Source organism: Equus przewalskii, chromosome 13 (assembly GCF_037783145.1).
Source record: "Equus przewalskii isolate Varuska chromosome 13, EquPr2, whole genome shotgun sequence".
In the NCBI taxonomy this organism is placed as follows: Eukaryota; Metazoa; Chordata; class Mammalia; order Perissodactyla; family Equidae; genus Equus; species Equus przewalskii.
In genome coordinates, this window is record NC_091843.1 from 59,131,602 (window position 1) to 59,203,471 (window position 71,870).

The 71,870-nt window shown below is 41.1% G+C and overlaps 2 protein-coding genes and 1 long non-coding RNA gene across 6 annotated transcripts; all 3 read left to right on the top strand.

Annotated features, from left to right (window-relative positions):
* Window positions 1-7,102: 7,102 nt before the first annotated feature.
* Window positions 7,103-35,861, top strand: NREP (neuronal regeneration related protein). 4 transcript variants are annotated; one of them, XM_070571302.1, is made up of 6 exons: window positions 7,497-7,598; window positions 7,985-8,026; window positions 9,325-9,388; window positions 17,030-17,253; window positions 29,667-29,744; window positions 34,104-35,861. In XM_070571302.1, the coding sequence occupies exons 4-6, from the start codon at window positions 17,218-17,220 to the stop codon at window positions 34,227-34,229; spliced, it is 240 nt and encodes a 79-aa protein (XP_070427403.1). In that variant the 5' UTR covers window positions 7,497-7,598; window positions 7,985-8,026; window positions 9,325-9,388; window positions 17,030-17,217; the 3' UTR covers window positions 34,230-35,861. The 4 variants fall into 4 exon arrangements, with proteins under 4 accessions (XP_070427405.1, XP_070427403.1, XP_070427404.1 ...); XM_070571304.1 differs by lacking the exons at window positions 7,497-7,598; window positions 17,030-17,253 and adding an exon at window positions 7,103-7,228; XM_070571303.1 differs by lacking the exon at window positions 17,030-17,253 and having other exon boundaries at window positions 7,506-7,598.
* On the top strand, window positions 9,738-10,408 carry LOC139075339 (uncharacterized). Its single transcript, XR_011525642.1, has 2 exons — window positions 9,738-9,845; window positions 10,342-10,408. It is a non-coding gene; the product is annotated as an uncharacterized lncRNA (long non-coding RNA).
* Window positions 35,862-37,924: 2,063 nt separating the features above from the next.
* Window positions 37,925-40,727, top strand: LOC139075213 (ERI1 exoribonuclease 2-like). Its single transcript, XM_070569999.1, has 2 exons — window positions 37,925-37,967; window positions 40,016-40,727. Exons 1-2 carry the CDS (start codon window positions 37,925-37,927, stop codon window positions 40,663-40,665), a joined length of 693 nt encoding a protein of 230 aa, XP_070426100.1. The 3' UTR covers window positions 40,666-40,727.
* Window positions 40,728-71,870: the final 31,143 nt, after the last annotated feature.

The following is a 71,870-nucleotide window of genomic DNA, read 5'->3' on the forward strand; positions in this document are numbered from 1 at the left end:
TGTAAAAGAAGATGAGTCTGTGAAAAAGTCAAAGAAGAAGCCAGAGAGTAAGGCCAAGAAATTAAGGGAAGTCAAGGAGTGAAGGACTAACCAGTATCCATTCGATCTGGAAATTTCTAGGCTTCAGGGCACAGCAGGGGAGACATAAAATCCTAGTGGTTGAGACTGGATTCTGTAGTCAGACTTCCTGGGTTCAAGTTCCAGCTCCACTATTCACACTTTGTTAAGTAATTGCATGGCTTACCCTCTCTCCAGCTCAGCTTTTCATCTGTGAAGTGAGGATACTGATGTCACAGAATTGATACAAGGACTATACATAGCATGCTAACTCCTTGCACACGGGGAATGCTTCTTTCAAATACTATTTTCTGGGAAATTGAGGGCTTTCAGTGAAAAGTAATGCAATCTAGTCATGATTCAGACAGTTCAGTCAATGTTACTCACCAGAGCTGTGATCCTAAGTGACTCCTTCATTTTTTTCTACCTGTTTCCTCATCTGTTAAATAGGAATAATAAAATCTGCTTCTTGTGGTTTGTGAGATACTATATTTCAATATTTTTACAAGTTAAAAAAGAAAGTACAACAAACGTGTGAAATTATTATTGTTAAAGCAAACACTTCCATTATTCTTTATATGTTAATTTCCATGAATTCCAGGGGACCACGCTATTTGATGTCTGAAGTTTTGGGCAAGGGTTTACCTTAAATATCTCCACAAGGAGAGGAGGTTAATTATCCCAACTTTTGAAAAGAAGAACCTCATTTAAAGGCGAAGTGTCTTCTGTCTTCCAGTCAGCTGCTTTTCTCCTTGGTCAGCCTCCTCCTTCCATCTCCACTCTCCACTGAGAGGTCAGGTGAGAAAGGTGGTCAGGTGAGGAAGGTGCCTACAGGAGGGTGTGCTGAACCGTATCCCTGGAGATCTCAGGAGCTACTGCATCCTAGAGTCTGAGGATGACAAATCCCACTCTAATGGGACAGAACTTTGCTCAGCTGTCAAGGTGCCTGAGTTAATTTCAAAATTAGATTTAGTGTGTATAGAATTTTGTTTTAACCAGAGCACGGTTCAAGGGATATTTAAATCTAGGGACATTTTTTGTTAGTTCGCGTTTTGAATGGTAAGACAAGCACTGCCTTCATGTAACAGAATAGTAGATATTCTTTCAGCTCAGAGCACATTTCTGCATTTCCCCAGTGTTACGGAGAATATCCATTGATAACTTTAATCAATTTTTAAATTCAAAATTTCCCATGAAAAAAAATTCTTCTTTGTTAAGGATAATTAGCTAACACATGCACACACACGGGCACATACACACTTGGACCTTAAAGTAATTTTCTTTTACTTGTTTTGGAACAGCATTAACCACCAGTATTATTTTTAAACTTTTGCACCACCATTCAGATAAGTTTTAAGGCAAGCAGAAGGCTAATATTTAAATATATTTCATATGGTCTGTTCTGCATGGTAAGATAATCTGGCTAAATCTTCTTTTGAGACATTCCTTCCACTTATCTCTTTGTTTCTGCAGCAGCCAGCTTGTTCTCCACCTCCAGGAGGGCTAACTTGGCTTTTCTAGGGATTTTCAATTATTTCCAGCTGTTGGACAAAATACAAGACTGAGAGCACCATGATTTTCAGAAGTTCCTCACCTCTCACATTTATCCTTTATCTTTTAAGTGCTCTGTTCATCATTATGTTTTATAAAGTGACATAGGTTATAAATCATCCTATATTCCCTTTTACATTAAGATTGCACATTTTGCTAAATTTTCACCTATTTTTCCTCCTTTCAATTGCCGATGTCTTCAATGTCAATGGCTCAGTTCTTGATGTTTTGTGTTTTTTCCTGAGACTTACTGAATTCTCAAATATGAAGGCTCTTTTCTGAAGTTATTCTCAGTGTGGGTTTCTCAGTGGTGGAGAATCCTTCTCGTCTGCGCTGCCTGCAGCAGCTGTGTAAATACAGCTGGAAACTTGCAAGTGGACAGGGTCGATTGTAAATAGGTTTCCTTATGTGTTTTGGAATGCTGTTCTAAGAACCATGAACCATGAATTTCAGATGAGTCTTCATAACTGCAACTTTCATCCACATATTTAATATGACTTTCTGGGTTTGGACAAAGCCTTGTCCTTCATCAACATATTACTTCTTTAGCTTCAGGCTCTTTCTTGGATTTTCCATTTTACAGTACCTTAAAAGTCATAACAAACAGAAATATTACAAACCCTTTACTCTTCTGAATATTTGGTGCAAGGAAGGTGTATTAGTTTGCTAGGGCCAGCATACCAAAGTACCACAGACTGTGTGGCTTAAACAGAAATTTATTTTCTCACAATTTTGGAGATCAAGGTGTCAGCAGTATTGGTTTCTTCTGAGACTTCTCTCCTCGGCTTGTAGAAGGCCATCTTCTCCATGTGTCTTCTCATGGCCTTCCCTCTGTTAGTGTCTTTGTCTTAATCTCCTCTGCTTACAAAGATAACAGTTACATGGATTAGGATCCACCCTCATGACTTCATTTTACCTTAATTACTTCTTTAAAGACTCTATCTCCAAATACAGTCATATTTGGAGGTACTCGGGGTTAGGACATCAACACACAAATTTTCAAGGGGACACAATTTAGCCCATCACAGGAAGGAAGTATGAGGAAAAGGGAGATGGTGATAAGAAACTTACTCAAGGCTTGCTATTGGAACATTGAATATGTGGGTTCTACATGCAACAGGTATAAAACTGAACTCATTATCACCCCCTTCTCCTCCCAAATCCTCTCTTCTTCCTGTATTTTCTGTTTTAGGAAGGACCGTCATCATGGAAGCAGTCACAAAGTAGAAACCTGGGATCATCTTAGACTCTTTTCTCCAGCTTATCTCCAGTCCTCTCTCAAGCCCCTAATGGTCCTGCAATTCTACCTCTGTGATGTAACTTGACTCCTTCCCTCTTCTTTCCCATGTCTCTACTTTAATTTGAGCCATTCATAATTACTCACCTGGGTTACTGTAATACTCTCCTAAATGATCTCACTTCCTCAGTTCTACCCCTTCTCCCTGCTCAAATCCATCCTCCAATTGCTCTAAGAATAAGCTTTCTAGGAAAAAAAATTGGGTCATGTCACTTTCAGATTAAATTTCTTCAATAGTTCTATATTGCTTTAAGCATAGAATTCAATTTCTTAGCTCAAGCTTGCAATATAATTCTTACCCTTCAGGCTGATTGGTTGAAGTTGGGTCACATGCTCATCTCTAGCCCATTATCAGATCCAAACAACTCAGTATACTGATTGGCTTAAATAATTAAGACCTACTCCTTGGGGTCACCTTCCCTGGAACTTGTAGGCTGTATGAGGGAAGGATGGAGACCAGGACCAAATCAGAATTTCATTAAGAAAGAGAAGGAGGAAAGAGACAATAGGTGTTAGGCAGGTAACCAATAATGTCTATTACAGACTATGCCTTTATGGAATTTACGGTCTAGTGGTGAGGATAGAAAAGTAAAGCCAAAGTTACCGTGCAGCGTAATACGGACAATTGTAGAATTCTGCACAGGGTGCACTGTGAGCACAGAGACTCCTTTCTGAATCAGACCAGGGGTTCAAAGGAAGTTTCTTAAAGGAGGTGATACATAACCTAAATTTATGAAGAACAAGCAAGAGTTCACACATTGAAGAAGGGGGAAAGGGGCATTCTGGCAGCAGAAACAGAAAGTGAAAAGGCCCAAGAGTCATGCAACAGAGTGACTCATTGGGAAGCAGCGCATCATTCAGGCTGACCAGAGAGGGACTAGAGATGAGGCTAGAAGGAGAGGCAGGGGCAGATCATGATACAACATAGAAGTTTTACTCTATAAAGCTACCTATAATAGCTATTGCTACTGTGTTTGTAACGCAAACACAGTATGCACTTCCACTTAATGGAGCACTGTGTTAGGATGGGATAAACCCCAGCTGAGAGATAAAGAAACTGAGACTAAAAGGTTAAATAACTTCTCCAGGGTCACAGAGAGCTGGTTCTAACGACTTTATCATACACAACTTTTCACTTGGAACTCAAACTCATGGAACTTTCTTACCCCCAGCAAGGACACAGACTGAAAACAAACAAACTTGCAAGAATATACATTTGAGATACATATATGAAGATACATTTGAGAATGAACTATGTAAGGGAGATTGAAGGAAAATCTTGTATCTAGAGTACATCCTCTCCTTTTGACCAAATCCTAGGATTTCAGGGACAGAACACAAGGGTCAGTGTCTGACCCAGGGTTCTTCTTTTCTTATATCACCTGGCTGTCATCAGTCATTGATCGAATTTCTAGCTCATGATCTGCCCTTGCGTCTACCTGGAAAGTCTCTTTCTCCCTTCTTCAATTTGCTGCCTTTTGTTCATTCTTAACAAATTCAGTTTAAGCATTACCTTCCTTTAGGAAACTTTCTTTGAACCCCTGGTAGGATTTGGAAAGCAGCCTTTGTGCTCGCAGTGTACCCTGTGCAGGACTCGATAAGTGCCCTTATCACACTGCACTGTAACTTTGGCTTTGATTGTTTCTCCACCCCCTCACCTCCGACCATAAATTTCATGAAGGACACTACCTACTTCTTTTTCCTCTTTCCTCAGAAAATCTTGCTTTTGTTCCGGTCTCTGTCCCTCCCGTACACAGTCCACATGGCTCAAGGAGGCCACCTCTTTCCCATCTCAAGGAATGAATCAGATTGTTTAAACCAGTGGTTCTCAGTCAGGGGCGAGTTTGCCCCTCCAAGAAACATTTGACAACATCTGGACACATATTTGGTTGTCACAACCGGGGTTTGCTACTAGCACGCAGTTGGCAGAGGCCAGAGATGTTGCCACACATCCTACAATGAAGAGACAGCCCTCCTTCCACGACCAGGCCCCTGGGCCCCATCGAAAAATTATCCTGGCCCAAATGTCAATAGCAGTGAGGTTGAGACACCCTGGTTTAAGTCAGTGTTTGCATGACTTTGCTTCCTGACTGTGAATGGTCTAGGGAGGAATTTATGCCCTAAGTAATCAATCAGACTGAAGTGAAGGACTGATATTCCATGACTGGGAAAGAAATGGACAATAAAGCTAGAAAGTTAGATTGTGGTCACATCATGGCAAGTTTTGAGTGGAAGGCTACGTATGGTCTTTATCCTGTAATGGAGCAGGGGATACCATGGTTAGAAAGGTATTTCAGGAAAGTGGGTCTACCATATAACCTGCATGACAGATGGGAGGGGGCATCCTGCATGACAGATGACAGCCAGGTGCACTGTGACAACTATGACTACATTTCCTGAGTGAGGTGACATGGTGTGAGTTCCTTTACGTCCTTTAGCACAGTCTCCTACATCCAGGACTCAAGAATGTTTCTTGAATAGTTGGATTGTAACTGATCTCTGGAACAGAGTAAACAGACTGTGATTCTGACCCAGTGTTCTTATTTCTTAAAACATCTATGTCCCCTGTATGTCTGTGATTACAATGAAGAAAAAATAACATATAATAAATTCCAAACTTCTCTGTGTTTTGAAAGAACACCTTAGGTAAGTTTTGCAGAAACACTAAAGTCAGTGTGTATGTATGTGTGTCTGCATATGTTTTCCCGTAGAAGTAACTTTTTTTTTTTAAGATTTTATTTTTTTCCTTTTTCTCCCCAAAGCCCTCCAGTACATAGTTGTATGTTCTTTGTTGTGGGTTCTTCTAGTTGTGGCATGTGGGACACTGCCTCAGCGTGGTTTGATGAGCAGTGCCATGTCCGCGCCCAGGATTCGAACCAACGAAACACTGGGCGGCCTGCAGCGGAGCGCGCGAACTTAACCACTCGGCCACGGGGCCAGCCCCCCGTAGAAGTAACTTTTGAACACATCTTCCCAGGATAAATTTTTGTTGCTGTGGCAGTGCTCTCCGGGGTTTCTTTTCGAGCCTACCTCTAAAGTGAATGCCAAAGATCTCAGTGTTGTGGTGCCCTTGACCAGCTTGCTGGGGCATCACACAGGCAGAAGCAGCCCCCAGGCTTCTGCCCTCTCCCACCACCCTGCTTACTCTCCAGACCTTCCCTCCCTCACTTCCCTGTCAGGTCAACACTGGCCTTGAAGGCATTAAGAAAATTTGTTGAATTGTTTCTTCCCGTTTTTCCTAGCAATGGCTCCCAGGTAAGTTTTATGTAGGAAAATGACTGTGATATTTTAGATTAATTCAGGCAAGCTCCTAGCGGGCCCCTTAAACATCACACCCACTGGCAGTCTAAGTATTTGCTGCCACAGTGGCCTTTGTAGTGTGAAAGGAGATCTATAGTCCTGGCAACAAGTTTATAGAGAATTTATTCCTTAGAATTAAGAGTGTAAAATATTGCTTTTCAAGGTGTGCTATTTCAAGTACCCCAAAACACTTAAATCTAAAAAATAAGACATTCTATAAATACATGTTTTTGCAAATCCCCCACCCCTATCTTTTTCTTTTGACTGTTATACTGGAAAACATTGCTTTCAGTGTTTAGAAGTAAAATGTGGACGGCCAATTTAAGACATTGTGATCTTTTGTATCTTTTTTTCTTGGCAAAGCAATTTAATTAGGAAATAATCTTCCCTTCTAACATCTGACACTAACCATAAAATGATATCCTGTTTTGTTGGCAACAAAACCAGTTTGTAGCAAAATTCTGAGCTATTCCATTACTACGAAAAGATAGATTTTAAATAAGTAAGAGAGCTTTTAAAAAAATCAGAAATGCAAAGCACCTTTTTAAAAAAGCAATCTTCAATTTTAAAAAGTACAATTTTAGTGGGCCAGGGAGTGGGGAACACGCTAAATCTTCAGGGAAGGAGAAAGCAGCACCAGGGTAGCGCCTCTTGGGTTGATCGCACCAGGTTGCAGCTCTTGCTGTCTGGGCACACATGTCCAAGTGCGCGCGTGTGACTGTGTGCACGTGTGTGTGTGCACGCGTGTGTGCTGAGCGTGCGCGCGCGCAGCCACGAGGCCTCCGGGCCGGCCTTCGAGACGCTCGGCCGGGCCTCCTCGCGGGCGGGCGGGAGCGGGGCGCGTCCCCGGCGGGCCGACCCCGGGCCGTGCGCAAACGCGTGCAGTGCTGGCTCTTTGTGTGGCCGTGTGCGGCTCCGCGCCGCCGCCGGCACCATTTTCTGCTCCGCTCGGGACAGGCACATAAAAGGGAAGGCGGCTGCCGCCGTCGCCGTCCTCTTTCCCTCAGATGCCCTCTGCTGCAGGTTTATTATTACAGTACGGGCCGCGCCGCCTCTCCCCGCGGATCTGGCGGGCCGCCGGGCTGTGCAGCGCCCTGGCCGCCTTCGCGCCTGGCGCGCCCCCAAACCGCCTCCTCCGCCTCCTTATTTGTCTGCAAAGCAACCGCACGTCGAAGCGGAGAAGCCCGCCGGGGGCGGGAGAGGCAGGGCCGGGGGTGCGCGCCGCGCTCCGGGGGCGGGGCCGGGGCGGCGCGCCGCTCTGCGGGCCCCTTTGTCCCCCGGGGCCGCGCGGGCGCGGGGGCGGCCGGCGCGGGGCGCCGGGCTGCGGGGTGCCGGGGCGCGCGCGCGCGTTGGCCGCTTGCCGACGGGGCCCCGAGTCGCCGATTCCTGCCGAGTAAGCAGTCTGGCTCCGCCGCGGCAGCACAGTGGCAGCAAGGCTGGGGCGCTGGCGCTGCGCCAGCCCCATCAGAATTAGCTCATTGTTCACTAGCACACTAGCAGCAGAGAGAGAGAGAGGAAGAGAGAGAGAGGAGAGAGGGAGAGAGAGAGACTGACTCTTAGAGAAAGACAGACTCACACACTCTTGGAGAGAGCGCTAGACAGGGAGACCTTCCCCTCCTTTTTCCAAGGCTGCACTTCTTGGAAGTGAAGCCGGTTTGGGTTTTGTTTCCCTTCCCCCTCCTCCCTCCTCTTCCTCCACCCCTTTCCCCTCCCCCTCCCCCCACCCCCCCAGCTGTCTTTCTAGCATGATGCCCTTTTTCATCCACATTTGTGTTTCAGGTGTAGAGAGGAGAGAGTGAACAGGGAGCGGGGCTTTTGTCTGTAAGTATATGCCATTTCCATCCCCGGCCGGGAGCGCTGCTTTCTCTTTTGTGTCGATTTCTTGCCGTTGCTCTTAGCTGGACCCTTCAACCCTGCAGAGTTCATGCTGCTTTCCTCTAAATTTTACAGAGCTGAAGCATGTACCTTGGGGAAATTCTGGCATTTTGTCCCTGCTGCATTAAGCCTGGAATTTAACTTGAGCTTTTTTAAAAAATGCACAAGTTAAAGAGGGAGAATGCTTTTGGGAAGGGGTGGGGTTTTTTGCTTGTTGGTGTGGTTAATTTTTGTTCTTCTTGCTCATAAAGCATGGTTAGGAACTGTTTGTTTCTTTGCATTAAATGCACTTTGGTGCATGCAGCCCCCTCCCTTTTATTAAATGAATTTGTGTCCCTCCATTCTTACACTTTATTACTTTCACCGCCGCTGCTGCCGCCGCCGCCAAGGGTCTTTTAAAGACATTAGATCTTGCAACACTTTTTTTGTGCATTTGCTTTCAAAGCAGTTGAACTTTGGGGGAAGGAGGGCTTAAAAATAAATGACTGTTTTTTGCCTGCTGATAATGATAATCTGATTTGCATTTATATGTATCTATAATAACATTATAGGAAAACTCTAAGAGCTCATCATACCCTTTTGGAGAACTTTTACTTTCTCCATTCATCTTAATTTTTGTTATAACTTATGTTAACAAAAGAATTGTGTTCTGATGCCAGAAAGGTTGAGAGGCAAATCACTGCAGCATGTACATTAATGTTTATTTGGTTTAGGGAGAAGGGCATAATGGTGTAGATTCCTGACTTTTTTCCCCCAGTGTAGTTTTTTTTTTTTTTTAAACACGGAAGGTTATGTAATGCAGTGCCATTTCCAAAAATATCCACTCTGAGGCATTACACTACACGGTGGAAGGCTGATTCCTATTCTGCTGTCTTGATTGCAAATATACTGCCAGTAGTATGTCTGGGAACAAAGAGCAGCCAGAAAACAATCTATTTTTATCACTTGGTTCTACTTTTAAGTTGCTAAACCTTTTGAACTCCTGCAATTTAAAGATGAACCAAACACTAAGAATAGCCCAGGACTCTGCAAAGCCAGGTCCCAGGGATTCCTTTGTCCCCTGTTTAAGCCTATAGCCCTTTTGGAAAGCTTTTTCAGAAGCCCCAGTGGTTATAATAATTTGCATGTAACTTATCTTAACCACAGAAAATGGTTATTTGTCTGTAGCTGCTAAACAGGCAATTTTTTTATTTGCTGCCCAGTGGTGAGGCGATTTGTCTACTGTATTTAAACATATTTTGCAGGTTGGTCTCTCTGGACTGAAGAGAGGGAGGGTGCAAGGCCAAGACTGTTACGATTCTCAAAATGGTAAGAATTGGTCATCAGAGGAGATTCTCAGTAGCTTCTTATCAGTCTTTATTCCATATAAATATCAACCACCCACCTTCATCCTGCCTCACCCCTTCATTGTTCCTACCCCGTCTGACCTTTAAAAGGTTCTATCTCCAGCATGTGGGAGCTTTGCAGTACAGCAATTTATATGAATTGGATCTGGTGAATTAGATCTTTTGATTTTCAATCATTTTGAATAGAAAACTGAAATTCCTCTTTCAGAAGTGAAGATTTATTTAACTCGAACGACAGAAACCGTTCTGTTCTTTAAGAAGAGTGATGTGTTGTGACATGCATGGAAGAGGTGGCAACAGCAGGGCTCCAGCAAAGCCCTGGGTCTTATGTGAGAGAGAGCCAGAACTTCTCCACATAGTAGGAGCCTGTGTCCAGCTAGTCAAACAGCTGTAGTCTTTGCTCTTCTTAAGAGCAGTAGGTAGGAAGAGCATGGACTTTCATAGTAATACACTCTGTCTGTTGTATCTCAAGTATAATCAGTGTTATTTTTTGTTGATTTACAACTTCATGGACGAGAGACATTTGCTCAGTTTTAGAGGCAAGCATGTTATCCTCTAAAGGAAAGTGTAACTATTTCTGACAACCATTGTGATCCAGAGAAGGCAGTTTAGTGTTTGATGACTGACTAAAGAAAAGGATAAATTATGCATTAAAAACAGCTAAATAAGTATATTAATCTTCTATGAAAAATTTCCTCTTTGGAAATATGGTTGAACTGAAAAAATAATGGAAATGTCATGAAACTTTTCAGATAAGTACAGCATGTCCTACTGCACATGTTTATACTCTTTAAAAACACCTCTTTGCCACTTAGAATGTGTGATTTCCAAATTTAGTTTTAGTTTTTTCTTTTAAACGAGGGTGGAATTTAATGAATCAAAATTGAATCTGATATACTTGCTGTTTTCTTTGAGAACAACCCCAGTCTAAGCTTCCAAGGAGAAAAATGAATCAGAAGCAATTAAATGAATTCAGCTGGAATCCTATTAAGAAGTAAAGCTCTTTTTTTTCTTTGTGTTTGCCTCCGCTGTCACTTCAACAGGTGGGTGTCAGAGCACCAAATGAAATAGTTCTAGCTTGGACTTTGGTGATGATCAAATTAAGGAATTTGAGGTAGAAGGGCAAAAGGGAAGAACAGAAAATTAAACTGATCAACAGGTTTTGTGCAAATGGTTCCTAACTTCATATTAAATCCTCAGTAGCCATTGTCATAGAGTCCTAGGAGGGCAATAAAATGAACTGCTGCAGAGTATTTTTGTTTATTTTAATTATCTCTGACTGACCACATCACCCTGTCTTCTAGCTCTTTATCTCAGAGCCTTACCCTCGCTGTCACCATAGATGGACCATGAAGGTTCATGTATGTTGTAATATATCAGGTGACCAGTTTGGTTAAACATAAATTTGACCGCTGACCCTGCCAAAACTAGCCCTATAGATCAAGCTCCAAGAGTAAATATCTTGTTTCTCTAGTAGTGAGTGGAATGAACTTTGTGGAAGGCGAGCATGTGTGCCAAAGCCGAGAATGAAAGTTGGAACGTTTTGAATGCAGAAGGGCAAATTCGAATTATTATTACATGTTGTTAATTTCTTACAGTTGTCGTTTATGTATGGTGGCAGAATGAGAAATCACAGTTTGTTGCTCTTGGAAGGAGTTTTACTCATGGAAAAATTCTCACAAGTTTTTGGTGATCTTTTCATCAAGATGTCAGTCCCTTTTGGCACAAGCCCATTGCCTGAAATGAAACCACCGACAGTTATTGTCTGTGGGTGATTCCAAGTAACTTTCTAGCAATTGTCTTATTCTGAGAGATCTGAGCTCTTAAAAGTCTTTGTGCATATTAATGTAAAAAAAGTTTCAATCCTGATTTTTTAAAAACTGATATTAGAGGTGTCTTGTACCTCCTTTTCTCATTTTTGGCAAAATGAAGTTATTTTCTTGCCTTAATTAAAACTGGAATTACTTGGCTGATCTCTGTAACTAGCATGCTTGGAGTAAAGACTTAGCCCACATACAATAGAAACTACTGCTGGGGAAGCAGTAAATTTAATACCTGGCCACCTCTAGAAAATATATAAACATGCCTTTTCTGTTAAACATGTATTCCGTTTACATGATTTAAAACACTAAAAAGGATCTAATTTCAGTGTATTTAGCTTGTTTAGTACAGGGCTTATTTCAAATACAAATTTATAATCAGCTCATTCCAGTGTCGGAAATTAGCTAGTAGACTCCAGAATTCAAAACAGAGCAAGTCAATCTGGATGTTTTACATACCCTAAAATGATAATGCTCCACAACAATAATTTGAATCCCAGTGTGTCTTTTGCATTATTAAAAAAATACAACCTCTTTGTTGACTCTGTGAGGCAGTAATCTAATTGTGTTCTGTGTTTGGGGCCCTTTGAGCACAACTCCAGGAAGCGCCATTTACATAGATTACACAGCACCTGGGGTTGTGCAACTCAGGGGTACTGTGAAAAGGTGTAATTTTGAGTATAGTTTGCCGCATCTTCGTTGGCCAGAATGTTCTTTTCGATAACTCATTCCCCAACTTTTTAAGTTTCCTAGTAAACATGCCTTTTTCCAGTTGACCCCCCCTTTTTTTTCAATTAACGAGATACTGTGAGTCTGCAGATATCTTCAGCATTTATCTGATTTACATTTGGCTCTTTGCTAAGTTTTAATTTCTGAGATTATATTTTATATAGGTCCTTGGTATTTACTTAGGTGTTTTATTTTAAAGGTACTTGCTTCAGATATGTCAACAAGAGGGAAGTACTTCAGAATGAGCAGATGGTCTTATTGAATAGCTTGAAAAAATAAAGTATTTAAGCCAGTGTCAAGGTTAAGTCCTGATTTTCAACATGTCTACCCTCTGTGCAGTAAACTTGCCTCTGGGTCTGTGTGCTGTGGACTCACAGTGGCATAAGCATGGGCTCATTCTGTTTTAACAGAGACCTAGGAATTGGAACAATTTAAGTTCTCTCTAAGGCTGATGCTGAGCTTTTCAAAAAGATGAGTTGACTCCATTGTACCGTTCATAGAGCTCTGCTTTCTGTACAGTCTGTGAAGTGGCATTCATGGGCTTACAAGGAGACTCTTTCAATAATCTCTCCATTAACATAAGGTTTTCTTGTTTAAAGAAAAAGACAAAGATTGAGGAGGGATGAGGTCCCATTGGTAGCTGTGCCATTTGGTTTTGGAATGTAAATTTACAAGCTGCTCGGTGATTCTTGATTGTGGAGATGCTGAAGAGTACCTAGGACAGAAATTTTACGTGATACTGTCTTCCCCAGGCCTTCCAGCACACCGTGAGGAGGAGAAATGGGAATTGTTTGGCGAATTAGGACGGCAGTGATGGATTATCTGGGTTTAACCCTAGTCCAGCTTCCTCTTGAGCTATAGAGGTAATTCAGGCAGGAGAAGGTATTTGAGCAGAAAACTTAAATGTAAATCAGATCGTCATAAATATGCTGAAGGAATTCACTTTATTTTAAATCCTAAGATGAATACTTGTAAAATAGGAAAATATACTTCTAAAATGTGAATACTTTACTAAACTAAACGAGTAACCTGCAGATATGAGTTTAATTCAGTATGTATTCATCTACGCTGGACTGACTGGGCAGCCTTGGAGTGAAATACTGTGGTGTTGCACATATTTTTCTCAGTGCTGCTCCTGGCTGGAAAGTCTTTTAAGGCCTTATCCTCATAGCCAAAGTGACATGGAGGGTTGAGATAATTATCTGAATAATTCTGTTTAAAACAGAAAAACCCCTTGATTTTGTCTGATTCATCTTGGTTATTCAAAATGTTGCTGGAATGATATAGGAGTGGGAAAGATTTGCCTGAATTATCGGTATAATTCCTTTGTTATACAGGGAGAAACTATGGATAAGGAAAACTTAGCAGCAAATCCAATTTGAATATACCGGAGGAAAATATATTGAAGGTACTTGGACTGTATCATTTTGGTTGATCAAGATATACTAAAAGATTCAAATTTTAAACTATTCCTTCGCTTTGAACTGGAAAGCAAGTTAACCATAAATCTCAGCTCACATCTATAGAAATTATGGTTGCTGAAAATATCATTTATTAGGTCTCAATTTATCTGAAATGGATATTTCTAGACATATTTTGCACCTAGGGACAGCTTCAAGAATTTCTTATTTCAGTGGCTTGCAAAATAGCAATGATCCTGAAATCAATCTGCTAGTGCGTGACAGGTATTAGCAGCTCTAATGGTTTGGGATTTAAGCATTAACCTGGCTCTCAACTAAATTCTAAATATCAATTCAGTTATTAGTAGCAATGACATGGTATTAACCTGGGTGTAACAGTAGATTATACTGTCCTGCATTATTTGTTAGTTGGATCATATGCATTTCTTTCATTGACCAACTAAATTATAGGCTCCCAGAAGGTTTATAAACTTCATATACAGTACTTAATAAAGTATTAAATATATATTAGAAACTCAATAAATATTTGGTCTATGCATGTTACTATCTATTAAGTTGGACTTGTTTTTATTCGTCCTTCATGACTTAATGTTTAGTTTTGGTGAACGGGAGCTAAGTTGTATCCCTGCCTTCTTCTAAAGAGCTAGGAAGTTGAATGCGATTTTAGTTTTCACAGCAAATTATCTTCCATTATTCATTAAAGGGAGAAAAAAAATTTGTGGGTAAGCCATAAAACCACTTGCCAAAAAAGAGTGGCTTGAAGTTACTCCTTTTTCCCAGCTTTTAGAGCCACATTCTGAGCAACCTGGTGAGATGCTAGCTCTCGAGGTTTGATCCAGCCTTGGTACTCAAAATTCATGGCAGCTCTTCCTGCAGCCTTAAAAATCTCCTCCAGGATCCAGGAGGAGCTTTGCTCCCAATATTGGAACTTTAAAGCCCTCACTTATTTCCAGTATAATCTGATTCTGTGATGTTATGAAAATGATCCCAAGAACTCAAAGGTGCCACACCTGAAAGTATTGAAGAGTGTGAGAAGAGTTAGCAGTAGAATTATGCATCTATTCCCGTGTCAATTGAACAAGTGTTTCTTGAACATTTTATTTGTGCTTAGTTCTTTGCATTCTAGAGGGTGCACACTTGGCCTCAACCCTCAGTGGATTTATATTTTAGTTGTGGAAGGAAGACTAACATGTGTGACAACCTTGACAAACAATGTAATGCAATATAATCTAATGCTAAATTGTAAGATGCGAAAGAGTGATATTGTTGAGGACTGGGGCCTGGGAACTGTAGGGAAACTTTTTTTAAGGAGGTAGAAATTAAGCTAGACCCAAAGATGGCAAATAAATGGCATGCACGCCGCCACTAAGTCCTGCTAAACCTTGACACTCATTATTATTCAGCCTGAATATGATTTCAAAGTCCTCCATATAGTGTTCCATTGACAATTGATTGGAGTTGGCACAAAATTTGAAACTTAGAAGTGGGCTGTTAGCTCCTTGAGAGCAGGTACTGTGCCTCCTTAAGTTTTTTATCCCTAGAGCTTAGCACCAGTCCTTAATAAATATTGAGTGAATGAAGACTTAAGAATATTTGGGTAGATTTAGATGAGAGAGAAGTGTGCTTCAGATAAAGGGAATACGTTAGAGGGGTATGCTTGCAAGAGTGAGCATAGGCATGTTTACTACAGTAGGGAATGTCCTCCCTGTTTAGGGCCTCTGTGCTGTCAAGGACAGACCTCACAAACTAGGCCTCGAAGTCAAGGCCTTGATGTGCTAATAAGCCTTTGGAAGCCACTGAGCAGGCATCTTAGAGATGGCCTGAGGCTCTCGCTCAGGTTCCAACCTGTCTCAGGTTCTTTGCCTTTTGATTGTGCCCAACAGAAAAGAGCACACTCACTCACCTACACTTTCTGCCTAACTTTAAGCTTGCTTTATTGCTGTCTTTCACTCTCCTTGGGCTGGGGTGGAGTGGTGGAGAGAAGGAAGGGCTCTAGCTAGAAGGAATTGAGAAGGAAGAAAGGAGCACGCTTAACCTGTTTCTCCTGAGAAAGTGGCAGCACTTCCACTGGCAAATTCCAGCATGTTCATCAGTGTCCATTTGGCCAGAGAGGGTGTTGCTGCTGTGCCCACTTCCCTTCTGTGAGGCTAACTGGGTGTAGCCACGTGTTAATCAGTCGCAATCACATGTGCCCAGCTGGCTCTCTCTCTCCACTTCTTCCTGATTAGCCAGACGTCCTTATTCAAAATTGAAGCCAACACTTACATCATCATAATAAAATTGTTTACAATTTGAGGCCTCCGGGCAGTTACTAATTTAGTCGATAGTCTAGTGACCATCTAAAGGGGATCTCATCACATGCTACACAAAAGTTGGGGAAAGCCAAGACCGAGAAGGATTTTTCGGGAATTTCTTCTGGATACAGCATAGACTCTTACCTTAGATTACATCAGCTGCAAGATTTTCAACATGAAATGATTTCACTAGCTCTTTTAGCCCTTCAGATGAAGTTGGACTTATCCCTGAGTCTCTTAGTAAAAGTGACATAGGTAAAGCATCGCTCCTTGAATTCTTTATGCCTACTCCCACCTCATTCTTTCAAATAACTTTTTTTCAACTTCTGTGTTAGAGCTTCATCAATTTCAATTCTGTAGCTGGGCAGCCATCTCAGGAACTCTGTGAACTCATCTTCATTGCTAGCCATGATGGAATATATTTTCTTAGAGGGAGCAAGTCACTTGTTATTCTAAACATGCCCCCGGAGTACCTCCTTCTGCGCCTTTGCTTACTCAGTCCTAGAAAGAATGCTCCTCCTGACAAAGCCGTTCTCCCAGACTGAATTTAAATGACAACTCCTTATGAAACTCACTCCAGTACATCCAGCAGGAATGACCTCATGCTTCTCTGTATACTCATCACACTTAGAACATTCTACTTGTAGCTGGCTTATTTCTGCATGTTTTTCTACCCTCCAAGATTGTACATTGAACAAGAGTGTTGACCCAAAGTGAGTGAGCATCATCCCTCTCTTTTTGGTAGCAATTGAGGCTATGATGCCTCATTTTTTTCGTTTTCCTCTATCAGCAGAATGGTAAATTCAGATGTGGAAAAGTTTCATTCTTGAGAGAGAACTCCAGAACAGCTAGTGAAGTTGGTTGGCGTTCTCTTTCTACCAAGTGGAAGGAAACCCTAACTTTCACTGACATGCTCTAATGGGACCTTGGAACAGATCTCACATCTGTGAACCAGTCTGATCACTGCTCCCATACCTATCCAGGATCTGACACATCCTTAGTGATCAATAAATGTCTGTGGAATAAATGTATGAATCAGTGGTCATGGATACATGGAGATCTGTTATTTCTGGGCTGAACCAAGTGGCTCAACTTAAAGATTTCTAACTGCTAACAGCCCAACACTCTGCAGAATTGTGACAGATTTCAGATTATAAAATTTATGGCCCAGGAAATGAGATGACCACAGATAGATTATGAATTTACTACTGAAAAGCCCCTCTCACTGAACATTTAAGAAGGCACAATGTTAGGGAGATAAGAGGGGAGAGGTAAGTGAAATCTAAGCGCACTACAAAAACAAGTCCTAAATTCTGTGCTCCCTTTTACACTTCTTTAGACAGAAGAGGTCCTGAGAGAGTCCAGAAAGTTACCGTGGTGTGGTCTGCTGAAAGAGGAATCCTTCAGGGTAGACTCACACATCTCAACCAAAACGTGGGCTGTGGAGCACCATTGTGCTCTAGGTTGTTGACAGTGTTCTTCCAGCACTTCTACAGTTTGTCTCTCAGCAGTCTGATTGAGGCACTCATGACAGTACAGCATAATCTGCTCTGGTTTCACAAGGTAATGAAATCTTCATAAATAAAATTACTGCATATTATTACGTTAGAATGATTTCCAACCTAAGCTTTTTGCCTTAAAAGTGTTATGATTATCAGCTGGACATACTTTTAAACCCTTGATTTTAGACTGTGCTTGTTCAGTGTTCATCCTTACTTTCATGGACTAAAATACAAATATAACTCATGTTCGAAAAGGAGAAGGGAAAGACACAACAGAATATGGCCAATGAAGGGATAGTGTCTTTGCCCCTTTTAGGCTAACATTGGGAACCAGAGCCATTGATTGTAAAGAAAGGGAGAAAAGCTTAATAGTCATTGCCAGTAAAAATACGAGCCAAAGACTCATCCCAGTAAGCAATTAAAACAAGAAGGAGATTCATAATGTGCACAGAAGTTTTGGTGTGGTTGCCCAGTTCTGGCTCTCCTCCCTCCACTCCCGCCCTTCCTCAGATCACCATCACACACCACTGTTCTTTGATTACTGGGGCAGGTAGCAGCCTTCCTGTCTGAATTGTGTTGGATACAATTCCAGCAGGGAAAAGTACTGCAGGCCAGTGGCCACAAAGGGAGAAATCTACAAAAGTCGTTGTGTTTGAAATGGGTCTAGGCATTTTTGAGGACGCTTTTATTGGATAAAATCAGTGTCGGATATAGAACCTGTTCTTGGACAGGAAAGAGTAGAAATTAGGAGAAGATACTGCATCTTTGGCAGCCAACATTCAGAACTGTCAAGGAAAAACTGGAGTCAGTAGTTAGATGGATAAAACTAATTGACTAAGGTACTTAGAAACATGACCCAAGTAAGGATTGTTATTAAGTACTTTTCCAAGAAGTACTGTTTCCTGCCCTTCACTAAGTCCTCATAGTGAAAGTTGCCCACAAGGCTTATTGGGGCCATCATCTGAAAGTCTGTTTTTGTGCACATTTGTCAGGCAGTTGCTGAATCTCAGTATGTCTTGCCGGGTGGGTTTGGCAGCACGTGGTTGAACACTTAGCCTAGTGGCTGCTTCATTGTAGGAACTCAGTTAATACTGGCTGAAAGAATGAATACTATGCAGAGAATGGACCCACTATTTGAAACGTGCAATATCAGGGACTTCCACTTGTTGTATGGTTAAGAGACTGAGAATTTGAAAAGATGAATTAATTAACTAGCCCAGTCCTTTCCTGAATAGATGTCCCAGGACTTGATGGCTTAGTCTTAAAAAACTTTTCTGAAAAAACTGTTTTCTTTGCTACTTTGATGCCTCCAGCTCAAACTAATAAGATGTTCATTCTGTAGGATTGAAAGTTATCTACCAAATAGTCAATACTTAACAGAAAGTATTTAATAAATATTTCTTGATTAATTGATTGGATAATTGAAATTATATACCCAACCAATTCAGTTAACAGCATCAAAAATTCTGCCCACATCTTCTCTGAGCCCTTCTCCATAGTTTTGATCCTTGTATACCTGGATTTGCTTGTGTCTGAAGCCTGGCTGCTCTGGACCATAACTGAGTCTCCATTTCATGCTGCCCTGTGGAGACTTGGCTCTAATTATGCATCATGAAATGCCCCTGGCTCTTGAATATTTTGCTCACTTCTTGATAATACAATCTTAAATTGTTCTGATCTTGTTATCAAGGTCTGGGAGCCAAGTCTCCACATCTTTTCATTTCATCTTCATTAAGCCTATTTTTTTCCCTTTTTTTTTTTATGAGGACTGCTTTTTAAACTTTAATTTTATTATGTGAGGCTTAACTGTCTACACTGTCACAATCAATTCAATCAGAAATTCAATTAAATTTGTTTTTTGGCATCATAGAAACAATTCATCTGATAATTAATGTGAATTTTTACTAAATTGATCAGCTTGTTCCTCTGTGGTTTAGACAGTCAGAGGGACACCGTACCTTTGACCGTGACTGAGTACCGTACTCTACGTGTAATCTAAGATCAGATGCTACTTACCTTCTTATTTGCTATTTGGTACCTCCGTGATGGTAATACCTAATAATTGGCTTATTATCCCATCTCCATTTTTCTGTTTTTCTGTCTTTAGGACTGTCTCTGGACTGTCTACTACATTAATTAAAAGTTTCCCAATGGTGTCAGATTAAATTTGTTTTTCTTTCTAAATTACCATTCTTAGGAGTTTATACACTGCCTCTCTGGTCTAATAAGTGTTTATTTTTTTCCTCTTCAACTAGGATCACTTCGTTATTTTTATGTATTATATGGTTTGTGTATCTGCAGACCATTAAGGTTTTAATTCTCCTTTAACTAAGCAGTTTGTTTTTAAATTGACTGAAATTTTGAAAAGCGAAGTTACAGTGAACGTGATTTCAAATGCGTTTGGTGAAAGAAGGATATGTTGAAGTAGATTGTTCATGGCCAGGCCATCTGAGAAGTTGTTTCAGAGTTCATTTGGGGGTCATATTAAAACAATTTGGTTTCTCAGCAAATGTCCTTTGTAATTAGCTTCAGTGATTGCTAAATATTTGTGTTGTGATGAACATTTCCTTCCAGGGAAAATTGAGAAAAGACGAAACTCTGATGACCAGTGTTGCTTGGGTTTAATTAGATCCTAGGTCCTAATGGAACCAAGCCCAAGTCGCTGCTCTAAGAGTAGGCTTTCCCTAACAGCTGTAGCAGCATGTGGACACTGGAAAGCAAACCTCTCTGCCCTCAAACAGTGCTAATTTTTTTTTTTTTAGGTAAGTTATTTTTGAAGGGCAGTCATTTATCAGAAACACAGGCAGCAGAGCAACAAATATTTTTGAGAAAATTACTCTTGATAGTAGGTGTCGGAAATCCATCTACCTTTCATCACAGGGACACTCAATGGAGATGCTCAACACCTCTTTGGGCGATTGAAACACCCCAGCTCTCAGGGGGCCTCATGGCGGCGCTCCATGTGGCTCTGGGGAAAATAGCAAAGAAGATGGATATCGACAGACTGTGTTCTGTGAGAGGAGAGGCTGGGTTTGCGTCCTGTCTTCTCCATTTCTTGGTTCTGTGACCTTGGGCAGGCTCCCTGACTGTTCTCCCTCAGTATGCTTGTGTGTGAAATGGTGAGGAGGATAATGACAGCTAACCCAGATCCTCTTCCTTAGGTGCCTCACCCTGTTGCCAGCGCTTTACACATATTGATGCATTTCATCCTTGAAATAGCAGGATTTTGTGAGGATTAGAAGTGCACCTGGAGAATAGGCCTGAAATTAAAAAAGAAAAACATTATAGTGAGCTCTCGTACGCATTTCCACAGAAAACTTGGGTCCCCAGATTTGCATACTCTGCCTGTGTGGGTTCCCACAACTCACGTGCATTGCTTGGAGTTAGCTCTCTTCCTTTGGAGAAGTCTAGTTTTGATGATTGGTTTACAATGGAAGAAAAACTGAGGGGGAAAAATGAGAAAGATGAGGTCAAAGTCTTCTCTTGTTGGAGAATGCAGTCAGGACTTGGAACGAAGATCTGAATTTCCAGCCCTGTCTTTCATGGCAGTTAGAATAGGTGATCCCCATCGCAGGAAACTTAGTTGCCTAATTTGGCATTCCTTTTGCAGTTATCGTCACAACCCTTGAGATATTCATTTCTTCACTGACTTCCAGCCCTGAAATACCCTATTGATTTGGGCTGGTGGCTGCCCCTTTAGCTCTTCTCTGCTTCCATGGCACTGCCTGATGGAGCCCTCAACAGAGAGAAGCCTGCTGCATCAGACCATGCTTCACCCAGTGGGGCTGAAAATCCAGGTGGTGTACAGGGGCACATCCATCCTAATCTTATTCTAATCCTCTTGAACATTTAGTTTTTGCCAATTTTCATAGAGGACAGGTTATTGGAAGCCTGTTAGTGGCCTTTGTGACCTGAGCACTTACAGCATGCAGATACAATCTGCCTATATTTTTCCTTTTCTTAAAGCCAAACTTCTTATAAGATAATCAACTAGCCTCTGATTTAAAACAATTTTAGTTACATCCTCCCACAATAGAAACCACTCTCCTTCCCAATTTGGTGATCTGTTATGATGCTGTTTGCTGTTGAAGAGAGATCAGTCTTTAAGTGATCAAGACAGTGCAAGGCAAGCATTGAGCTGTGAAATAACTTTTGCTAAATGCTGAGGGGTTTGCAGCTGCCAGCAGAAGAGGGTGCATTGATGGAAAGAGTGAATAGTTTCTTTTGGAGTGAACACTTTGGGAGCAAGTGCACACTTTCTAGAAAGCTCAGTCTTGCACACGTCTGCAAGAGGAATGCTTTGAGATATCCACAAACTCCTCAAAAGCAACTGGCTATCTCATCATCCACCTAGACCAAGAAAAATCCAAAATCCTTATGTCTAGATAAATAAGTACTTATCTCACTCGCCTCTGATTGAGGGCTTCAACTAAAGAAATCTGATTCTTGAGGACTTATTCTTCCATGTTGTTGGTAAAAATTTTCCTAAGATTTTAAAGGATAGCACAGTAATTTTGGGGCAAGAGGAAAAAAATAGCATTCTTGGTGAGTAGAAATCAGACTTCGTATAGTTATTTGAAGGTGAAACCCAGCATACCTAAAATTATTTAAACTAGCTAATAAAAGCAAGTCTAGATGTTTTCTATTAACTTTGGAATGTGTTTGGAAAAAGTCCTGCTAACTCCAGATGTCCAGTATTGGAAAGCATATCAACAGCATTACTCTCGTTTGTGGCAGAGAATACCGTTCAAAAATTCACAAGTGCTGTTTGCTGTTCTGGGGCACAATATAGTTTTCTTTCCTTCCCTTCCCTTCTCTTTCTTTTCCTTCATCTTAAAAGTAGGAGAAACCTCGCAAGATGTAGTGTTTCTAATTTCTTGATTACAAATGAAAACCAATTTATATAAGGGAATGAGGTGGTCCAGACTTAGAACTCAGATGTGTTAAGTAAATATTTACTCTGGTTCCACTCCAGGGAGGTAAAAGACTCCATTAACATATTTGCTGAGATCATAGGGGCAAGGAAAAGTTTATGCTGTGCTTAAATGCCTGAGGGGCCTTTTTTCTTTTTTCTTTTGTTTTTTTTGCTGTGAGTTAACAAAGGCCAGTATTTTTTTTCTGCTGAAAAGAGCAAATATCTTATTTTGTGGCCTTTACTTTCTTATTGTTCATTCACAAACTGCTTAATCTCAAACCAGAGTTTTAAAAAGCTGCTTTATTTTCTCCCTTCCTTTGGAAAATCTCTTCTTAGATATCCCTTAGGAGCTTTGTTTCCAAGCTTTATTCTTGTCCTTTTTCTCCTGGTTTACTTTGGGCTGTTATCAGCTGTTTGTACTTTGTTTTGTCTTCATCACGGAAAAGAAAAATCGCCCATTACAAGTCGAGATTTGAAGTGTTGAACTTAATTCCTTGAGTCCAGTCCACAGTTTGGCTCTGATTACTGTACCAGGCTGACCTCCAGTCCAGGGGAGGGTGCCTTGGCAGAAATCTGAGAATTCCTCGATCAGTAACTCCCTTTTTTGGATTTATGGAGTCTTTAGGTGGATTGCTTTGTGCTAAGCATGTTCCCATTGGAAAGGAATGAAGCTAGGATGAGAGGAGGAGTTGGCGCAACACAGATGTTTACAGCTGACCTCCGTGTTCACCACGATTGAATTAGCCAGCTGCCGCTGCAGCCTGCCTTCACCCAACGCACCATCCAACCCTGAAAACTCACACAACGACTAGTTTAAACAGTGGTGAAAAAGCAGGGTCGGATGATGTTAACCTTTTGTGGCTTGCTTCTGACTTGATTTGTTGCTCCTCTTGAAAGTCTTTGCTGTTATTCTTAGAAATCAAATTTTAAAAGACTGGGCAGCCAAACAAGCAGAATATTATATTGTGGAACAGAGTGGCTGTGAAAGCTCTTTGTGCTGACGATTAATTTCACATGTAAACACTTTCATTTTGTTGCCAGCGAGGAGATTTCCTTTTCCTTTCTCTGCCTCGTTGAAATCTAGAAATAAAATTCCACAGCTGTCAGGTTCCCACATATTCATCAGCAGCCTCTCAAGATGGCTTCACGGCGAGCAGAGTAAATTTAGAGGATTCCACTGTTAAAGTCTACACAGCTTGTTTCAGACACCCCAGCTCACAAAGTAAAGAATTAGAAATCTTTTGGCTGCCTGACATGTAATGTTGGGCAGTAACATAATCTGCTGCACAATATTAATAAAATGTGGGCATTTTCTGTGCCCATAGTGGATGTATGTACCTGAAGCAAAGCTAATGCCAATAGGCTTAACCAATTTGTGAGCTATGAACTGTCGTTGTCTCCCCCGCCCCCATTTCTACAGGTGAAGGCCTGTCAGGCCATAGAAAAGCTGGGAGTGTCAGCAGGGGTTATAATACAAGAGTGCCCTAAAAGGCCATCCTTTCCTTTCCAGCAGGAGGATGTTTATGGCTGAGAGCAATAGTCATGTGTTTGTAATGCTTTCTTTGTAATTATCTGTTGTTACAGCCAGCTCCTGTGTGTGCGTACTTGCATATGTGTGCGCGTGTGTATTTAAATTAGGTCGCTGCCCGTTTCACTTAGTTCCCGAACCGGAGTGTTTGCCAACTTAGGCACCAACTAACACTTTTATTCTGCTTCCCAGAATGTGCAGAGGTTACGTACATTATCTAAATGGCCCAATGTTCCGTGTGCTTATTTTTCTGCCTTCTAGTACAATGCATCTCCTCCACTGTGTGTTGCATCTCCAAGCAGCATTCACAGGGTTAGGCGGATCTCTAAGGCTCGGTGTCTAGAGAGACAGCTCCGTGCATCATCTTTTGGCACTATCTGATCTTTGATGTAATGCTGTTCAGAGAAAATGATCCTTGTAACTCATTTATGGTTTCAGTTTACATTCTGCCCTCTCACATGACCAGCAACACCTGGGTGCAGAGTGGCTTTTGAGGGAGATTCTTAATAGCACCACTTCAAAGGGTATTTGTAGAAATGAAGTGCATGCATATGCACGTAAATTCTTCTTGTATTACAGTACTAGGTTTCACAACCTCCCAGCCAATTAGGCAGAATGGAACATGTACACACGCAGACACACACAATTACTGAAGAGAGATTATGAAATACACCCCTTTGTTGCTCAAAGAATTAATTATGCAGGTCGGACACCTGCTGCCCTAGTCAGCGTTCCTGACTGCAAGGGGTGGGCGCCTATCCTTGTTAAGTCATAAAAGGGCCATGTGTGTGATTCTTTAAGCACACAGAACCCCACCAAGGATAGAAAATAATATTATAATTATGGTCGTTAACAACCAAGCCATGCAACATCTTCATAGCAGGTTTCTGAGAAGATAGTTAACCAATTAATTAAGCAGCATATATGTATGTGGTGTACTTTGGCTTTGAATAAAGCCGTGACCTTGCCTTCAAGGGTCATTCTCATATGACAGTCTCCCTAAGGAAATAGTGACAAAGACAGTAAATGAACAGAGGAAAATACAGACTTAGAAACAGGTAATAAATACATATACTTCAAATTTTACACGTGTATTAGAAGGAAACATGTCAATTAGATTGATTTTGTATGTGGCCCATATTTATGAAAAATAGCAAGTTTTGAAATGAGAAGTTTAAAAGTGGTTAAAGAATTTAAGTGATAATCTAGTTTGCATTTTTTTTAAGGACCTTGTATGAGTGGTCTCTCATTTCCCCCCTCATTTTATTTTCCTAATTTGGATGCCAAGTAATAATCATAGACAAGTTAATTGCCTTATAGACTGAAAACAATGAAGGTATTTTTCATGATGCATTGTCCAGAGAGTAAAGCAAGCCTCGAAAGAAATATTTAAAAGGCAAAACCTATGATCATTTAATTCTCAACTTGTATGCTGTGATAGACAATTGAAACTTAAATGTGCAACCATCAAATAGATTTAAGAGAATCAGTAAGAAATAGTACCTTTCACTACAAAACTCTATTTAAATACATAGTGGGTTTAAATATATTAAATGTACTTCAAAGCAAAAAATTGGTTTTACCTGAGTTGCTCGTATATATCTAAATCCATATGGATCATGATTAGTGTATTTAAACCAATGTAATTTTTCATGTCAGTTCAATTGTTTTTAAACCTAGTCGTTAGTGAGATAAATGTAGCATTGTAGAAAAAGGTGCATTTAATATATTCAGTGACAAACATAAACACTCAACCTTTCTCAGAATTCAAGCAAAACATTTGTATTCTCCAATTTAAAACAATAAAATTTTCTTCTCTTCTATATTTTCACAGTTTTCTTAATTTTGAGGTTATAGCTTCTCTGATTTCTGACTTCTAGAAGAATAGTATTCTAGAGGGTTTTGAGGATTTTACTTGAGCAAGGAAAAACAATTGTTTATTTTATGTATGGAAGATAGTTTTAAAAGAATACGTATTTCTCTTGTGAAGATTAAGGCAAACTTTGGCTTACTCATTTAATAAAGCAACAATTTTAAGATATTCCCATACGTGTATTACCCAAAACGCTTGCATTTCTGAGATGCACATGACCACCACCACCAAGAGAGCGAGAACTCAGCAAAGTTTAAAAAGGAAAAAGCAAGTTTAAGTGGTCTTAATGAAAAACACAAACTTGAATTAGAAAACTAAATGAAAGGAGTACAATTAAAGCCATATGTCCACCTTTGGAGCATCAGTTGACAAGTACCAAGAACAAACAGCTTGAGGGGCTGGCAAGAACAAGTGGACTCCAGAAAGGTAGATCGACTTATCCCTGTTTTCTGATCTACCTACTGTTGCACTCAGAAGCCTCGATCATGGGGTCATTGTCAGCTCCTAATATTCTGAACTAGGTAAAAATGTGACGGCACAGGAACCTATGGAGTTGCATTTGCAGTGTTACTATTGTGGCCCCTGAAAGCTTCAGGGAGACCTCGTGGCCATAGGGGCGCTTCGCCACATGGGGCTTACCTTCTCTCTTCCTTGACTTGCATCTGGCAACTATCAAATGCCACCCCCATTTCCTGTCTTGACAGCATTACTGGATGTTTTGGTAAATGTTGGTTTTGTTTGTTTCTTAGTCTGTTGGTACATGTTCCAATGGCTGTTACATTTGACATAACCTATAGGTTTCTTTCTTTTTTTTTTTTAATTGCACTTAAAGCACACTGTATTAGTTTGCTAGGGCTGTCAAACCAAAGTACCATAGACTAGGTGGCTTAAAAACCAGAAATTTATTTTCTCACAATTTTAGAGTCTAGAAGTCTGGGGTCAAGGTGTCAGTGGGGTTGGTTCATTTCTTCTGAGACCTCTCTCCTTGGCTTGTAGATAGTCAACTTCTTCCTCTGTCTTCACTTGGTCTTCTCTCTGTGTCTGTCTGTGTCCTAATTTCCTCCTCTTATAAGGACACACATTGCATTAAGGCCCACCCTAATGACCTCATTTTAACTTAATTACCTTTTTAAAGACCATATCTCCAAATATGGTCACATTCTGAGGTACTAGGGGTTAGGACTTTAACATATGGATTGGAGGAGCACAATTCAGCCCATAGCACACACTTTTCAAGTGATCTATTAAAGGGTCTACCACCCCTGCTCTCCCCCATGCCCTAGGTTTGAGCTCCTAGAAGGCAGGAACTATATTTCTCTTCTTGCACTCCCAGAACCTAACCGTGTCCAGCACATTGCAGGTGTTTCACAAACTCTTGGTGAATGCATGCGTGGACAAAGGTATTCTAAGCTATTTGAGAGCAAGAGTAATGATTGTCATAGACCTTTTCTCTTAAGTCCTTCATTTTGGAGTCTCCGAACACAGGTATAAGAAAGAACCGAGCTGTAATGTAGTAGCATGTATTTCCAATAATCTACTACCCTTTTTCCAGAACCAAAAAAAAGAAGTGTAAATATCCCCTTTAGATACTTTGTCCAGGGATATATTAAGTTCTTAGAGACCAGCCAGGTAGGTTTTAAGAATGTCACTGAGACTCATGTATCCCTACCATGGAAGAATGTACCAGAAGGCCAGAGTGATATTTATTTTTCCTAAGGTATACAATGATTACTTTATGATACAAACACCAGAAAAATGCTAATTAGAAATGCCCTTGGTCAATTTGTGGCTAAATTAATGTTTCATAAGGACTAATTTGAGGTAGGGGAGGAAGTTTCCTTAGTTGTAGGTTTTGCTATCAGATACTCATATTCCTGAGTTCTTTGGCAAAAAATCAGTGACTCTTCCTTAAGAAAAGGAAAGTTTTTGGAAAAACAAATTGTGAGAATAATAAGTTTAATCACTTCTGAGAGGCAAGCTATTTTTTCCTACAAATCAGACTTGGGTGGCTTTAGTATTGATGCTTTGAACCCGGAATTAAATGCTAAAGCAGTGTCATTTTGTTAAAATGGATTATCATAGAAAAGTACAAGAACGCAGACGTAACAACAACGTTTACTTGATTTTGCTTTTCGTTGCGTCCATGTGCCTACTAAGTTTTTACACATATTTTTATCAACGTATTGTTTTGCAATGAAACTTTATTTCTCGCTAATATGGGTAATATTTTTAATTGTATTTAAAACATGCCTTTAAAAGCAGTAATGTAGAGACATGATCATTTTGTATCTATTTATAGTAAGGGAATTTACAGTTGATCCCAATTTGGGGTCTCCTAAAATTAATCTCTAGCTGGGATAATGTGTGCTGTGACTTTTTTTAAGCTGTAAAAAAAGCTTGTGTATTTTAGATTGCAGTGTTGTTTTCTTCACCCATTTCTGGTTAAACGGAATGCCAGGGGTGGCTATTTGTCCCAAACAAGGCAGATAGTGGGATTTTCCTAGGAGGAGCTGGGCCAAGCGGGGGGAAAGCTGAGCTAGAAGAAAGAGGTTGGGGTTGGGGGAACCACATGGCCCAGGAAGCAGACCCAGACCAAAGTCAGAAAGTAGCTCTAGTTCTTGCAGGATGGGCTCTCAAATATTTAAGACCTAAATGTGTGTGGTGGCTGTGGACTGGCGTCGTTTTCAAAGAAAGGTGGTAGGCAATTTGCATTCTGGGATAATTTGAGGGCATCAGGATAGTGGGAAGAACTGAAGATTAGAATCTGGAAACCTGGTTTGAGTTTGAGACCTATCCTACACTGATTGTGTGACGTTGGGCAAGTTGGGTGACATTCTTGAGTTTCAGTTTCCTCATCTGTAATGATAAGACCTATTCACAGGCTTATGGTCAGAATACATTAGGTAATGTGTGCAAAACTGCTTTGCAAACACATTATGGGATGTGCCATAAATGTTACTGGAGTAGAGCAAAGATGGTTACTGTTAGACTATTCTAAAGGATCGGCACAGCCATCCCCGTTGCCTACCTCACACCCCCGACCAAATGGATTGATGGGGACATTGAGCACTTTGCGTTAGCCCAGCCATCAGGCTGCCACACGTGGTGCTTCCCAAACCAAAAACGACGTAGACGCCTGTTTGTTAACCTAGTAATTCAGTATGATTCTTAATATTATTTATTAAATGTGAGGCTTATTTACAGCATTTAGAGAATCAGATCTGGAGGGAATCCTTTCTGATTTCCTCCCCTGCCTTCAAGCAGGGCTATATCAAATGTGAATTAGCCCTGACAGATGGTTGTTAGATTCTAAGGTTTCACAGTTTTCCTCTCTAAATTCTTTTAGTAATTTAACAATTCTTATACCAAATTCTTCCTTAGAGGTGGCCTAAATCTGTAGTTGTAATTTAAGTCCTAACCCCCTACTCCTTTCTTTACCAGGGATGGAGAATAGCGGGTCAGCAACCTTATGATAATAACCCTTTGGATATTTAAAGAAGAATTCCTCCATCTTCCTCACTCTGCCTTGTCCCAGCGCTGCCCCCACCCCCAAGTTCATCAGCTAGTATTCTCAGAGTCATTCATGGCCATGCTGCCCACCTCCCTGCCCCTCTCAGACACTTGGCTACGTTCGGGCGGCTGGGCAGTGTTGTCAGTGGCCACATGGACTTGAGGAGAAGGCAGGCTGCTGCTTCCCTTCCTCCTTATGCTTTGTGCATAATCTTGAGCCTTCTAGTAAAGGATCAGGGTACCCCTAACAGTGTTTGGTGAGTGCTGGGCACATTTATGTCATAAAACATGGAGTTTTGCAAGGATGCTCTAGGGTTGCTTTGAAAGTTAGGCCTCCCCAGTGCCTTAGTTTTCTCAGCCAGTCATGCCATGAAGCTGCCACTTTGTGTGCTGAAGATAACGTTGGTTGATCTCTCTGCTGCATTGGACTTAGTCTTGGAAGACATTGAGCCCAGCTCTTCTGAGTGCAGTGTACCTTCAGAAGCACACTAACAGTCTGAAAGAGTGGATGTGCTTCCCCAGCGCTCTAAGTTGCAATTGTAAAGTAAGCGACCTTTGAGGAGAATTGAGCTCAGTAAGCTGATCCCATGTGGTTTCAGAGTGGATCCTGTTTTGAATCTGAATGTGTGTACTTTTATGTCTCTATAGGTTTATTACCCAGAGCTCTCTGTCTGGGTCAGTCAAGAACCATTTCCAAACAAGGAAATGGAGGGAAGGCTTCCTAAGGTGAGTGCTAGCTGCCATTTTGTTAATGTTTTGTCAATCTAGAAGCAATTTTTTAAAAGAAATCAGTTGTTTCTTTCTTATTTTAATATCCATTATAGTTTACTACAATAATCCATTAACCTGATACTATTATGACCTTGGAAATAACATACACTAAAAAAAATACTTGTATCCTGAAGTCCTATGAATCTTAAAATTCACATTGTCTTCCTTTCTTGACAACTCCAGAGTCCAAAGCAAATTTTCATTTAAGAATCGTAAAATCAATTTATCAAATGTACGTTTTACAGAATTTTAATTTGTTTATTCCATTCCTGGGTAGATAAACTCAAATATGATGATCGAACTAAAGGGTGTCTTAAAAGTCTAAGATGATGACAGTTTTGTCTGGTAATAATGCCTGAGTGTCTGATAATATTAACCATGAAACAAAACAGAAAGAACATAAAAAACTATTATATTTTTTTCTTCTACTTTTTAGGCCTGAAAATATTTTGTATAAACATGCTTTCATGGTTCTGACATCTTAGGTGTGACAGTTTTCTGCCTTAAGAAAATTTGTAAAATTTACATTTTAGATTTTAGCACCACTTCCAGAAAACAAACAACAAAAAAAGCATTTACCAGTTTTTACTGTAGATACCTTTGGACTTTGCCTGTTAGGGTAAATGTCTATTTGACCTTAAGCAGGAGGATTGTACTCTTTACCACTGACCTGCTGATTTTGCAATTAATAAAGAAAAATAGAGTCCATTGAAAAAATTTCCATTTAAAAGTTTCATAAGTGTAACTGATCAATGGCGAGGCCTTCCCAGCTATCACTGGCATTTCACTGTTTGAGAAACTCTCTTATTTACCCTGAATGGTTTTAGCAATTCCCTGTCTCTTACTGACAGGCAGAATTTGAAGAGATTGGGTCAACTGGCAGTTTACAATGAAAGAAAACAATTCTAAATCACTTTTAAATTTTCCAGAAAATTTCTGAAGGTCAAGGTTGAAGTCATTGGCAGGAAAGTAAGTGAACAAAATGATTTTGGCCCTGCCTGAGTTAGACTTGTGCTGATCTTCTTCAGTAGAAGTCACAGTGAGCTTAAATACTGGAGCTTTACTTAAAACACACGCACACCCCACCACCTCACCACCCCCATACCCCCATACCCCCATACCCCCATACCACCATACCACTAGCAATGGCAGTCTAACTCTAGACATTCTTTACCAGGCCAGCTCAGGCCATAATTCCCCTGAGCAGCTGAGGGTAAGACGTGATAATGGAAGGGGCCAGGGAGAGTATAGTATTTTCATTAGTTCCTCCCTCATTCAGGCATCCAGAGGTCCTCTCTTTGGTACTGGTGACATCAACCAGTAGAGCAAGAGTAGGCAAGTTTCTCAGTGAGGTCAACAGTGTCTCCCTTTCCTCTTGGAAGGCCAGTCCAGGTTCTAGGCCTCGCCTACATTAAGGCATACTCTAGGTGGTTGGTACAATGGATCCTGGGATTCAGTTCTTCTGTTATTTTAAGTTCTTTCTTCTCTAAATTGTGAATAGTATTTTAGGCATGATATATTTTTCCTTTTTTCAGCAGTTTCCTTCTGGAAAAGCACATATTTGCATAATCATAAGAAAAATAATCTTGACTTACTTGGTCCAAGGCACATAACCAGGGGATTCACATACTAATAGTCATCAGCAGAGAGGGCCATCCAACTGGAGCAGATCAGCTCTAGGGGCACCCAGGAGAACTAGCCTGTGGGAACCACTGGACGCATCTGTTCCCCCTCCTCCAGTCTTCTAGACTACTCAAGTTCCTCAGTCCTCTAGGCACCATTCTGTGCTGGATGATGGTGGAAGATACGATTATTTTTGCCTGAATTCTTGTAAGGCCTGACTTCTGAAGCAATGAGACATCTTTGTGTCTCCTCTTCAAAATATCCCCTCCCCTTGCTGCAGAAGCCTAAAATTCCTTCAGTAAGGGTCAGAAAGATCTCCTGAGGGACAGGAGATAAGGACTGAAATCTAGTAAATTCCAGCCTCCAAAGGGAAGATTCTCAGAACTTCACCTCCCCAGGAGCACCTCTCCCCACAGGCATGTTGGGTTATGGCCCTTCCAGGTGCTTCAGGAGCATACCTCCCTGCGTGACTTACCTCCATTGCCTTTCCGTTGTCCAAGTATTTGGGTGTCTCCCATACAGCAAGTTAATTAAGGGCAGGATGGGCAGGGACTGTTTCTGTCTCTGTTTTAATCTCTGTCGGCTTAATCTAATAGAGTACTCAAGCCGTAGTAGGCACTCAGAACATTAATAGTAAATGAAGACATGAGTATTTGGGAGCCTCAAAAGAGAGAAAAAATAGTAAAAATGGTAAATTCAAATCTGAAACAATCTCCTTCACTTTTTTTTTCTGGAAATGCCTCTCCCCTAATTACCCAGTTCCCAGCCAGCTCTTCATTTCATTTTCTTGTGTATTTTCCATGCAGGTGAAAGATTAGTAAGACTGAGACTTTATATAGAGACAGACTTATGTTCTATATATTCCCTTTTGAACAGAGTAAGTCTGAACTGAAGTAAGCAGTTTTAAGGCCAGCCATGTACAGAGTCTGGTTGTTGAGTGGAATAGTGTTTATGAACTTTTAATTCTCCTTCATGGCCTATGACAATTAGCAGCCATTGAATTCTTCATTTGTCCCAAACCTAAGTTTGTCCTATCTTGAACCATGCTAACTGGTTGATGGGGGAGGAGAACAAACATTATTTTAAAGGGAACAGGATTACAGTGGATTTCTTTTTTTAAATCCTGGGATTGTATGCCAAAATTTTGAGACTGAAATAATTTCCACAACTGAAAGGAATTGCTGGATATAATGCTTTTGGAAATTTATCTAGATTCTTAAGTATGTGTGAGTGATGAATTATACTTCAATTAATTTTTTTGATTTGGTCCTATTGGTATTTAATGACACCAAAACAACCTCTAAATCACAATCTAAGACTGGAGCATTAAAGTACATACTGAGTGGATTTTATATAAATCCTAAAAATGTTGTATGCTCTCAAAGTCTGAGAATTTTAAACATAAAATTTAGGCACACCAGATGTTTACTATGAAAATCTGTACAGTAAATAAGACTTCTTAAAGTCGAATTATCCATTCCATTTAGTTCGCCCTGGGGCTGCTGAAAACATTTATTCGGTTTGAAGTTGTTTGGAAGTTCCTGACTTCTGAATTCTTCTTGAAAAGAAATTCAAATGCAATAATTTATAGATCACAAAGCAAGAGTATCACTTTAATCCAACTACTTACATCAGGTCAAATTAGCTTATTATAAATGTCCTATTAGAACATGTCACTTGAGCAAAAAAGAAAAAGGAAAAAAAGATCTTTTAAAATCGTAATGGATAATTTTTTCCAAGAAAACTCCAGCAATTAATGGTTTGGCTCAAAGGGAGACTGTTGTCAAGTCACCATTTTCATATCTGATCGGGGCACACATTCTATTTGTGGCAAAGTAGGACTTTTATTTTATATCATCTCTTGGCCAAATGGGCTTCATTGTCCTGTCCTGTTGCTATGTGGTTCTGGTGGAAAGTGTCGCCCCATGGGTACTGGACGGATCGTCAGTCACACTGTGGGTGGATTATTCTAGTCAGAAGCACAAAAACCTTACTCATCAGGATTGTGAGGAGAGACTTAGAATAGCCCCTGTCCATCTGAACTAGCTGAGTCCCACTCTCTTCAGCCCTTGGTTTTACGCTCTCCTCCTCTTTCCTACAACCCTGCCCCAACCATACACTATTTCTCTCCAAACACTCCCACCTTTGGAACCCACTTCTGTTTCTGACTGCACATGGACTGTGTCAGTTGCTTATAGAATAAACCATATATAAATTACATTTGTGCAAGTTGTGATATGCTTTTAAATATTTTTAGTATATATTAGAAAAGAGACAACTATGCTTTTCCCCACAGCCATGGAACTCTTTAAAAAAAATATGTTAACACGCCTACGAGCACCTCTTACCTAGCCTCATGTCAGGCCCTAAATGGTACTAGAGTCAGAAACCTGCCTCTGGGGAATGCTGCCTCCCAGATGGCTGGGCACAGCCGTTAGAGAAGCACTTGATTCTACTGAAGCCAGGGCAGCTAGTATTTAATTACTTCATGCCCCCACAGACGTAATATTTACATTCAGGTGAACTGTGTTTAATATGTAAACTTGGTTTGCAAAACATCGGGAGTTCAAGGATAAAAGGCAGGCGGGAGGGAGAAGCAAAACTTTTCAAATGGTTTCAGAAGCGTGACTAAGTGTGTCTCTCTCTTTGTGTGTGTCTGTCTCTTTGTGTGTGGGTCTTCCTGGTTTTCAGGGAAGACTTCCTGTCCCAAAGGAAGTGAACCGCAAGAAGAATGACGAGACCGAGGCTGCCTCCCTGACTCCCCTTGGCAGCAATGAACTCCACTCCCCAAGAATCAGTTACCTCCACTCTTTTTAATCGTAACACCTCCATTTGTATTACATATGGTGTATGGGTATTGATGAGGTCATGGTATCATATATGGGATTTTTTTCTGTGTAAATCATCAAGTATAAGAAGAAACTATGGGACTCTGAGCCCTGCTTTAGAGAATTTACAGTGGACAAATAGGTATCATCAAACCAGTTTTTAATCATTCTGACTCTGTGAAAACGCTCAGAATTTCACACTGTGAATCCACGTTTACAACCCTTACAGGTGGGCCTTCAGGCCTGGTTCGCTACGACGTCTTCCACAACTCAAACTCCCACTGCTCTCACACAACCGGTCCACTCCTGCCTTTTCACTCACACAGCTCCAGACTGCTTCTTGCAGAGGCTGAGTCCCCTTTTTTTTTTTTTTTCATTTAGATGTAACAAGCCTAGTAGTTTATGTTCATCAATTGTCTGTATATCTCTATATTTTATCCATGTACTCTTTTGATGTATAGAAGTAGTTTGAAACTCATTGTTTCCTTGTGGTAAGTGACCGAGATGCTGCCACAGGACCTGAGACACTGATGAATGGTGCTATTTTGGACTTTCAACATGCTCCTTGGCGAGGTAGCTCTGATGGAGTTATTTTTTATTTCCATGTTCTAAGAAGGTGTTGGTACTCTGTTTCCCTGAATGTTGTTCTCTAGACTGGATTGACTTGTTTTCCTTGTGTCTTCAGTGTGGCTTTCTTCTTCAGCATTGTAGGTTGAGTGAACGCTACCAGAGAGGGTGTGAGAGACTCACGTCTCATTGGCTGGCTCTCATGGACACGCCGTCACTGTAGTGGGAGCAATCACAAAACTGTAATTTACTTACCAAGTCTCTTCCTTTCAGTAGCCTCGCCTGCCTAACTTAGAGAAAGAAAAGCAATAATTTGACAGGCGTTTTTAGGTGTCTCTTTTGGTTCTTTTTGTTTGAAAGGATATTTGGGAAAAAAAAGGGCGAACTCTTTTTTTTAATAAATGCCCTCTGAAAAAAAATCCAAAAAAACTGGCATCTAAGTAGGAATATGAAAATTATACCCTTCCTGAAAATTAGGTTGGAAAAATGTCTTTACAAAATTAAATTGAAAAAAAGGCAGTGCGCTCTTTTTTCGGCAGTTTTGATAAGCAAGGTATAGATTTTACATTTTTGTCCTTGCTCCCAATGAAATGGATAAACAAAAATAAAATCAGACAATACCATCTATTCATGGAATGTTGTTGTGTTAGCCAGTCTGAAAGCCCACCTTAATTTTTATATAACTGTCTTTTAGCTCTTCCTTTTACAGGACAGGCTTTGTTCTGAACTGTTGCGCTTCTGACTGTTAAACATCGATGATGCATGCGCTGCACTTCTTCGTTCTCTTCTCGCTCCCCCATTGGCCTGAGTTTCTCGTGCATTCCCCCCCCCCCCCCCCCCCTCCTTTGTTAGAATAGGTATATGAGCTGTGTAAATAGAGCAAGAAAACAGTATTCTGCATCTGTGGCATTTATATAGAGTTGCAGTTGTGTACTGCTGAAAATGCAGGCTTTTGTAACAATGTGATCTTTACTGATGCACTCACGACAAGTACCCAATGTATTTTAGCTATTTTAGTAGTATTCGTTCAATAAATATGCAAGCTGTAAGGTAACTGGCTTGGCTCGTCATTGGAAAGGCCTACTTTTGAACGCTTTCACAGGGTCGTGTTAATTCATCTGTTCTCAGAACCCCAAAAGTAGACCCAAGGGCAAATATCAAAAGAGAGAGAGAATCAGCTCTGCCTTTCGTGCATTTTCCCTTCTGAAGGTTTTATGGGATTAGGGGCTAGGCAGTGGCTCATTGGGATGGTATTTGTGGAGCTGCCTCTGGATACAAAGAAGAATTAAACCAAAACCCTTTTATTTCTATACTCTCCTCCCCCTTTCAGGGCACTCCCACATACCTCAAAACTTATGCTTTCTTACTCCTTGCTGTTGAGACCTACTCTGTGGTATTTTTTATCCTTGCCAAAGGATACTTGACCTTACTTCTTCATGGAATATTTTCACTTATACACAGACAAAAGGCTTATGCTTGGAAGAGGATAAAATTGATTCGAAGTCATTAATTCATATGTGCCCAGCTACCTGGAATCTTGCAGATGATAAGATGGCATTCCCAGGACCTTCTGGAGGTCTCATGTGACCTTGAAACCCCACAATTCAGGGGATTCATGCTCTTCCTGGGCATGAGAAGTGCCTGCTGCTCTCTTCTCATCCATTAGGAGAGTGAAACCTCCACTGGGCTTACACACAAGTTGCTAAATTTTCTGGTTGAGTTCAGATATTTGAGTTTCTCTTGAACAGAGGCTAAGAAACAGACTTTTGAGATAAGAGCCAGAGAGAAGGGAGAGGAGCAAAAGGCAGCCTTGCTTCAAACTGGGAGCTCAGCCTCTGGAGAGTGCAGATCAGTGTGTGTGTCAGGAGAGACTTTTAAATTGGGGAGCTACTTTTGAAATTAATACACGTCTCAGATTTTGGTGAAATTTCCTATTTAGCCTCAACTTTTAATCTTAACAAGAGAAAGGAACTTTTTTTCTGAAAAAAAAATTCATAAAATAGAGCTATTACTACCTCTTTTGGTAATCCCATCCAGAGGTTAATACTTCTGAATGTGGAAGTCCTCCTTAAACTTAATTACCTTTCATCCTATAGACAATTGCCATTGTCCTCACCCAGTAGACTCCCATCACTTGTATGTTAACACAGCTGTGAGGGGATACATCTTGCCTTCCTGCCCTTGCTAAACGGGGAACAGAGAAAGGTGAGGAGGCCAGGCCATGGGGGTGGTACGGCCTGGGTTGCTTTATGCGCATCTGTATTAGTTATCTGTTGCCACATACCACATTACAACCACACTTTGCATCTTGAAACGACAAACTTGTTTCACAGATTCTGTTGGTCAGGAATTCAGGGGCAGTTTAGCTGGTGCTTATGGCTCAGGATCTCTCCTGAGTTTGCAGTCAAGATGTCAGCAGGCTGCAGTCATCTGAAGGTTTGACCAGGGCAGGAGAATCTGCTCCCGATATGGCTCCCTCATGGCTGTTGGCAGGAGAACTCAGTTCTTCCACTCATGGGCCTCTCCCCAGGGCTACTTAAGTGTCCTCCTGACCTCTGGCTTCCCCCAAAGCAAATAATTCAAGAGAGAGCTGGAAGCAAGCCGCAATGCCTGTGACCTATTCTCAGAAGTCGCCATCATCCATCGTATTCTGTTCATTAGAAGCATGTCGCTAAGTATAGCTCACACTCAGAGGGAGGGAGGGAATTAAGCTCTACCTCCTAAAAGGAGGAGTATCAAAGAATTTATGGACACATTATAAAACCAGCACATCACCTGAAGTTAAAGTGCTCAGAGTAATTGTAGGTCGGGGGCTGGAAGTGAGAAGAGCTGAAACCAGAATCACAGTTACTTCTTTCATTGAAGAAGTCTTTCATTCCTTGGAGCTCCAGAGACTGAGGCGTATGAGGAGAGCATCCAGGAACTATTATATTGGGACCACATAGTCTTCTTTTGTTAATCCTAGTGCTATTAGCCCTGAAAGGAATATTTAGAGAATGTTTCTGGAAGCTATAAAAACAGAGAAGCTGGCATAAATGATGTCTAAAGTTCTATCCCACTCAGTGGACTTTGGTTTGCTGTTGACAGCTCCCTTGGCCTCCATGAAGCTTGACATAGATGATTGACCCTGTACTTCGCTTTAAACTTGCAGGACCCACCTGTGAGGATCAGCAATGACTTGTGAAGGGTTAGGGTTAGTAAGTGCTGAGGCAGAGCTAAGAAATTGGAGCGCTAGCTGGGGCCAGAGCAGGAGACTGCAAACTTTGATTAAAGACTGCTTTGTTCTCTCTCCGGAGGCAAAAATATCACCATGTTGCCTTTGGGCAGAGATTGCTAACCAACAGCCATGGATCTGATCTGACCTGTAGACTTTTGTTTTGCCTGCTATGTGTTTTATAAAAATGTTGGTTTAATTGCCAACATTTACACACTGGAAAATTTCACATGAAAATGCAGGTTTTTGACTTCCCTTGAAAGTTGGAAGATCTAGTAATAGTGAGGTTGAAGCTGCATAGCGGCCTCTGCTTGTCGTGAGGCATGCCCTCTCCAGGATCCAATCCTCACATTTGTTATCTTCTTGTCCCCTGTCTGCTCCATTCATTTACATCACCTGCCTGCCTCTGTTGGCCTGTCAGTTTGCAACACTAATCCTCTGATTTCAGGGGATGGTGATGTGCTGATTCACCAGCAAAGGGCCAGGGGACCTTGTGAGATCTTTTTGTTTGATAGGCGGAGCATATATAGGTCTATGAACATCGGACTAGAAACAGAAGCTTCTCATTACAATTGCCCAAACAGGGACTAATGCAGTTCCATCTGCACCTCCGAACGTCTTTTAAAACTCTTTAGTTACCCTCCCTCAGTAACTGAGATTCCCATGGTAAAAAAATCTTGGACTGGGTCAGGTTAGGCTGTATAGAGGCCTGATAAACTCACAATTTTCAAACTAGGGTATGTGTCCCTCAGGGTATGTGAAGTCTTTCCAAGGAGTACACGCTCCTGGATAGTTTTAAGGCAACTAATTTCCAGATCCTCTATATATACTCTACTCTTTCCTAAAATTGATCTGCTGAGAAAGAGTCTGTGTTCATAATAGTCTTTTTCCTCCCGTTATAAAAAAAAAAGATATAGGTCTCACCTATCCTTAATTTTAATATGACACATTGCCCTTCATATGACACAAAAACCCCAGATGTAGCAAACAAAGAGAAAGGTTCCTTTAATAATTAGTCAGAAATCCATAGAACTTTGGGCTTTCCCTTCTTATACACACGTTGAAAGTGATATGTTAGAAAACACAGAAGTGAGGTGTTTGGCCTCACACATGGATCTTCGGAATTCAGAAAAATGGTAAAGTGAAGTGATGGAAGTAATGACCATTTTTATTTAATGCCTTTTCCTCTTCCTTCTCCTGACTCTTGTCGAAGAATGCCTTGCTCTTGAGGGAGAGTCCTGATAGAGTGAATCAAGGAGAAAATCAGTAGATGACATCAAATACCAAAAATGGTTTCTTCCTGTAATTGTAAGCAATTATTTTCCATACTCATCCCTACAATATATCTTCAGTGGGAAAAAAAGTACCTTAGAACACCTAAAGCAATGTAGGTTTGCAATGCTGATTAGTTTAAACGTAATCAGAATGCCTTTTGGGAATACCAAATCTTCACAAGATAAAATGGATAAAACCCAAGGATAAACTTTCATGCGGGTTCTTTCAGATTTGACGTACATTAATTAATAAAGTTGTCAAAACCTGTTGTATCAAACCAAAGTGTGAAATATTTATTTCAACAATAGTCAATTCTCATCGTATTCTATCTTACACGACATTTAGTATCTTTTTTTATAATAACAACAAAAAAATTATGTGCTACTAGACTGATTAACAGCCTAGAATCTTCCTGTCATTAGTGGCATTTCTGATTTTTACACTAGTTCTTATTTATTCTTCAAAGCCAGTTGGCAGCATTCAGTAGCTTCACACAATTTTACCTGACATAGACTATGGCTTTTATCTTTCTTCTTACTTTATATGAGAAAGAATGTATTGATCATCTTGTTTTTATAGCTTATTTAAGCATTAATTATATTAGATGTATATCATTTTAATTCTGATTGTTTTTAGTGATCAATTTCACAAGATGTGCTTTAATTCTTGTTGATTTTTATAGTAATCCTCAAAATAGTGATTTGAATTAAAAAATGAAGTCGAAGGGGCTGTGAAGCGAAAGGGGTGTCGAGAATGGCGACCAAGAGGCTGGCCCGTTGAATTTCCAGCAGTATTGCTGAACACATCCACTGGAGAGATTGAATCTGAGTTCCACGCTTATGTTCAGCCTCAAGAACATCCAATTCTTTCTGAATTTTGCGTGGAACTGACAGGCATAAAGCAGGCTCAAGTTGATGAAGGAGTCCCTCTGAAGATTTGCTTATCTCAGTTCTGTAAATGGATTCAGAAGATTCAGCAACAGAAGAAAATTACTTTTGCTTCCGGGGTTGCAGATCTTTCTACTTCCGAAGTAAAATTATGTGCATTTGTTACTTGGTCAGACTGGGACTTGGGGGTTTGCCTGGAGTATGAGTGTAAAAGAAAACAACTGTTAAAACCTGTGTTCTTGAATTCTTGGATTGATCTCAGAGTAACTTACAAGATTTTCTATAAGAGAAAACCAAAAGGACTAAGTGGTGCCCTGCAGGAAGTGGGACTAGAATTCTTGGGACGAGAACATTCTGGGTTGGATGATTCTCGGAATACTGCCCTTCTTGCTTGGAAAATGATCAGGGATGGTTGCTTCATGAAAATTACAAGGCCCTTGAAGAAGGAAAAAGAAAAGTTTGGTTCCTTAGAGAAGCCTTAGAATGAAGAGGAGCCAGTGCATGAAATGAGGATGAAGTTCCAGCATTGAGCCAGCCCCATCTCAGAAAGCCTTCTCAGTTTGTCTGGGAATGAGGCAGGAGAGTGTCCCTGGGATGTATGACTTTCAGTGCTAAAACCAGGCAAGTCCCGAGAATTCTTCCAAGATGGCGCCGTGAGTAGTCCTCTTTGTCTCTCGCCCTTCGAGTCTACAATTATTTGGACACTTATCGCTTGACAAAGGATATCCAGACAGCATCTCAGGACGTCTGAGACACCCACGCGACTATACATCGGAAGGCGGACGGACTTTCCTCCGGGAGGATGTGGAAATAGGTGAAAACTCTCCGACCCCGACGGGCAGCCTGGTCAGCGGCTTTCTTCCAACGGACGCCCCCCCAGAGGATCCACACATCTAGGGCAGGAGCGAGAACACAACAGAGGAGCGACGGTGGAAACAGGTGACCAGAACCCTACTTAAACCCCCCGCAATTACTCCTAAACGCAGAGGGAAACTTTGGAGTTGCACACCTGAGCCCGCGGGGAGAGTCTCTCCCCGCCATTGGCGGGGAGACCCGGCCTGGTGCTCGGGCGCCCGGAGGGTCCCAGAGAGACACGGTGGGCACGGAGGTCTCCCAGCTGCCGTTGCCCGCCCCGTGGGACTAGGGATTGCCGGAGATCTCGGAGAGGACCGGGGCGGGGGATCTTTCAAAGGCAGGTCCGGCGACCCGGTGGGGAAGCGCCAGAGCTCCGCCAGGCAGCAGACAAAACTCTCTGTCTGCCGGTAGCAGAGGGGCCACGCTGAGCATTCAGAGCTCCCGGCAGAGGCCCGGACAGAAGCCCAGAGGGCGGGGCGACCCCCAGCTGCCGTTGCCCGCCCCGTGGGACTGGGATTGCCGGAGATCTCGGAGAGGACCGGGGCGGGGGAATTTTCAAAGGCCGGATCGGCGACCCGGAGGGGAAGTGCCGGAGCTCCCCCAGGCAGCAGACAAAACTCTCTGTCTGCCGGTAGCAGAGGGGCCACGCTGAGCACTCAGGGCTCCCGGCACAAGCCCGGACAGAAGCCCAGAGGGCGGGGCGACCCCCAGCTGCCGTTGCCCGCCCCGTGGGACTAGGGATTGCCGGAGATCTCGGAGAGGACCGGGGCGGGGGAACTTTCAAAGGCGGGTCCGGCGATCCGGTGGAGAAGCGCCGGAGCTCCGCCCGGGCAGCAGACAAAACTCTCTGTCTGCCGGTAGCAGAGGGGCCACGCTGAGCATTCAGAGCTCCCGGCAGAGGCCCGGACAGAAGCCCGAGAGGGCGGGGCGACCCCAGCTGCCGTTGCCCGCCCCGTGGGACTAGGGATTGCCGGAGATCTCGGAGAGGACCGGGGCGGGGGAATTTTCAAAGGCCGGATCGGCGACCCGGAGGGGAAGTGCCGGAGCTCCCCCAGGCAGCAGACAAAACTCCCTGTCTGCCGGTAGCAGAGGGGCCACGCTGAGCACTCAGGGCTCCCGGCACAAGCCCGGACAGAAGCCCAGAGGGCGGGGCGACCCCCAGCTGCCGTTGCCCGCCCCGTGGGACTAGGGATTGCCGGAGATCTCGGAGAGGACCGGGGCGGGGGAACTTTCAAAGGCGGGTCCGGCGATCCGGTGGAGAAGCGCCGGAGCTCCGCCCGGGCAGCAGACAAAACTCTCTGTCTGCCGGTAGCAGAGGGGCCACGCTGAGCATTCAGAGCTCCCGGCCGAGGCCCGGACAGAAGCCCAGAGGGCGGGGCGACCCCCAGCTGCCGTTGCCCGCCCCGTGGGACTAGGGATTGCCGGAGATCTCGGAGAGGACCGGGGCGGGGGAATTTTCAAAGGCCGGATCGGCGACCCGGAGGGGAAGTGCCGGAGCTCCCCAGGCAGCAGACAAAACTCCCTGTCTGCCGGTAGCAGAGGGGCCACGCTGAGCACTCAGGGCTCCCGGCACAAGCCCGGACAGAAGCCCAGAGGGCGGGGCGACCCCCAGCTGCCGTTGCCCACCCGGTGAGGCTAGGGATTGCCGGAGATCTCGGAGAGGACTGGGGCTGGAGAGAGTTCCAGAGACCCAGCTTAGTAGCCTAGGGGGAAACCCTACAGGCTCACAGAAGCCTTAGGGAAAGCCTCGGCACAGCACCAGTAGAAGGCACCCAGCCGCCAGCCACAAGGCTGGAAGTCCCAGGGCAAAAGCAGCATAGCTAGGTGTACTAACCACAGACTGTAGAAGATGCCAATAGCTCTCCTGCGACCCATAGAGGACAAGTGAGATTTGGTGGGTGCCGACAGCAACCGAGCGACAAATAAAAGTGATCCCACCCCTGGCCGCTGGAAAAGCCCATAACACCGTTGCAGACCCCAAGGAGAGAGCGCATCTAGGTGGGCAACAACAGTAGGCACCTGCAGTCTGAAGCCCCCCGTGACGGCCCCCACGGCAGAGGAGGGAATCCAAAGGGCCACTGTGGCTAGAAGAGAGGGGCCCAGGCCCAGTTAGCAACTACGGACAGGGTTCCTGGTTGGTGAAGTATAAACAGCTGCTCCCCCCACCGCAGCAGCTGAAACAAGTGAAAGGAGCAACTAAACTCTATCTCCATGCGGAGGCACAAATCAACATCATCAAGCAATATGAAAAAATACATCAAATCTCCAGAACAGAAAGAAAGTAACAAATACACAGAAAACAATCCCAAAGAAAATGAGATATATAACCTAAATGATGATGACTTCAAAACAGCCATCATTAAAATACTCACTGAGTTAAGAGAGAATTCTGACCGACAACTCAACGAGTTCAGGAGCTATGTCACAAAAGAGTTTGATACGATAAAGAAGAACCAAACAGAAATACTGGAAATGAAGAACACAATAGAGGAGATTAAGAAAAATCTAGATGCTCTGAACAGTAGGGCCGATAATATGGAGGAAAGAATTAGCAATTTGGAAGATGGCAATATAGAATTGTTGCAGGCAGAGGAGGAGAGAGAAGCAAGACTTAAAAGAAATGAAGAAACTCTCCGAGAATTATCAGACACAATTAGGAGATGCAACGTAAGGATTATAGGTATAAGGAAGGAGGAAAAGAGAAGGGAAAAGGGGCAGAAAACCTATTCAAAGAAATAATGGCTGAGAACTTCCCAAATCTGGTGAGGGAGATAGATCTACAGTGGGACAGAAGCCAATAGATCTACAGAACTTTATCAATGCAAGAAGACCAACTCCACGCCATATAGTAGTGAAGCTAGCAAAAGTCAACGACAAGGAGAAAATATTAAGGACAGCCAGGCAAAAGAAACTAACCTACAAAGGAACCCCCATCAGGCTATCAGCAGATTTCTCAGCAGAAACTTTACAGGCTAGAAGAGAGTGGAATGATATATTCAAAAATCTGAAGGACAAAAACCTACAGCCGAGAATTCTCTACCCAGCGAAAATATCCTTCAAATACGATGGAGAAATAAAAACTTTCCCAGATAAACAAAAATTAAGGGAGTTCATTGCCACAAAACCTCCTCTTCAGGAAATCCTCAGGAAAACCCTCATTCCTGAAAAATCCAAAAAAGGAAAGGGACTACAAAACCAAGAGCAGAGGAGATAAGTAGAAGGACAACAACAGAGAGTAGCAGCTCTACATCAGAACAGATTAAACCATGGGACGAGAAACAAAGGAAACTGAAGAAAACCGGAAAACAAGACACAAAATGGTAGTGGTAGGCCACCACGTCTCAATAATCACTCTAAATGTAAACGGATTGAACTCCCCAATCAAAAGACACAGAGTGGCAGGATGAGATAAAGAACAAGATCCAACAATATGCTGCCTCCAGGAAACACACCTCAGCCCCAAAGACAAACACAGACTCAGAGTGAAGGGATGGAGAACAATACTCCAAGCTAATAATGAACAAAAGAAAGCAGGTGTCGCTATACTAATATCAGACAAGGTAGATTTCAAAGCAAAACAGATAAAGAAAGACAAAGAGGGACAGTATATAATGATAAAAGGGACTCTCCACCAAGAAGACATAACACTTATAAATATACGCACCCAACACAGGAGCACCAAAATTTGTAAAGCAACTCTTAATAGATCTAAAAGAAGACATCAACAACAATACAATAATAGTAGGGGACCTCAACACACCATTAACACCAATGGACAGAACATCCAGACAGAAAATCAACAAGGAAATAATAGAATTAAATGAAAAATTAGACCAGATGGACTTAATAGATATATATAGAACACTTCATCCAAAAACAGCAGGTTACACATTCTTCTCAAGTGCACATGGAACATTCTCAAGGATTGACCATATTTTGGGAACCAAAGACAAACATCAATAAATACAAGAGAGTTGAAATAATATCAAGCATCTTTTCTGATCATAACGCTATTAAACTAGAAATCAACTACAAGAAAAAAGCAGAGAAAGGTGCAAAAATATGGAGACTAAACAACACGCTTCTCAACAAACAATGGATCATTGAAGAAATTAAAGAAGAAATCAAATATTATCTGGAGACAAATGAAAATGAGAACACGACATACCAAATCATTTGGGATGCAGCAAAAGCAGTCCTAAGAGGGAAATTCATCGCAATACAGGCTCACCTCACTAAACAAGAAAAAGCTCACGTAAGCAACCTCAAACGACACCTAACAGAACTAGAAAAAGAAGAACAAACAAGGCCCAGAGTCAGTAGAAGGAGGGAAATAATAAAAATAAGAGCAGAAATAAACGATATTGAAACAAAAAAGACAATAGAAAGGATCAATGAAACAAAGAGTTGGTTCTTCGAAAGAATTAACAAAATTGACAAACCCCTAGCCAGACTCACCAAGAAAAGAAGAGAGAAATCGCAAATTAATAAAATCAGGAATGACAGAGGAGAAATCACAACAGATACCAATGAAATACAAGAGATCATAAGAGAATACTATGAAAAACTATATGCCAACAAATTGAACAACCTGGAAGAAATGGACAAATTCCTAGACTCCTACAATCTCCCCAAACTGAATCAGGAAGAAATGGAGAATCTGAATAGACCAATCACAAGTAAGGAAATAGAAACGGTAATCAAAAACCTCCCCAAAAACAAGAGTCCAGGACCAGACGGCTTCTCTGGAGAATTCTACCAAACATTCAAAGAAGACTTAATACCTATTCTCCTCAAACTGTTCCAGAAAATTGAGAAAGATGGAGAACTCCCTAACACATTCTATGAAGCCAACATCACTCTGATCCCCAAACCTGACAAGGACAACACAAAGAAGGAGAACTACAGGCCGATATCACTGATGAACATAGATGCAAAAATCCTCAACAAAATTTTGGCAAACCGATTACAGCAATACATCAAAAAGATTATACACCATGATCAAGTGGGATTTATACCAGGGACACAGGGATGGTTCAACATCCGCAAGTCAATCAACGTGATACACTACATTAACAAAATGAAAACCAAAAACCACATGATCATCTCAATAGATGCAGAGAAAGCATTCGACAAGATCCAACACCCATTTATGATAAAAACCCTCAGTAAAATGGGTATAGAAGGAAAGTACCTCAACATAATAAAGGCCATATATGATAGACCCACAGCCAACATCATACTCAATGGACAAAAGCTGAAAGCCATCCCTCTGAGGACAGGAACAAGACAAGGGTGCCCACTTTCACCACTCCTATTCAACATAGTTCTGGAGGTGCTGGCCAGAGCAATTCGGCAGGAAAAAGAAATAAAAGGAATCCAAATAGGTAACGAAGAAGTAAAACTCTCGTTGTTTGCAGACGACATGATCTTATACATAGAAAACCCCAAAGAATCCACAGAAAAACTATTAGAAATAATCAACAACTACAGCAAAGTAGCAGGGTATAAAATTAACGTGCATAAATCAGTAGCATTTCTATACACTAACAATAAACTAACAGAAAAAGAACTCAAGAACTCTATCCCATTCACAATAGCAACGAAAGAATAAAATACCTTGGGATAAACTTAACCAAGGAAGTGAAGGATCTATACAATGAAAACTACAAGACTCTCTTGAAAGAAATAGGCGATGACATAAAGAGATGGAAAGACATCCCTTGCACATGGATCGGAAGAATAAACATAGTTAAAATGTCCATACTACCTAAAGCAATATACAGATTCAATGCTATCCCAATCAGAATCCCAAGAACATTCTTCACAGAAATTGAACAAACAATCCTAAAATTCATATGGGGCAACAAAAGACCGCGAATTGCTAAAGCAATCCTGAGCAAGAAAAACAAAGCCGGCGGAATCACAATCCCCGATTTCAAAACATACTACAAAGCTACAGTGATCAAAACAGCATGGTACTGGTACAAAAACAGGTCCACAGATCAATGGAACAGAATTGAAAGCCCAGAGACAAAACCACACATCTATGGACAGCTAATCTTCGACAAAGGAGCAGAGGGCCTACAATGGAGAAAAGAAAGTCTCTTCAACAAATGGTGCTGGGAAAACTGGACAGCCACATGCAAAAGATTGAAAATTGACCATTCTTTTCTCCACACACAAAATAAACTCAAAATGGATCAAAGACCTAAAGATTAGGCCTGAGACAATAAGTCTTTTGGAAGAGAATATAGGCAGTACACTCTTTGACATCAGTTTCAAAAGAATCTTTTCAGACACTGTAACTCCTCAGTTGAGGGAAACAATAGAAAGAATAAACAAATGGGACTTCATCAGACTAAAGAGCTTCTTCAAGGCAAGGGAAAACAAGATAAAACAAAAAAACAGCTCACTAATTGGGAAAAAATATTTACAAGCCACTTATCCGACAAAGGGTTAATCTCCATAATATACAAAGAACTCACACTGCTTAACAACAAAAAAACAAACAACCCGATCAAAAAATGGGCAGAGGACATGAACAGACATTTCTCAAAAGAAGATATGAATATGGCCAATAGACACATGAAAAGATGTTCATCATCGCTAATCATCAGGGAAATGCAAATCAAAACTACACTAAGATATCACCTTACCCCCGTTAGATTGGCAAAAACATCCAAAACCAAGAACGACAAATGTTGGAGGGGTTGTGGAGAAAGAGGAACCCTCATACACTGTTGGTGGGAATGCAAACTGGTACAGCCACTATGGAAAACAGTATGGAGATTTCTCAAAAAGTTAAAAATAGAAATACCCTATGACCCAGCCATCCCATTACTGGGTATCTATCCTAAGAACCTGATATCAGATATCTCAAGAGTCCGTTGCACCCCTATGTTCATTGCAGCATTATTTACAATAGCCAAGACGTGGAACCAGCCTACATGCCCAGAAACTAATGATTGGATAAAGAAGATGTGGTATATATACACAATGGAATACTACTCAGCCATAAAAAAAGACGAAATTGGCCCATTCACAACAATGTGGATGGACCTCGGGTATTATGTTAAGCGAAATAAGTCAGTCAGAGAAAGACGAACTCTATATGACTCCACTCATAGGTGGAAATTAGTATATTGAGAAGGAGATCTGATTGGTGGTTACCAGGGAAAAGGGGGGGTGGGGGGGAGGGTACGGAGGGGGAAGTGGTGTACCCACAACATGACTAACAAAAATGTACAACTGAAATCTCACAAGGTTGTAATCTATCATAACATTAATAAAAAAAATAAAAAAATAAAAAAAAAAAAAAAAAATGAAGTCGAAGTTTTTTTCTGACAGAAGTGTATCTGATTTGGCTAATCGGTTTGACAGTGAAGATTGGCTCTGCCAGTGGGGTTCGTGATAGACATTTTCCATAAATGAGCTAAATCTACAGCTCCAAAGTAATGGTAATATTTTAAGCAAGAAATAAGGTCAAGGCATTTTATCAAAAGCATTATTTTGGCAAAAGTGTAATGAAATTAATAATATATCTGTTTTTCCTATCATTTCTGAAGATACAAGATTTAAAAAGGTGAGTTTAAGTGAAAGTGTTACAGGGTAAATAACAATAACTTTGTAAATCTTAGTAGTGCTCTTTTGGTATACTTCCCAGAAATTGAGAAAGTGAATTATTCTAATGACCAGAACAAATCTCTTTGCAAATAAAGTCCTTTCCAATTCACTGCTTATAAGAAAAATGAAGAGGGGCTTAATGAAGATATCAGTTGACAGAAGATTAAAAATATTTTCAATGATAGATCATTATATGAAATTTGGCATATAACATGGAAGGAGTTCAAAGAATTGAATTACATTTCTATAGTAAAACACTTTCAATTCCTATAGCTTACATCTATACAAGCAAAAAAGTACAAATAGAATTGATTCTGACTCCTGTCTCATTCCAGCAATAAGTAATATTCATCTACAGACACATGAACTAAATAAAAAAGGTTCGTCACCTCATTGAGAGATACATTTGCAATATAATTTCACTTTTTGTGTTTAATAATTAGTATCATGCACTCGTGTTGTTTTAATCAGTGGTGTATTGCTAAGAATGATAATTCAACCACATAGCTTTTTTTAATGCTTAGTGTTTTATGGTCACCGAAAATAAAAGTTTAAAAATTTAATTTGGATACATTTTTATTGAAGATAAATGTAATAGGGTAATCAATAAAGTCTTTTCAAACAAAAATTACATTAGGGTAAAATTCTTTGGGGGAAGTGGAATGAAAATTTAAGTCAAGGAGAAAAAGAAAAAAAGAAATTTCTGCAAGTTAAAGAAGTGTTTTGGTTTTTTGGGGTTTTTTTTTTTGAGGAAGATCAGCCCTAAGTTAACATCTGCTGCCAATCCTCTTTTTGCTGAGGAAGACTGGCCCTGAGCTAACATCCATGCCCATCTTCCTCTACTTTATATGTGGGATGCCTGGCGCAACATGGCGTGCCAAGCTGTGCCATGTCTGCACTCAGGATCTGAACCCACGAACTGTGGGCCACTGAAGCCGAACGTGTTAACTTGACCGCTGCGCCACTGGGCGGCCCCAAGAAGTGTTTGTTTTTAAAAATGGAATGATAAATTATCAATTGCCGTATTGTTTAGATTTGATTGTCTACATTTACAAAAGAAATTCAACTTTCGTTTTAAAATGGAAACACTTACAATATGTTCCAAATTACATCCTTTGAAAGTATTTAAACTTAGGATGAAAAACTTTATTATTAACTTAAAAATTGTATGATTTTTATTACTTTAGTAAAGATGTAAAGTATTACTTACTTTATTAAGATTTTTTTAGAGGGTATAAGAACCTAAAAGTTTGAAAACCTCTGAGCTAGACAACCACCTATGCGCTGTGTGTTGTGGAACTCCCTCAGCCAGAAATACCTCCCACCCGGCCACAATGCCTCATTTCCCCCAGTATTCTTCTGATTGAAGCCTTGAAAATTGAACTTATGGCACTGCTGGGGACAGGTCCCTGAGACAACACAGCACCAGTGAATTTTGATGGGAAGTGAAAGAAAGATCCAGATTGCCTGTCCGTGGATGGTCCAGGCACTGACTCCATGGGGGAGGCAGGAGGGAGGTCCCCAGGATCAGTCTTCCCGGCCTGCAAATTCCATGAGTCTGTTTTTAAAAGATCAGCAGTTCTTCTTAGAGTCTTTACTTCATTCCCTTAGAAGTTCACATCTCTTTAGTGCTAATATCCTTTCCCTCCAGATTCTTCCATACATTTCATTATATCTCTATCCAGCATGTCCCAAAGGGCTGGGTCAATGGTCACTGAGAAGGGGGCCTGGATCAGTGAGAGAAATGGGATTATACAGCAGGCTCCCAACCCTACAGTCCTTGAGACTGCAGCACCCTGGGGAAAAGCCTGGAGAGCAGCAGGCAGCTCATGAATCAGGGCAGAAAAAGGGGGTCATCTTTTCTTTTATTGCATGCGTCCATTAGGCTTACCTCTGAGCACAACTACATAGAAGCAATACGAAATTATTCCCTCACACAATACACAGTGCCATTAATGCACAGCTTAGCGATTTCACTGAGAGACCCATGTGGCCACATGAAAGCCTCATGGAATAGAGAATTTAAGGAATGCATTAATTTGCTGATTCCTTCAAGTTGGGCAGCTTTACTTATTAGTTGAAACCTTTCTGAGCCCAACACTTATATTACTTTCCACCCACCCTTTGGTCCTAGCTGAGTTCTCAGAGCTGCACAGACTAAGCAGGCTCGTTCTTTCATGCAACAGCCTTTCACATCTTGCTCTCCTTGCCTTTTTCTCCTCCAGGCCAACTGACTCAGTTCCTTTAGCCAATTTTCCTGTGACCTGTTTTCTGGAACTTTCACCACTCCTATTGCCCTCTTATAAGAACCCTTATTTGTGGCTGAACCAACTTGTTTTTAAAGATCATAGCTGAGGTCTGGGAAGGATCAATAACAGAGGCTTCCACAAAGGACACACTGTATGATGTGCTGGCACCAGGGGGGTCCTATACATAGCTAAGTTGAGAGGGTGGGGCCCTGGGTACTGTCTAAACAGCTGCTGTAGAGCCGCATGCGCTCTGCCCCCGACACTTTGGGCAGCCCCAGTCCTGAGCAAAGTCTCCACTGTGCTCCTCACCGCAGTGCTGCTCCCAGGGCCCCTGAGAAGGAGGGAGACAGTCACTTTTTTGCTCAGAGGCCCTAGATCACCTCCTACCCTCTCCTTTCCCTGGGCTGCTTGTGCCAAAGGTGTCCAATATCTAGGAAAGGGGATTAAGCAAGGGTGGCTCCTCACGCCTCTTCAGGGGCTTTCTCCGTGCTAGTTTGCTCCTTAAAATCCCAAGGCTAGTCTCTGAAGAGCAAATGTCCCCTGCAGAGCTGAGGGGCACTGCTTTCTAGGAGAGAGGGGTAAGTGGAATGCTCTAATTTGTCACTAACAGCTAGGATCTGCTTTGTCAGATGTGATAATGAGGGAGTATTTGATGTGAGTTCTTGTGGAGGAGGAGGATTAGCTCAGAGGGACATTACAAAGTGTGGTAGCAGCCCTGGGAGGAGTGTGAAAAATAGCCGCTTGCTCATTACATGTGTGGGACACTGTCACTTGTATCACTTCGCATATGGTCCCTCTGCAACACTGTGAGGTCAGAATCATTAGCTCAGTTGAGGGATAATTAACTGCCCAGAGTGAAATATCTTGTCTGAGATGGCAGAGCCTTTCCCTTAAATCTTTCTGTTTCCTGCATACTGGTACAGTGCTGGGGGGAATATAAAGCGGTGCGGCAGCTTTGGAAAACAGTTTGGCAGTTCCTTTAAAAAATTAAACATAAAGTTGGAATATGACACAGCAACTCCACTCCTAGGTATATACCCAAAGAATTGAAAATAGGGACCCATAAAAACTTGTGTACAATTGTACATTGCAGGATTATTCATCTTAGCTGAAAAGTGAACACAACTTAAATGCCCATCAACTAATGAACTGCTAAACAAAATGTGGTATAGCCACATTATATAATACTGTGCAGCCATAAAAAGGTATGAAGTGCTAATGCCCGTTACAATGTGGATGAACTTTGAAAACATTATGTCAAGTAAAAGAAGCTAGTCACAAAAGGCCACAGATTGTATGATTTGATTTATATTAAATGCTTAGAATAGACAAATCTATAGAAATAGAAAGTAGATTAGAAGTTGCCAGGGGCTGAGGAAGAGAATGAAGATCGATTGCTAATGGATATGGGCTTTCTTTTTGGGGTGATTGACATGTTCTGGAATTATATAAAATGTGATGGTTACCCAATCTTTTGAATATACTAAAAACTACAGAATTGTATACCTTAAAAGGATGAGTTTTATGATATGTTAACTATATCTTAATTTTAAAAATTCAACAGTAAAAAAACAAATAATCCAATTAAAAAATGGCAAAAGACATGAAGAGACATTTCAACGTAGAGAATATATAGATGGCAAATAAGCACGTGAAGACATTCAACATTATTAGCCATTAGGGAAATGCAAATGAAAACCACAATGAGATATCGCTATGTACTATGAGAATAACTAAAATAGAAACTCATGATAACACCAACTGCTGATGAAGATGAGGAAAAACTGGATCGCTCATCCATTGCTGGTGGGAATGTAAAAACATACAGCCTTTCGGGAAAATGGTTTTGCAGTTTCTTAAAAAACCAAACATACAACTGACATATGATCCAGCAGTTGCATTCCTGGGTATTTATCCCAGAGAAATGAAGAGTTATGTTCATGTAAAAGCCTACGCGTGAATATATATAGCAGCTTGATTCATAATAGCCCCAAACTGGAAACAACCCACATGTCTTTCAATGGATTGGCTAAACCAACTGTGTACATTCATATCACAGAATACTACTCAGCAATAAAAAAAAATAAATTATTGATGCATGCAACAACCTGGATGAATCTCAAGAGAATTATGCTGAGTGAAAAAAAGCCAATCCCCAAAGCTTACATACTGTATCATTCCATTTACATGACCTATTTGAAATGACAAACGTATACAAATGGAGAACAGATGAGTGGTTGCTAGGGCAGGAGGGAGTGTACGAAAGCACAACAGGAAGGATCCTTGTAGTGATGGAAATGTTCTGCATCTTGACTGTATCAATGTCGGTATCCTGATTGTAAATTGTGCTACAAGATGTTATCACTGGGAAAACTGGGTAAAGAGTAAAACGGATCCCTCTGTATTATTTCCTATAACTGCATATGAATCTATGATTATCTCAAAATAGAAAGTTTAATTTAAAAAAATAGAGGAAGAGAAAAACATACTGAATGTCTGCAAAATATTCAATCATAGCAAACTTCCCTATCTATTACCTACAGTGGACATTTAAGTTGTTCCTTATTTTTCACACTCTAAATAATGCCATGATGACCCTCTATTCTCCAAAAGTGTTACATATATCTGTCATTTTTCCTTTTCTATTTTGCCAAACTGCTTTCCCAAAACTTTGTATCAAGTTACAGTCTTATCAGCTGGTAGGCACGATGCCTGTCCTAGGACATGCTCACTAGGCTTGCAGGCACGCCTGCTTTCCAATCTCTGTTAATTTGATGGGTGAAAAATACTACCTTGTTGCCTCTATTTGCTTTGTTTTATTAGTGAGGGTGAATATTTTTAAATGTTTATAAATCATTTATATCATTTTATGATAAGTCTATTCACCAAGGACCAAAGGATTCCTCTGACTCTTCATGCATGAAGCAATGGGAACAGGAAATATTATGAGCTGGTTAAAAATTGATTGTAATTTGTTAAAAGTTACAGTAAAATAACACACAGGTTCGGGTGTTAGGAGAATCCCAAGGTGAAATATAACCAAGAAGTGGGGAGGGTGAGCAGACCTAACCAGAGCGAGGTTAGAGGTGGAGTCCAGACAAGACGTGATTTCAGTCTCTGGGAAGTCAGCAAATGACTTCTGTACGGATAGTAACATTACAGCAGGGACCTCAGGAATAAAGAGCTGAGTGCAGCCTTTCCTGATGGGAAAGAGAACAGAGAGGCAAGTAAATATACAAAAATAGTGCAAGAATCAAATGGCATAAAAATACAAACGGCAGAAAGCTAGAGAGGTAGCCCAGGGCACAGTTTTAATCCCAGAAACAAGGTCCTGTTGTTTCAGTAGAGACCTATCCTTTAAAATAAACATAGGGCAGGGGTGTTCGAAGATGTATGTCGTGACTGTGGATGTAAAGTGAGGAATGCGAAATGTCAGATTGGTGAATGTGTATGCACCTGAAGAAATGCGAAAGCAGAAAATTATTCACACTGTTTATAACAAGAATCAAGATGCTGTGGAAGAGTTTTCAACTGTTTTTCAGAAACAGGGCGTAGAGTTAGAAATGAAGAAAAAGTGATCCCTATAGACTCACATTCTCAGTCTGTAAAACAGTAAGACTAGAGAACCCTCCTGTGACTACACGTGGATCACCACACCTAAATTATACCTACAAGGAAAGGAAATGGGCCAATATTACAGAATCTGTGTGTTGGCGAGAAGTAAAGAGACCTCTCTACATCTAATCTTCTACCCCAGCAGGAATCTCCTCTGGAACCTTAGATAAACCTCTGCTAAGACCTTAGACACTTTCTTCTTGGATACTGCCCCAATAGGAATTTATTACAGCAAAAGATAGTTTAATCTATTTTTATCATACTATAATTAGCAGAAAATTGTCTCTTTGAATTGACTCACTATTTTTCTAATTCTCTCACTCAAAAATTCTTGTTCTTTCTCTGAAACCACACAAAACAATGACATTAATAGTTTATATTTAATGAGGGCTGACTATTGGACTCTATGTACATTTATAGTCTGCTTAAAACCAGGGATACATTCTGAGAAATGTGTTGTTAGGCGATTTCGTCATTGTGTGAACATCACAGAGTGTACTTACACAAACCTAGATGGTGCAGCCTACCACACACCTAGGCTGTATGGTACTAATCTTATGGGACCCTCTTCAATGCTCCATCATTGACCAAAACATCGTTATGCTGTGCATGACTGTATATGCGTTATTTCCTTTAGTTCCCAAAACAACCTTAAAAATAGTAGTTTTTATTATCCCTGCCTACAGATGAAGAAATGGAAGGCAAAAGAGATTATGTAACATTCCCATGTTAGTATATGAGGCCTGTCAATATTTGAACCTACGTCTGTCTGAGTCTCAAGGTTTTTTCTCTTAAGTATCTTGTTAGGTTCTGCATGGCTGCCTCACAAGTCTAAGCCTGTGCACTTCTGAGAGTCCTGTGAATTTGGGAAGCCAGCTCATCCATTGGAGTTGCAGATTTCTGCCAGTAAAATACCATCACATCGGGCTGTAGAGACTCCTCCAGGAAGAGTATGGTCACATTACATCCAAGCACAGAGAGCTGGCATTTCAGATTGTATGAACTCTTTGGTGTCTATTTAACAACAGGTGGTTGTTTAATAAACATCTGGTAGATGTATGGTAGAATTTGGTTGGAGACCTGTTTTACTTATCACTCGGTAGTGACTTTGTGGGGAGATAACTAATCTCACCCACTTCTAACTTTACCAAAATATCCACAAAAACAAACAAAGAAGAACCTCAGAGTCAGTGAATGATCAAACTGGCTCAGGACAGTTGGCAACAATTGGTCTTAAAGATAGGTGTCCAGGAGTGAACATAATATGCCAAGGGATCTGATGAGTGTAGGATGGAGGGAGGGGATCAGCTTCCTCTCTCTGGACGCTCTGCTCTCTGCTCAGCCTAAGACTGAAGCAGCTCTTGGCAGGCTTAGCATTCTGAGACCTCCAGTGGAGCTCGAGGACTCAACCTCCAGCCTTAGTCACTTTCACACTTGCTGCCCGTCCACCTCGAACTTGGACAAGCTGATGTGAGATTTTTGGTTTACTCAAGAATAGCTCTTCTATGTAGAAAAGACTATTCAGGTATTTATTTTGTTTTCAAAAGTTGATATTCACTTTATTGTCACTAATTTTTAATACCCTCATTCTTCCTTAGGCTTTAAGTTCAATTTACAAATCCTGTTATTCTAGTTACGCCTAGCAATTTTAGCAATCACTCTAATGGCCTTTGAACAATACTTGATCCCATTTAAAACTAATTAATTGAATACTTTCACATATTTTACACTGCATTTATAAGTTTCATAAATTTTATTTCCTTTTAGAGTAATTCAATTGCCTGATTGGCAAGGTTTCCAAGGTATTAAGTAATTCATATAAATTTAATAAATTAAGTTTATAAATATCATGAACCCTGAGTTGTCTCAAGTGTTACAATATTGTATTATATAGTTAGTGAGAATTTCACTGCAAACCATAAATCTGAATCAATTACTTAATTAGATATTTTAAATTGAAGTTACAAAGCTATTACTCAAATGCAATTCCCAAACATTACAAGCACATAAAAGATTGAATTTTAAGTTTTCTTAATTCACAAATATTAATATTACTGGGTTTAGTTTTCTAAAATATTTCTTTACTCAATTTTCAATTCTGGGATTGAAAGATGCTTACTTCTGAAGGAGGGCAAGTACCATCCTAGTTAAGTAAGGTACTAACGACCACAGCTTTTAGCCTGGACCTTTTGATGGGATACAAAAAGCCTCATTTGTACTTGATTCCATAACTTCAAGAAAGGCGTGCCATGGAATCTACGTTCTTTAGATCTAAGCTAAACACATTACCTATTTCTTCCCGAGTCTACTCACAGAAATCTGCAATTGCCTGGTTCCTGCCGAAGTGATCACATGATTATTTGCTCTCCAGATAAGTAACTGTCTGCTTGCCCAGGCCTAAAGACCTGTGACCATGGCCACATCCCTTTCTCTCTGTTTTTTTTTTCATTATTACTTATTTTCTGCTGTTTTTTGATTTTACTGAGGTCATATTGGTTTATAACATTGTGTAAATTTCAGGAATACATTATTATATATTAGTTTCTGTATAGACTGCATCGTGCTCACCACCAACCCTGCTTTCTTTTTCATTGACTTTCTAATATTACAAATAAAAACTGAATTTTGGATATCTCCCATGTGACTTAAAGTGATAGTTGATATGAAAATTCTACTGACAGACCTTTTTTTCTTTTTTAACTTAGTCTTTGTTCTTTATCTGGTTAGGCTTAATGTGCTGAGATCATTTCGGATGGTAACTCTGCCATCTTGTCCAGTTTCATGTCATCCTTGAATTTGATGGGCTTCTCATCCTTATCCGAGCCCTGCCTGGCCCTTTGGGAAATTTCTCTTCTATTTGTCTTTGGTCTGTATGCCAGCTCCCTTCAGGGATGTCACACCTGCCTGCCCATGGGAGTCGTTTGGGGAGCTTACTAAAACTTAACTTCTGGAATTCATTCCGTAGCCTAAAGGGCTGTGGCACAGGCATTTTGGACCATTTAACAAGCTCCCCAGGAGACTCTTAAGCAACTGTTGTTTTGGCATTAGTTCAAGGACTAGCTTTCGAAACTGCTGCCTCTGTTTCTCCATCTTGACTCAAGGACAGCACTTAGACTTTGTGAAGAACCTTGCTCAAGTCTAGACTCACAAGGTCTAAAGCACCTCCACCTACCTGTAGAGTAATCACAGCCATAGAGGAAACAATCATCTGGCATGATTTTTCCTTGTGACACAAATTGATTCTGAAAGATTGTCTCCTACCTCACCACGTGCTCAGGAAAATCCCCAGAGATTGATGTTCAAGTCACTAGTGTTCAGTCTTCAGTGTCTACTTTTATTTTCTCTTTCAAAAAGTTAAGTCATTTCCTCCCTCTGTGTCACCTCCCTCCTCCACCAAGTCTTCTAACATTGTCCCTGGTCTCCATGGTTGGTTTCTCAACAATTATCTGTGGTGAATCAGTGACCTTATTGTCAGCTTTCTTTTCCCCATGAATGTAAGCTTTGCAGGCCTGAAGGATCAAACAGACAAAATAGCTATGCATTAAAAAAAAAAAAACAAACACATCAAAGTGAATTGCAGCGTGAAGACATTCAAAATAGGCTGAATCAACAACTCTAGTTGTCTTAGATACTTAAAGAATAACTTGTCTGATTTTTATCTGAAGAGCACTTTGGCAAAATGATCATCTGCACTTGTGATTGATAATAACTTTGCTGCTTCTGTGGTTCTCTCTGTGTTCTTATTTTGTGTGGTATTCCCACAAGCCTGGCTCCATTTTTCCCCCACTGCCTACCCTCACTGCCTTCTTTTTCTAATTACTCTAGACATTTATAATAGACATGCATTTATCTTATGGAAAACGTTGTCACCAGAACATGACCTCTTGTGTGACTATCCTTTCCAAATTCCCACTTTGTGTGGGTATCCTTGAGTGACCAGTCGGAGATGCCTGACTGAGTGGCCGCTTCTCGGACTAGAAGGAAGAGTGAGGACTTCCTTCTGGAAACTACCAAAATACCCAAGAGTTGGAGGTTGCCTGCATGAAAATCTGCAGGCAATCATAGAATTTTCAGTCCTAGGCAGACTGTGTACAAAGACCAGGAGAGGAATCAAGAGAGTTTCTGACCTATCCCTACATTGAGGTCACCTGGCCTTGCATTTGTCCAGTGTGTGCTGGCCATGTGAAATGGGGTTCCCTTTCACACGTGGCCTGGTGGTTGACAAACAAGAACCCTGCTTTGACTTCATTCCTTGGCTCTGTAGCAGTTTCGGCTCTTTTGAGAACTCCTTAAGCCAATCTGGCCTTTCCCAGTGGTCAAGGTTCTCTGGTGAATATTAGTAGCCTTCTACTACTGGATTCGGTGGGAGCCACATGCCTTCTTTGAACAACCTCTGTACCAGGTGTTTTATTATAATAAAATTATATGTATTCTAATGAATGAAAGTCTCAGATTCAGTGCTTCACTTACAAACCTTTATAAACAAGGAGGCACCAAGACAGTCATACAACTTATTTATTAACCTTGCTGACCTCCACATTCTCCAATGTTTTGGGCACCTTAACACACACTTTACAGAAAAATCTTGTGCTGAAGCAAAAGCAACAAATACTGACTATAGCATCAGCTAACCTTTGGGCAGAATTGGGTAAGAGAACCATTTTCTAAGTGTCTAGCCATTTCTAAGTGACCAAATGGTGTTCTGGATCAAGGGCACCAGCCCCAAAGATGTTAGATGGCTAGGCTTTCTACGACCTCATACCTCATTCATGCAGGCCAAACATATCTGTCTAAACCTTCCTGGCCAGCCACCTATCTTGAAAATCTCTAATTCCAATTGGGAAAAATATTTGCCAATATGCCTCACCCTAATTAACAACTCCCCAGCATATATTTAGGGGGCAATATTTGGAGCTATGGCTCGTATGTAGATTTCTGATTAGGGTGCTTCATATGCTAATTAACACCCCTAGAATTTATGTTAAAGTTCATTTGTATATATACATACAAAGCTGTATGTATAGACTGACATATTCTATAAAACAACAGAAATGATAATCTCCTCATAGAGGGCCTTCTCTCTGTCCCTTTCCTGGTACCCCCTTGGCGATTTTGGAGCATCCTCCTTGTTCAGGGCTTCATTCTTCCCTCCCCTCCCTTTCTTCCTAGACTCCCTAACTTCACTCCAACTTCTGCTTTATCCAAAAGCTCAATTTACTTCCTTTCCTCTCACAAAAGATCATAAGGGCCTAATCAGTAAGAAACTTGAGTATAATTTAAACATGAGCCCAAATCTTCAACATCAAAAAAACTGGCTTCACTTCCCCAGTGTAGGGAGGTCTTAGTCCTAAGAAACACAATCACTTGATTCACTGCCTGGGATGAACAGGGCATATTTGTGTTCCATCTTGGGGAAGGTCACTTTATATCTCAGAATGTGCCAAGAAAAAAAGAATGAGTTGGGATTTTTATCCAAAAGACATGTTCATTCATGTCTTGAGTCATATGTAATCAGCTCAACTTTACAGGTGAGTATCTGGATAGGTGGTAAGAGGGCAAGTGGGCAGGAGGTAGGAAGGCGCATAGGTCAGAGGAGGAAAGGTGCATGGGTAGGAAGCAGGAGGTCTTGGGAGTAGGAGGTGGGAATGTGGGTGATACTCTGCGAGGTTGGGCCTGTCTAGAGCTGGGAAGATATTTACAGCACTCCAAACCTCTTAGAATTCGCTGATCCATTATCTCTTATAACCCAACCACTTGAATTCCTTTCTTCTTTCTTTTCTTCCTTGAGCTTGGAGTGTTTGCTTGGTACACTAATTCCAGCTAAGAGTTCTGTGATTCTGGAGAAAAGGAGGCCATTCTAAGTAGAAATAAATAGCACCAAGCTTTTGTAAGATCTTATTATGACACTAAGCAGAATATTTTGCAAGGTTTTGAAATTCTGTCCTCATTATAGCAGAAGACATTGTATGTAGAGAAGGTTGCCAATGATGGAAATGAGACTCAGAAAAAAAATAGCAGTGTTTCTGAATATTGAATTAAGTTGAAATTCTGAATAAACAGATAATTGGATTTATTATTCTGTAATAGAGGAATCACGTTACTAGACAGGGTATAAAGGTGCAGTCTTGTAGTTCTCATCCCAGGGACAACAGCGGAAGGATGCAATTATGTTTGTTAAAAGAGTACCTACAAAAAACTGTCAATAGAAAATCATCATTGAGCACCCACTGAAGGCATCTCCTTGGTCTCCTGGAGGACTTGATTTTTAGCAACTTTAAGAAAGAAAGTGAAATTGGTGTCCGCCACCCATTACCCACACACACATGTAAGACACCTACCTTCAGAACACCTGGAACCACCACCCATAAAGCCTGGTTTCAAGTTCAGGAAGAATTTTTTCTCATTTAAAAAAAAAAATCTAGAATTTTTGCATATATTTGCATGTTGACTTTTAAACATATGGAATCATATATACAAAAATAAGTTTGATAGAATCCTGCTGTTTTGGTGGCCAAACTCAATTCAAAGAATCATCACGTGTAAAGAATTCTCAATTGATTAGATGCTGGAGCATAGGAGTTAAAAAAAAAAAACATATAGGGAGACAGAGACTTAAGGAAAAAAGATAAGTCATTAAAATTCACAAATGGAACCATTTAAAAAGAAACTTAAACCATAAACAGTCTAATTAAATCCACTTTCAAAATATTCCTTTGTTCATAGTATTTGTATCCAATTCAATAACAAAAAGTATTTTTTTCTCACTCCTCACCCTGGGGATTCTGGGAGATTTCCTTAAGCTTATTGTCAAGCTGCACAAGCACCTGAAAAGAGTCAGACGTAGACAGTAGTGGATTCTTGACATCCAAATGTCATTGGAAACATTTTTATGTGACGGCTGTCACTTTGTGGAAAAGAAAGTAAATGTTAATATTTTTCACTTGAAAATCTTCATTTTCATTTCATTTAAAAATGAAAAATGAAAAATGCTACAACCTTCTTGGCTTTCAGTTTCCTCTGAAAGAAGACTCATGTTTTGGTATCTTACCAAATGTCCATTACTGACCTCTCTCGTTTCCAGAATTCACATAACATCTGTTGCCATATTTTTCAGAAATAGGTTTCTCTTCCTTTTTCCAACTATAAAAGCAAAACATAACTGTAAAATCAAGTTCAAATGGTTAAAGAAGGCAAAAATGTTCCAAAATCACATACCTAAGAGATAACCTCTTTACATTTGAGATCTTTCTCTTGGCATATATAACTTATTATACATATATCATGATTTTGTTTTCAAAAGCCAAATTGTTTTGGATGTGCTGCATGCAACGTGCTTTTCTCTTTTTTTACTTAACAACATATTGTGCACACTTTCCATGCCAGTTTATACATCTCTCTCTTGTTTGGAATGCCTGCTTAGTATTCTATTTTCCCATTACACCATAATTTAATACTAGTACCATATTGATAGACTTTGAAGTTCTTTCTAATTATTCATTACTATAGATATTTCTGCAGTGCCCATACTTGTGTAAATTATCTTTTGGCCCACGTGTGGGCATTGCAGTGGGGGTGGTGTTACCGAAACCAAAGAGGGTTCCCTCCTGGCAAGTTAAATCAGACTGTGCGCCAGAAGTAGTTATCTCGCAAAGTAAAGTATATTTGCACTAAATAGGAGACCATAAGGAATCATTTCCAAAGTCATGGTGTCCCCGAACAAAGGGAAGCAAGGACCTTTTATTTTGGATGGAGAATGAATACTCAAAAGGGAGAGGTGGGTGTTCGCTTGTGCAGGCTCAGTTGGAAAACATGCTTCCACATACACTGCAGGTTATGGTAATAAGGCCTAAGCTCCTCCTGGAGAGATATTGCATTAAAAACAAGGCAAAGGTCATAGACATAGCTCTCAGGGTGAGGCTTGGTCTGGTTCAGGGTGGTTGGTGATTACATCTCCTTAACATAACAAAAGGAAAAAAAAAGCAATTTGGAAAAAACAGCTAAATGCTTCCAAATCCACCCTTGAGTTCCTTGGGGCAACTAGTCCATGACAGAGCGAAGTTAGGATGCTCCTAGAAATGAAATTGTAAAGTAAAATGATATGTATAATCCAAGTTTTCAAATCTTTTGCCAAACTACCCGCGAGAAAAATTGCGCTAATTTATAGAACTACCAACAGCAAATACGAGGGTTCAGGTCTATTTTATCAGGTTTCCTGTGTGTAGATGCATTGTGCTAAGCTGTTGTATACTGTAAGATGCTCTAACATGGTTCCACCTTACCGTGTGGAGCTACACCCTTGCCCCACAGAGTTCAAAGGGCTGCAAGTGCAGCCCGACTGTTCTGGAACACAAGTGAGTCAGCTGCAAAGAAGGCAAATATTTCTATGGCCTGGCTTTTGAGCCAACAAGGTGCTTCTCAGTAGTGAGCTTTACTGGCTAATCTTGTGGGTTTGACTCAGAGCCCCCAGACCCATTTAGCAGTTGCTGGTGAGACATCAAACCTGAAATCTCGGGAGGCTGTTGCTTCTAAGGTGGAAGGGAGCTGGGACGGAGGGGATGTTCACCTAAGTAAGCCAGAAGCTTACGTTCCAGTCCTAGTTCTCTTCATTGTTGAGCCTCATTGAAGAGGAACAGAAAAGCAGTATAGCTTTATTAGCCTTCCAACCTCAAATACTTTGATCACACACACACACACACACACACACACACACCCGGCCTATAAAGCACATTTACACATTCACCGATTCCTGTTAGTCCGGAAAATACTCTCTAAGCTGCTCTGTGCCAGGCACTGCGCTAGAGGAAGTGAGAGAGATGGAGTGGTGACCACATCCGCGGCCAAAATGAATGCTGTGAGCCTGTCTCCAGTGCTGACCAAGCTTGTTGATTATCCAGAACCATTTTTCGACTACTCTCTTTACATGTCTGTCTTACAGGCATTTAATCTCCCAGAATCATCTCTGAAGATATAAGATGAAGCAGAGAAAATTACTAACTTTTAGTAACTCAACAGATAGAGTAGAAGACCTGCTGTGTTCAAGGTAGCAGGGTTACTCTCGTAGGAATACAAAGACAAATGAGCTACGGTCTTTATTCTCAAAGAATGTATCCTGCTGTAGGGATACAGACAGACTGAAGACAGTTTCTGATGAATGCTGCTGGCTTTGAAGATGGAAAAAGAGGCCACAAGCCAAGGAATGCTGGTAGCCTTTAGAAGGTGGAAAAAGCAAGGAAATGGATTCTCTTCAAGAGCCTCCAAAAGGAACACAGACCTGCTGATACTTCGTAGCCTGGTGAAAGCCATTTCAGCCTTCTGACTTTCAGAATTATAAAATAATAAATTTGTGTTGTTTTAAGCCACTAAGTTTGTGTTAATTTGTTATAGCAGCATTAGAATGTAGAGGAGTAGGGAAAGTTTAATGGAGGGTAGTATTTCAGCTAAAGTTTGATATATAGATAGGATTCTAATAGGTAGAAATGAGAAATGGAATTCCAAGAAAGAGAACAGCCCAGACAAAGGGCGTGAGAAAGTACACACAGAGGTGAGAAAGTACAAGGTCTGTGCAGTAGACAGTAAGAAGGACGGTAGCTTGTAGGAAAAGAGAAACCTGGAAGACACATGCACAGAGAACAACACCTGACTTTACACCCTCAGAGTTCAGGGCATGCTTAGCTGACTTCAGAGAGGAGGTGGAGGGGATCCTTCTTGAGGAACGCCTAGGAAAAAGAATTTGGGTCTTGGAGGTTCAGCTAGAATTAGGTTTAGAAGAGTGTGGGAGGGGCACTTTGGCCAAGGAGACAAGAATACGACAGTGACAAGAAAGGACAGAGTAGGGAGCCGCTAGGGAGAAAGGAGGTGGGAGGTTTAGGGCAGGCTGAGGGATGCTGCTAATATGGAGCCGAGGAGTTTGAACTTCAGTAGGGAAAGGCTGAGGGAGTCTGAGGAGGCCAGTCATGTGATCTGTTATTTTGTATTCCTTTGTTCTCTGTAGAATGAGTGTGCAAAGCCACCAGAGCGCCATTTAGCTGCTTCAGGGCCTGGCTGGTGAGGGAAATGGACGGTTGTTGAGGTGGAGAGAAGAGAGTACCCTCATGCTCTTTGGCTGCACAGCCCATGTACTCAGACCTGGTTGGCATGCAGAGAGCTGACTTGTATGGTTTTGAGTCTTTGTGTATGGTTTTGGCATTGTGGGTGGGGTGGGAGGGTGAAGAAGCCCTTCAGAGCCACGCAGTATAATGTAGTGAACCCTGAGCTAGAAGTCAGGGGATCCAACTTATAGACACAACTTGCTAGCAATGAGCTATGTGAACTTGGGCAAATGACCATATGTCTCTTGGACTCAGTTTCTTCACCTATGAAATAAGGGTCTGAGCTGGGATATGCTTGGCAGTGATGGAGGACCGCAGTTCAACTATACCGATGACCCATGAAGCATTTCAACTTTGACTCTGTACCCAGAAATCCAGGGTTTGAAGATACTTTTAACATGCACCATGCTACAGCCCAAGTCCTTCCCCAGTTACCTGCCATTAAGTGACCATGTGCCTTGGTTTCTTTGTTTGCAAACAGTGGGTCACTGAGCAAATCTCACTTCCAATTTGCCAACAGCACAAGCCCGGCGTCCAGAGCCAGGACTGACTGATACCATTTCTAAGTTGCCAGATGGGAGGCAGGGGGCACTCTTGGGTGGGTGGTGTTCTTAAAAACTTGGATCTTTGCTGAAGACTGAGAGAAAGAAAGCAACATGAGAGACCAGAGAAAGAATGGAACACAGCAAAGAGTGCTTTGATTGTCCGTGCAGAGGCACAGTAAAGTGATGAGCAACCAGCCAAGTTTCTAACATACTATAAGAAAAACAACTGGGCTTCAAAAAATTGCAGAGAGTTTCCCCTGAAAATTCATATTTACGATCAGCATTAATCTCCAAATTTCAAGGCATTTGCCATCTGAGTCATCCATTAAGTAAGAATTTTTGACTCGCCATAGGCCAACTGTTCTTCTAGCTATGGCCATGGCTAAGATGGAAATCAAGATCTCAAGGATAACCCAAGGTCACCGTTCAGAGTTCACTTTGTGCTTTTTCTTGGAAAATGTTGGAATACCAGGCTTCTTCCTGAGACTGGATATCTGGCAGAGGATTTGAAAGATTTAGAGTTAATTTAAGTTCAGACACTGGCAGGGGAGTGACTTTGACACAGGAAAACCTATCTGACAGCTAAATATACAGGAAACTCTGCCTTTCTGCCTTGGAAAACTTTGATGGTTTTGTTACATTGAAGTTTTCCTGGCAGATTTAACTGAACAATTTCTTGTGGTCCTGTCTAGCTCTATAATTTAATGAATCAAATAGGTGTCCTTAGATGTCATCTTTAGCCACGGAAACTAAAGGAGAACCTGGGGCCATGCCAGGTAATGTTACAATGTAAGAACAAGAGCTAAGGGAGATAATTCAATGGGAACACGTTCATTTTTATACTTTGTTGTTGTTGTTGTTGTTGAATCAGTGCATTAGAGAAATAAGCCTGTGTACTGCATGGCCATTAATCGTTAGTTGCTAAACTTGCTTACCAGTACTATTAAGAATAACTGCATGGGCATACTTGATGCTAATGTGAGTAATATTTGTTCTAGAAAATAAAATTCAGAAAACTCTGAGGAGACTTTGAAGTAAACTGTGAAGCAAGTAGCATACCAACATCCTGGATCCTTTGTGTAATTTTCTCTGTCACCATTAACAAGAAGAATGAAGCACTGGGAACCTGCCAGAGAAATGTTCAGCAAGTGTTTGAGTGCTTTGCCTTGGGTGTGTTTGAACGAAATATTGGATGCCCCAGAGGTAGTTGGGAAGTCAAGTGCAGAAAGCAGATCTGCATGCAGCAAACTTGTCATCTCTTAGCCAAGCTCTTACTGCTGAGCCTAGAGACAGGAGGCTTCCTCACATAGTAACTTTAACCCTGCAGTCCTTTCCACCACACCATTCCATTGATCCCTGATGGGGAGATTTCTCCATTAAAGTCTTCTAGAAAGTTATCATCTACGAGATAGCCTGGGGTTTCCAGAAAGATAATCAGTTAAAAAGGATGCCATGCTTTGCAGACAAGAGAGATCAGAAGAAAGAGGAGAAAGGCTGTTATCCTGACACTGATGTCACCTATGTCTCCTTGTTTTATTTTTCTAGACTTTAAGGCCTAGGTGTTATTGCATTTTGACATCTGTATTAACCCCTGAATAGTGTCCCTCTCAAATTGACATGCTAAGCCCTGGTCCCCAGAACCTCAGAGCAAGACTGTGATTGGAGATAAAGTCTTTAAAGAAGTGATTATGAGGTCGTTAGTGTGGGCCCTAATCCAAAAGGACTGGTGTTCTTATACAAAGAGGGAGAGACACCAGGGATGTGTGTGCACAGAGAAAAGGCCAGGTGAGGACACAGCGAGAAGGTGACCATCTGCAAGCCAAGGAAAGAGGCCTCAGGAGAAACCAGTCCTGCCAACACCTTCATCTCAGACCTGTAGCCTCCACACTGTGAGAAAATAAATTTTTGTTGTTTAAGCCACCCAGTCAGTGTAAGCCATGCCATTTTGTTATGGCAGTCCTAGCAAACTAATGCAACCCCAGTGTTGGCAAATTCTCCAGCTTTTTGGTAATTCTTCCTTTTAATTCAAACAACAATGACAGTAAGTAAACAAACACAGCAATAGGCTGGAATCCCATTCTGTGCAATGTGGAGATCTAATCTTACCAGATTCTTCTCTATCCTCCCACCACCCCTGGTAAATTTTTGAGAATTTGCTTAGGAATGCTTTCATGTTCCATTAAACGAACATGGTTCATCTTGGTCATCCCCGCATCCCTCAGCCAGCCTTCTTGCTCGGACTGATATTTTTTACTAGTCATTCATCTTTGCCATCTCATAACTTGCTTCCTTCCTAAGTATGAATATTGGACCCTCCCATGTGGACATTGGTAGTTGCTCCAAGTACCAGCTAAGACTATGCGGCAATGTTTAGCAAAGGATTATTGAAGTATTGGGTGTAAGACACTAATAGTGCAAAAATACAAAATTAAAAACTGCCTTCTAGATAGGATGTCTCCTAGAATCTCCTCCTATGGACTTCCACGGGGCTCTTCCACAGGCTATCTCAGTCCTTAGCTCCGTACACCCTACCACAAAGGGACCACCTTACCTCTATGAAAAGGAGGACTCACCTTGTGCTCCTTTAGCGAGGATCAAGGCCTCTAACCTCATCTCAGTCCCAAGAAAAGAGGAGTCCTCCTTTACGAAGACAGGCTCAAAGCACGACTTACTCTCTGGGTGTATGATTGACAGAGGAAATCCTCACTGTTCGGAGGACATCCCCACGTCCGCTCACAAGGTATGGACTTACCTGCAGCAAGGTAAGCCCATGATTCTCTGTTTCATTTTCCAAAATGTGGCACACAGTTGTGTCACTAAAGGGAGTAGCAACATAGGAGATGGTTCATTAGATTAATTCTTTAAAAATTAATTTTAAAAAAATCACAAAATGAGTTTGGTGTGCAAGAGACTCCATTCCTTGATTTAGGAGAGACCAAAAGAATCATGCCTCAGGTTATTGCTTTCTCAGAGATTTTCTTCGTGGTGGTTGAAAGTTGTGAACTAACAGGAAGAAATCTCTCCCCATGAAAGAAGAACATTTAGGGATAAGGAGAGATGCCACTTGAGAGTACATGCTTGGGGTGGGTGACATGGGTGAAGGAGGTCAAAAGGTAAAAGCTTCCAGTTATAAAATAAATAAGCCCTGGGGATGTAATGTACAGGATGGCGACTACAGTTAAAAATATTGTATTGTACACTTGAAAGTTGTTTTAAAAAAGTAGATTTTAAAAGTCCTCATCACAAGAAAAAAAATTTTGTAACTATGTGGTGACAGATGGTAACTAGACTTATTGTGGTGATCATTTCACAATGTCTACAAATATTGAATCGTTATTTTGTGGACCTGAAACTAATATAACATTATCTGTCAATTATACCTCAATAAAAAATTTAAAAGAGTACATGCTTTTCTCATAGTCTTCTTTCCCAACTTTGATCTTCTATTACTATCACTACAGAGATGACAATCGTGAAATAGATTTCCTGACCTAGACTGGTGACTGCACCTCACTGTTAAAGTAAGAGCAGAAGCAGCAATGATAGCAATAATTATATGGATACCATCTATTTAGGTCTTCAAATGTGGGAGGCACTGTGTTATTGCTTTACAAACATTATCTTGATTAGTCTTCACGATGACCTACTCTAAAGTAGGTAATGTTAGCACCATTTTCTAGATGGAGAAACTGGGTTTAGAAAGTGAAGCAATTTACCCATTAATCTCACCTTTTAGAAAGCTTTCGTTTTTTTTTTAACCTTCATTTTCTTTACTTTTCTCTTCCTAAGCTGATTCTAGCCCTATCCTTTTGTCTAAGAGAACAGGATGTCGACAATATTTTATTTAATTGAATACTGGCATTCCTCTTTGCCAGGGTCATAAATAATGACAGTTTGTTTTTCCCAGGAAAACTTAATATCCTGAATTGGTTTTGGAAGCATAAAATGGTTTTAAGGTCAGCTTCTTTTAGGTTTAATTCGTTTGGACCAAGACTCAATGAGAGGCTCTTGGCCACTATGTACACTGTGCCATGGGGACACCAAGTTGAACAAGAGACTGTGCCCGCTTCCAAGATTTTGCATCAGTATTGTCAACTAAAGCCTCCTCTTTAGGGACAGGTTCCTTAGTACGTGCTCTCACGTACGATGCTTTGAGGTGCCAAGCTTATCCTTTGCACTCTGAGAATAAGAATCAAATTCAACCACATGATCCATTTGAAATGTCATCTGGAAACAATTAAGGACCAGTGGCTTTTCCAAATGACTTATAAGTGATACTCCTGGCAGTTGGTGGCCAAATGTTTGTGGAAAAGAGAAAACCCCACTGTTTTATAACCACAAATGAAAATACAGTAATTGCTGCCCTGACTCTTCCTTAAGTGGACCTTTGGGGAAGGGCCAAGGTGGCAAGCTGTGCAGGTAGTCAGGTAATTAGAAAGCACCCACCCTGCAGCAGTCACTGGTCTAAGTAATATCCAATTTACTGGCAAAACATTGAGAGAAGGAATTAGCAGATCGGGCAATGATAAACCATGGGCAGCCAAAGGTTGAAGCTACTAAGATTTTTTGGGTTGGAAAATGATGTCAAGAAATTTACCATTGCACAACAGGATCTTATTTCAAAAGAAAAAGAATTTCTCATATACCATCAGAAAAACTAATAAGCACTAGTAGATACTTCTAATCAGAGATATATATGTGGTGGGCTCAACACTATTATTTTTTACAATTTATCTGCATTTTTTTAATGCTCATGATACTATGAGACCTGTTTTCAATGTGAGGGAACAACAGCAGTAGAGTGCTACAGTGGCATCATTTCAGTTGGGAATCCAGTGGGATCATCCCAATCAGGGATGTATTATAACTTCCACAGTGCTTAGGTGTTTTTGCCTTTGTGGGCCCCTTCTCCCTTTAAAAAATAAAATTAAAATTATATTTTGCAACTGTATTGGTATAAAGATAGATACAATCCAGACTGGATTCATTATTATATATTCACATTTATTATATTCTTTTTTTCTCCTGCTTTTAAAAGAAAGTAACAGCAAGTCATTTTTGTAGGCTCCTAAAAGTATGATGGGCTCTAGGTATTGCACCTAACAGATAAGTTGGCCCTGTGCCCAACTGAAAATACACTTTACCAGACTCACTTGCAGCTAAGGGAGCCTTGTGAAATCAGCTCACAGTTTCTTGCAAATTCTGGAAAGGGTAATGCTTCTCTCTTCCTTATTCTCTCTGCCTAGAATTAAGGACACAAAATGCATAGATGCAGCAGCCATCTTGCAACCATGAAGCAACAATGTCTTCTTGTTAAGGACAGTAGAGCAGAAAATAGAAGGAGTCTTGTTCCTAATGGTATTTTGAGTTGCAGCATTAGCTAAAAGTCTTGTCACATGAGGAAAAAAAAGATCAATTCTACTTGTTTAAGCTGGTGGGGATTTGGCTTTCTGTCATGAGCAGCTAACTTCTGTCCTAACTCATACATTGCTGCAGGGCCTCAGCATCATCCTTTGGGTGAGGTACAATGTCAGAGCTTCACACAAATCTGTTCCAAACATCAGGAAGCAGCCTGAGGACCTGGAAACTTATGTAGTGGCTACCGGCACAGAGGATAACTGTAAAACTTACTGGTTCTCTGAGAATAAACGCAGCGTGAAGAACTTTTGCCCTTTCCAGATGTGACTATGAAGCCACTGGACTGTAAGAAACCATGCTTGTTGTCACGAACCCACAGGACTGTTCACTTCATTTTGAGACACAGGACCTTCAGATCTGGGATTCAGCGGTGTACACTCAGCTGATTAAGGGAAGAGTGTGAGAGGAAAGAGAATTGACACCATCTATTCAGAGATATTTGGCCCCTGGAGAGGACCCCTCCGCAGTGGGGTGAAAGGCCACACTGTAATGCTCCAGGTCTCGTACAGATGAAGGACAGAGTTCCCCTGAGGGAGAGGGTCAGTGCACAAGCTAGCGTGGTCCCTGCTCCTGCTCTTCTGGAATCCCAGGAGCTGGCAGGCATGTGTCCCTGGATCCCGGAGCCATGCTGGGTTCCTTAGTAAGCCTGTAGTAGCAAGTGAAAAATCAACTGTGTGAAATAAAACCAGTATCAGAAAAGTTTCTTGACGGAATTCATAGGGCAAAAGGGTAAGGAGGTTGAACACGTAAAGAGCAGTAGCTCCTATGAGTCTATTATGAGAAAGTCAGATAAATTATTTTAGGTAAAGGGCTTTTCCGGGAGACCCTATTCTCTTGGGTGCTGGTAACCCGGGTGATATCTTGTACATATTCATTTTTACTTTTATTTTTTCCATTTGTTTATCTATTCAACAAACACTAATCACTAGTGTGTATCAGACACTGTGAGGGAAACAAAGACTCCATCCCTGGCTTCAGGGGCTGATGAGCCAGGAGGCAGAGCAGACAAAAGCAAAGCCAAAACAAGCAAATAAACAGACAGTAGCTCTATGACGTTGTAATGAAGGCATGGGAGGTGCCTTGGGAGTTTAGAGCAGTGGTTCCTAAACTTGTCTGCATATGAACGTCACCCGGGGATCTTTTAAAACACCCAAAGCACAGGCCATACCTCAGATCAACCACATCTCTGAGGTGGGGCCCAGGCACGAGTAGGTTTTGAAGCTCCCCAGGTGATTCCCATGTGCGGACAAGTTTGGGAACCCCTGATATAGAGGGGGAGGGCCCTCTTTCT

What these genes read in the sequence shown, in the direction of transcription:
- NREP (XM_070571302.1), top strand. Translation starts at nt 17,218, where the DNA reads ATGACAGTACAGCATAATCTGCTCTGGTTTCACAAG. An exon ending in ATCTGCTCTGGTTTCACAAG is followed by an intron (nt 17,254 to 29,666) that starts GTAATGAAATCT and finishes ATGTCTCTATAG; the next exon opens with GTTTATTACCCAGAGCTCTC. An exon ending in TGGAGGGAAGGCTTCCTAAG is followed by an intron (nt 29,745 to 34,103) that starts GTGAGTGCTAGC and finishes CCTGGTTTTCAG; the next exon opens with GGAAGACTTCCTGTCCCAAA.
- LOC139075213 (XM_070569999.1), top strand. Translation starts at nt 37,925, where the DNA reads ATGATTGACCCTGTACTTCGCTTTAAACTTGCAGGACCCACCT. An exon ending in TAAACTTGCAGGACCCACCT is followed by an intron (nt 37,968 to 40,015) that starts GTGAGGATCAGC and finishes TAAAAAATGAAG; the next exon opens with TCGAAGGGGCTGTGAAGCGA.